A 72,089-nucleotide genomic window follows, 5' to 3' on the forward strand; every position below is an offset into this window, starting at 1 on the left:
AGATGTATGAGTGTAGATATGGCTGCTTTCTGTAACTTTTGTTATAGAGTCATATTCTTATCATTGTCTAAATCTCTACTGTATAATGTTGAATCATAGAAAATTGTTGATATTCAGGATCAACACAGGATCAACCCAAAGAGGAACACACCAAGGCACATGGTCATCATATTGACCAAAATAAAGAATAAGGAGAAAACATTAAAATTAGCAGTAGAAAAGCAACAAAAAACATACAAGGGAACTCCCATAAAATCATCAGCTGATTTTTCAGCACAAACTCTACAGGCCAGAGGGAAGTGGCATGATATATTTAAAGTGGTGAAAGGGGAAAACTTACATCCAAGAACACTCTTTCCATCAAAATCTTCACAGATAAATGAAAGTTAAAATATTTCAGCACCACCAAACCAGCTTTACAACAAATGTTAAAGTACCTTCTCTAGTCATCAAACCATAAGAAAAGAGAACAAAAAGAGAAAGTGGAGAGAAAAAAAAAAGACCTACAAAAGATTGCTTTGGCTGTTCGGGGTATTTTGTGGTTCCTTACAAATTTTGGAATTGTTTGTTCTAGTTCTGTGAGGAATGTTGTGAATATTTTGATGGGGTTGCATTGGATCTGTGGGTTGCTTTGGGCAGTGTGGCCATTTTGATAGTGTTCATTATTCAAATCCAAGAGCACAAGAAATCTTCCCATTTCTTTGTATCATTTCAGTTTTCAGGGTATAGGTAACCTCCTTGGTTAAGTTTATTTCTATGTATTTTGTTGCTTTCGATGTAGTAGAACTGTCTCTGCCAGTTAAAAATGTCTGGTTTTTGAAGTGGAAGAAAAAGTGAATGAAGGGCCACAAATGGCAAAATATCTTTCTTTTTTATTGGTGAGTTAATTCCATTATATACACATATACTGCATCTGCATTATCTATTCAACTATTGATGTGCACTTAGGATGCTTCCTTATCTTAGCAATTATAAATAATGTTGTGTTAAAAGCAAGGCGTGTGTATCTTTTTAAATTAATTCTTATTTTGTGGTTGGCTTTATTCCTTTGATAATTATGTAAGTTTAAAAAGCTAAAGCTCTAAACATTCTTAGAAACAATAAACAGTACATATAGGTAAATTTTAAAAATATAGGTGCAGTAAAAAGAAAAGAGAAAAGATAAAGCCATGAGAGACAGGGAAGTAACTTAAAAGACCTATTACTAAATGAAAAGAGCCAGTCTGAAAAGGCTAAAAACTTTGATTCTAACCAAATGACAATCTGGAAAAGGCACAGCTACAGAAACAATAAAAAGATCCTGGGGAGAGGGAGGGAGAGATGAATAGATGATGCACAAGGGCTTTTTAGGGCAATGAAATTATTCTGTATGATACTATAGTGGCTACATGTCATTATGCATTTGTCAAAGCCCACAGAATATACAACATCAAGAGTGAACCCTAATGTAAACTATAGACTTTGGTTGATATTAATATTCCCATGTTGGATCATCGATTGTACCAAATATGCCACACTGATGCGAGATGTTGAGGCTAGGGGAGTATGTGTGTGGTGGTGATGAGGGCTATGTGTGAACACTCTGTATTGTCTGCTTATTTCTGCTGTGAACCTGAAACTGGTCTAAAAGAATAAAGTGTATTAACAAAAAAACGAGGATGGATCAATTTGTGATATAATCTTACAAGGATGAATTATTCAGGCCTACAAACAGAATGAATAGCATATTCAATTAAAAACATCTATCTTTAAAAATGTTAGTTAGAGCCAAAGAGACAGACATAACAGTGTACAGTGTGATTTATTTCATTTTTATCAAGTTCAGCCACCATCAAACTGATGGATGCATGTTGTCAGAGGGTGTGGTTCAGTTGAAATGTGACCGAAGTGTATATTCTGTGTTAATGGATATGATTCAAACATATGGTTCATACATTGACTTTTTGGATACTGTGGAAGGTTAGGAATTTGAAAAATTTGTGAAATCAATAACTTAACATCGATACATTTCACTCTATTTTTTACTGTATGTAGATATAAACACAAAAAGAAAGAGGTAAGGAAAGTTATCATTGGACAGTAATGGAGAGAATGACACTTAGGTTACAACCCTCCCCTCTGGCACAGCCCCTCCCCCACACACTGGTAACTGACCCATCTGGGATGTCAGTTGCTGGCTGGGTTCCAGGTGGAATGTTGGGGTGTCCCCTGGGGCTTGTGGCTGGTGGCTCCATGGTAACCAGGCAGAGCCCTGGGTGGGTCAGTGTCATGGAAGGGCTACTGTCCTCCATGGAGCTTGGCTTTGGGCTGATCCTGAGGGAGGTGTGTGCGGTCCTGGTGGTGCTGCTGCCCTATGGCCTGTGTTCTCAGTTCATGTTCCAGAGCTTCCAGTAGGAAGCAGTGTTGAGTCTCCCTGTCTTCACCTCATTGGTGAGTGTCTCATTTACCTGCAGACTTATTCAGTGTGTTAGACGTCACCTTTATCAAAGCTATGAAAAGCAGCAGGCTGAAACACTGGCTTCCCAGATCGAAGAGAAGTGCCACCTCATCGACCAGCTGTAAGTGGCTAAACAGGAGTGTGCTAGCATGGAGACGACTTTAAAGAACACCAGGCTAGAGAAGGAGCCAGTAAATACACCAGCCTCGCTAACGCTTACAGACAGTTGATGACGGTCAACCTGAGTTCAAGGAAGGAAATCAGTTTTGTCATTGAAGAACTGAGGAAAGAGAGATCCCTGCAGTCTGTTCAAGGAGAGGTGGCGGAGATGCTGAAAGTGTGCACGTTCCTGGAGGAGGTCACGAGAATCAGCACATCACAAGGGGCTGTTACAAACAAGCCAGGGAACCGAGCACCAAGTCCTGCTGTTCCCTTTCCCAGGAGTGGGCGCTCGTATTAAACCTGTGCTCTGCCCTCACTCTACTCAGACCTCCCAAGCTGTCTCTGCCCTTGGACCTGGCACATGCGAAATTCTGTGTATGTGTCTCAAGAGAATGAAATCTGTTTGCCCCGGTCACATGGGGCTCCTGGAGGTAAGCCCCCTGGCCTTCAAAACCACATGTCCTGGGCTCTCCTCTTCCCAACGCTGGACCCCGGGCTAGGGAGCCTGACATGGGGCTCAGCGCTCTCAGTCCTGTGGGGGGGCCTCTGTGACTTAATTACACTTCAGCTTGTGGGTCCCCCACCCAGGCGCTATGGGGCCTGATTCTATTGAAGCATGCCCTCCTACTGTCCCCTGCAGGTCTCTCTCTATATTTCCCATTGAAGAAGATCTTTCTTGCTAGGTTACAGTCTTTTTTTGTCAATAGTTGTTTAGCAGTCATTGTGGGTTTTGTTTTTAGTCATGAGAAGAGGTGAACTCATGGTCCTATGACTCTGCCATCTTGACCCCCCCGATACTCTATTTTCTTTTAACCAGACATACAGAGCTATAATGTAGGTCAGGTGTCCAGTACTTTCCCACCCTATCCAGGCTTTGATTTTTTAATCATGGGACCCAGTGCCTGACTCGGGTGTCCAGTAGTCCCTGATATACTGCGCTTGGGGAAAAGTCTGTTTTTTCATAGTGTGAAATAACAAGACAATTCCTTACCCTGTATATGTGTTTGATTAGAATCTTGCTCCATTGCATCTCCAAGGACTCCCAGATCCCTTTCTCCTCTTCATCCTAACCCAGGGTCCTTAGCTTGCACCATAATATCTGACTAGCTAGTTCTCCAGCTTCAAGTCTCCCCTCTACACCATCATTCACAAGTGCTTCATGATGGTCTTTCAGAAAAGCCTATCTGAGTGCACTGCATCCTGGCCTAGAAGCATTCCCATGGCTAAGCAGTGACTGCCCAATGGAGTCCAAACTCTTCAGCAGGCCCTTAAGACCCTTTGCAAAGATGGCTTGCCATCTTCTGATTCCATCTCCCTCAGCACCTTATGTTCTAGCTGTATCAGATTTTACCATCCATTTCTTGTCACTTTATTGGTTACTTTTCAAAATCCAATTTAAATATTGTTGTACAAGTATATTTAATCATTCCTTTTCTGTGTTTCTATAGTATCTTATTTAAATAACTAAAAAAATGCCTTTATACTGGGTAGTGGTTACTCAGACATCTATCGGTTCTCTACTAGTCTATGAGCTATGAAGGAAGGGTCTATGTTTCTATTTTTTATTTTCTATTAATTTCATAGAAGCCTGATGAAGCCAAGTTAAGAGGCAAAAGACAATGCACAAAAAACATTTATCCTCACAATATTCATGAGGTATGCACATAAGATACTGCATTTTCCAACTGGAAAGAGCCTACCCATAGCCTGGATGCAATCTACAGGTTGCTATGATATGGTCACTACTCAGGTTTGTCCAAGAAACCTGGCATTTTCTTTGTCTTTGGAGGACCAGCCATGCTTCTCCATTTTTTCCAGTTCATCTGACTATTCTCTGTGGAAAAACAAAAGCCAAGTGGTTTTTAGATAATCATGATTTTAATACAGTAAAACTCCATGTATTTTGATATTTTTAGCATCTGTTTGAGGTAAAGCTTGACTTAATTCATGACACATTTTAAAATGTTTAAATATGTTTAATACAAACCAGCTCATCTCCAAATCTTCCAAATGCTATTGGCTATCAGTGATGTGCCAAAAAAAATTTTTTTTATTTATTCCAGCATGCTTTGAAACAGTACAGTTTTCCTCCCTTGTTTTTTTAGCTGTTTATAATGCTGTCTGGAATGGAAGACTTTCATTTTAAAGTGGTATTTCTCTCAGAAAGTAATCAAGTTTAATTTGAAAGTAAATTAATCCTTAAGGTGTTATAACATTTTTAAAGAAAAGAAATATGTATTTGATTATTTCAATCATTGTTTTTGCCTATTTGTTTTCAGAAAAGAAAAGTACAATTTAATTATTAAGTCATGGAACAAAAAGAAAAGATTTTGATTCTTTCAAATTTTTTTTGACACAAAACTGGCTCTAGGTTTCTTTTCTTTCTCATTGTCCTCTTTCACCCTTTAAAACCCAAGCTAAAAATTTATTGCTCTCAGTTTGGTTATAGCAGAGGATCCTCTGCATTTTAACATAAGGCAGAATATTTTATAGGTTTCAAAACACAAAATTTATTCTTAATAGAGAATTTAGATGATCATTATTTTCAGTCTTATCTCTGTAATTCACAAAGATATTTCAAGACAGTCAAAATCCTACATTTTCTAAGTGCATTAATAAGTCTGAGTCGACCACCGTATCTTGGGTTTGAGTCTAGTCCTCAGAAGTTAAAATTCCTTCAACATTTTTTGTTGTTTAAACATAAAGGCAGCTCAGCCATAAACTGCTGTAAATGATAGAACCTGAGAGATTTCTAACAAAGCTATTTTGTGTTTTGTATTCACTGATTGATTTGAAATGCAGGCTTTTCTGTTAATGGGATTACCTAGCAAAGACTAGCTCCTCAAAGGAAGCTTCTTTCAGCAGGGAAAGATTTGATGACAGATCAATAGATCTTCTGAGGGCTTGATCCATTTGGCTATTGGAAGGTAATACAACAAAAAGATACAGAGAAGTAAAGGAGATGGTTTGGCTTCAGTATAACCTTCACTAAAAAGCCTGCCTTGCCCACCTTCATCCTCATTATAACAAGTCTCTGTCCACAATAACACAGAACCTTAAATTTGTTCTGTTCTGAGCTTACTACAATGTCTTACTGGTGCTACACATGGATGTCTACTTCTTCTACTGACTGGAGCTTATTGGAGAGAAGGGCTATGTCCTGTGTATCTCTGTGGTCTTAGTGACCAGTATGATTCACGGTACAGTCAGCCCTCTGTATCTTCAGGGTCTGCATTTGTGGATTCAACCAAACACAGATCCAAAATTCTCAGGCATAAAATTTCATGAAGTTCCAAAAAGCAAACTTGAATTTGCTGTGCTCCAGCAACATCTTACATAGCATTTATGTTGTATTAGAAATTATAAGTAATCAAGAGGTGATTTCAAGTATACAGGAGGATGTGTGTGGGTTATATGCAAACTATGAACAATTTTATTTAAGGGATTGAGCATCTGGGGATTTAGGTAGCAATCCCCTGCAGATACCGAGGGATAACTGTATGTAGTTACAAGTCAGTAATTTTTTTAAAGACAGAAAAATTAAATCAGTAATTGAATAGGAAAAAAGAAGGCCTCCATGTCCTGGGAGAAGAGAGAGATAAAAGGAGGAAAGTTAATGACAAGACAATCAAAACAAGAAATATTGAAGTCATAATGATATACACATACTGCCAACTGTTTACCATCATCCTAGAGTAAAATGAAGGTCTTTTATCTTTTTATCTTCTATCACCATTAGGAAACATAGCACTATTGAGTGACTATTACAACCAACAAAGAACTCAATCATTGATCGCAGTGTTAAGAGCTCCTGGGTTTTGGTCCCATCAGCCCTCTTTGAAATGACCTATAAAATGAGGGTCCTTATGAGGTAATTTGATATTCAAATAGATAACTATGCATGCTTGAGACAGAATCGGTCATGTCAAACACCAGGATACAACTACATTAAGAAATAAGAAGGCTGCATCCAGCAAAGGTACATGTGAATTCACTCATCTATACATTCATTCAACACAACGCTCTCAAGTACATATCATTCATCTCTTATGCAGGAATACTTATGTGTAGAAAGTTACAAAAATAAAGCTAACTTAATGTTAATCAAATCTGCAATATTCTGCTATTCATTGCTACATCAAGGCCAACTGTTTCTTCTTGCCTGACATCTTGGTTTTCTCCTTGCAAGTCATGTGGGATCAAGCAAAAGTCAGTATTTTTCTACCTGTTAAAAACCCCAATTTCTCACTCTTATCAGCAACCATCAACTATGTAAAACTAGTGCTACAAATTCATACCAGAACTTAGAGGTCATCTGGATAATTTTGGCTTTGTTTGACCTCCAAAGTTAATATAGTCTCAAGTGTTCTCCTCTGGTTCTTCTTTAAAAAAATGAATTTGAGGGATTATTTATTCATCCACCCATTCAATCAAAAGCTGACTGTTTACCAGGCATTACACTAGGCACTGGAGATAACAAGATAAATGCCGGGCTTCTGACTGCAGCAAAATCCCACCTCACAAAATACCCAGTTACTCATAATATCACTCTTATTTGCTCAAACCTTCTATAGTGATCTCTTCCTCTGCTTTTTAAAACTGTATATAACCCTCTATGAAGAGAATGTTGGTGATCTCACTGCCATACCAGTGGTGATGAGAGTTACTTATTGAAATAGGTTCATTTTCCCTTATGGCCAAAGCTATGTGCAAAGTAGCTGCACACTAACACATCGATTACCAACATAAAAGAACCTCCAAGTTCTAAACATTTAAATAACAAACTTTCACTCTCCAAATCCCAGGCACATACCTTCTAAGATTAAATCATTTCAGTCTCCAGGACAGGGGTTATCATTTGGTTACTTCCTTTCTTTTACTGTTCACGTCTTCCCACCCTGACCTCGATTATCTGCAGAAGGTTTGTTCCAGAATATCATTTTCTCGGTTTCCTATTTGCCTATACATGAACTAGTCCCCTGCTGCTAATTTGGAGGCTTTCACTGGTTACCAAAGATTAATCCCACCCAACACCCAGACACACTATTCACCCAACCACTGGCCAGAATGGATCCAGATTCCTGGCTGTCATCCTTGATTTCACCAAATATTTTGACCTCCACTGCCCTAAACACACAACACCCTGACACTGAACCCTGCTATTTCAATGCCTCAGAAAAACTGTATCTTTACCAGAGAGGGGGTTGGGGAGCAGGGGTGGAGAGGGAGAGGAGGATGTTGAGAGGGACTGATGCACAGTTCTGTGGCCGAGTCTGTTAATGACACCCAGCAAGTGCCTCTCCAGTGCTGTTCCAGAGAACGCGGACTTGGATCCCTGAGAGTCGGTAAGTACTGCTGCATGGGCGGTCAACCTTGAGACTCACGGTGCTAGACAAACACTCTTAGAAGTTATGTTGTTGACAAACTGTTTCATCTTACGAGTGATCCCCATACTTACCCCATAATGAAACATGATTGTGCATGAGAGAGAGAAAAAGAGAAAGACAGAGACAGAGAGACAGAGAGAGAACATGACAGTAACTCTCCCAAGGACCCAGTGCTCTAAGGGATATGGATGAAAACACTGTGCCAGGCCAGCCTTTTACTAGTTCCTTAATTCAGTTTCTAGAGTGTTCATACTATTTCTATTCTAAATCTAATCTTTAAATCTTTGCCTCTCTCCTCAGACACCGCCATGCCTCTCACTCTTAGGGTTGCCTCCTAATACTGTCCCCTTTGATGACAGTACTATGCCCTCTGTCCTGGAATTCCTCCCACCCCTCTGCAGACCTCCTCAGTCTTCACTGCCCAGGTGGAAGCCACTGTTTCCATTATAAGCCTTTGTTTTCCCTTCATATCCACACAGAAAACTACTTTTTCAACATTTCCAAGAAGCATCTTGGATCAAATAAATGTCTAAAAATAAACTCATGTTTTCTTCTCCCAAATATTCAGTGATCCTGATTACTGGAAACTGGAAACTAGTCACCCAGCCACAAAACTGAAAGTCATCTAAACATCCCTCTCTACTTTGCCTCCATGTCTGATGCATCACTAATCTCCAGTTCACTTACTTCCCTCCATTTCCACGGCCATAACCCTTGTCCAAACTACCTCCTCTCTCAATTTGCCTCCTTTAATACTGGGCTTAGTCTCCTCATAGCCATCCGTGTCTCTCTCTAATATAAGTCCTACAGGGCACACAGTGTCACTTTTAAAGATGTGGAAAAGAGCATGTACTCTATTACACTCTACTTATGAGTCTGTAACAGCTAACTGCCATGCTTAGAATAACATCCTAGCCCTTGGGTGCCTACGATGTCTGCACTGCTCACGTTCCTCCACCTCCCATCTCAGGTCTTGCTCCCACTTGCTGAACACATTGTTCTTGGTGGCTTTCATTCAGTTCCACATTTCATATTTCTCTTTTATGAATGCTGTGCCCTGTGTCTAGAACATTCCCCATGCTTCTCAGCTTCCACAGTACCCACTACCTTATTTCAGCTCCAATCTCTCTACCTTGGGGAGGACTTCCTTACCCTCCACATCCATGCAGAATCCCCCTGGCAATATAACCCCACTGTACAAATTCCATTCCCCTCACAACACGTGTCACAGCTGTGCATGGATACATAAGACTTGACTCCCACATTCGAAGGAAAGCTCCATAAGCACAAGGATAATGTCTATTTTGTCATCATCATAACCAGAGCACATGCCTGGAATAAAGCAGATGCTTAGTAAATGTCTGATGGCATAATAATGAATGACTGAAGCTTATTATATAAAAATTCCTAATGTCCTAGCTCCTCATTCAGTCTCACCTTTCCTCTGTTTCTCTCCTTTCTACAACAGGAGATGCAGACTACCAGGAGCTGAAGTGGTGGGTTACAGTTCCAGTGGGTGCCTGATTTGGAAGTGGTAAAGGTCAACATACTTGGTGACATCAGTGATGAAAGCCAGGAACTGGGTTCTGTGCTGGATGGGGTTTACGGGAGAGTATGCCTGGTCTCAGGGAATAGTTTTCTTTCCTTTATACCGGGTGTTAAATCCAGTATCAGCAGCAACCTGGCTCTTTCTGTAATTTACCTCTTTATTTCTCCCTCTTCAGTCCTTTATTCTTTCCTATCTAAACTTCACACTCCTTTCTCCCCCAGTCACTTCCCTGAATTCCTTCACAACCCTCTCTCTACTTCTCCAGGAAAATATTTTGAAGGTACACTGACTTCTTTTCTCATCTTTTGCTTGGTTTTTGAATCCCTGTAATCTGGCTTTTGTTCTCATTAAGTCACTCTCACTAAGCCCAAAAATGATCTTCTTAGAGCCAAGAATCTCAACTACAGGTAAAGCAAGAGATCACTTTTACTGGGCCCTTAGTAACGGTCGGGTATCCTGCAACTTACTGTAAATGTATAATGTCACAGACAGAGGCATTATTAGCAGCAACAGCATCATCCCCATTTGAACTATGAGGAAGCTGAGTCTTAAGTCCCAACCAGTAAGCACAGGTGCCAAGGTTCTAACAAAGTTGGAGTGGCTCCCAAGCCCTCTTCCATCATCTCCTGCTGTCAATAGCCCTATGCTGAGTTGTCTTCACCAAGCTCTACTGAGTCTAGACTACTTCCTGAAGTGGCCCAGGTCCTTAAAAACTGACATGGGGCCAAGATGAAGTCACTCCATTGCTTGCCATTCATTCTTGTGACTAAATCTCCTGGTACTAAGACCACAAACAAACACAGGAAAGCTATGAAAAATGGAGGGAAGGCTGACTGGCCAGGAAGCTGACAACATGAGGAGTGGTGAAGCTACCTGGGTTTTCTTTCCCCTTCACCCCTGATGAGGTGCTGGAGAAGCCTGGACCGGGAACCACCAGAAGATAAGGGTTGTAAATAAAGCCTCTCCCTCCCTCTAGCCCAGGGACAGGGAAAGTGACGTCTGGCAGAAAAAACTTGTTCTTAAATACTGGCACTACTCCTGCCAAGACCAAAAGAAAACTGACCCCTTGTGGAATCAGTGTGGCCATGTGCAGAACTGGAGCTGCTGCCTGACCTGGCATCGCTGAGGTAAAGGTGGTGTGTGGGAGGAGTGCTACTCAGCAATCTGCCTCCCCCATCCTCCACCCCGCAGGGTCTAGGGGGCCAGCAGGTGCTTCCTCCCGACCCCTCCAGCAGCAATAAGGCATAATGAAGTGTCTCAGAGTACTGACATGGAGCCCTGTAATACAACTAGGACATGGGCAACGACATAGATATTTTTATCAAAGAGAATACACAGAAGACAAACACATGAAAAGATGGTCATTTGCCATTAGGAAACTTCAAATTAAAGTCACAATTAGATATTAGTCTATACCTACCTACTAGAACAGCTAAATTTTTTTAAAATGATGACAATACCAAGGATGTGGCAAAATTAGTTATCTCATATATTACTTCTGAGATTGTTGAAATGGTACAGTCATTATGGAAAATAGTTTGGCAGCTTCTTAAAAATATATTCTAAATATACATTTAATATACAACACAGCAGATGCAATGCTGGTCACTTATCACAAAGATATGAAAATGTAACCACACACAAAAGTTAATACATATGAATATTCATAACAGTTTGATTTGTAATAGGCAAAATTTCAACACAACCCAAATGTCCCTCAATGTATGGAACAAATTTTGGTGCATTCATACCATGGAATACTACTACTCAACAATGGAAAGAAATGAACTTTCGATACACTCAACAATTGGATGGATCTCAAGGGAATTAATTGTACTGAGTTAAAAAAGCCAATATCAAAATATTACATACTGTATGACTCCATTTTTTTAACACTCTCAAAAATGACAAGAATTACAGAGATGGAAAACACATTCGTGACTGCAAGGAGTCAGGAAAAGGAAAAGGGAAAGAGTGTGAGAGATTTTGCAGAGGAGGAACAATTCTATATCTTGATTGTAGTGATGGTTACACAAATCAACATGTAATAAAACTGCACAGATACATACAGGCATACATGCACACACACATACACGGGTGCACGGGAAACTGGCGAAATCACAAAAAGTTCTATGGATCATACCAATGTCTATTTCCAGATTTTAACACTTTTGTTAGTGTTATCATTCAGGAAAACTGGGTGAAGGCTACCTAGGATCTCAGTGTACTAGTTATGCTATAATCATTTCAAAATAAAAACTTAAAAGAAAAGAAATCAATGTGACCAATTGATCATCTGTTCCTTTATGTCCACAGTGTCCATCCTCTGAATATCCAACGTTGGTTTATGGCCATCCAGTCCAAACACTCAAGCAAGAAGTCTTCTTCCAGTCTCTCCCCTCCACATCCAGTTAGGCAACACTTCCTATCTAGGTCAGCCCTGATAAAAAATCTCAGAAGCAGATTTCTCCCTCTCCAATCTCACTGCCACTCGATTGCTATGGCCACATCCATCTGTGTCAGTCTCAACCCCTACCCAAATCCCATTACAATTCCCCTATATATTACCTTCCTCCTACTCAGAACTCCTCACCCCAAATACATTTTATAAGAACAACCCCAAATATTGCCTCACCATGAAGATTACCCCAGGTCCCACAAGATCAAGAAATTGTGGCCTCTACAGCAACTATCCTGTTCTTTCCATAGAACTCTAGCCTAGCACTTACCACATTAGGCTGTAATTATTTAGTTGTGTCCCAGGGAAATACAAACACTCCCAGAAAATTCCCAAGGACTGAATCTGATTGTCAATGTACACAAGGCCAGGCCAAGAAAGAGCAGAAGCTGGTACTGACAAGCCTTCCAGACCTGTGACCTTCCAGACTGGTCACACATGCATCCATGCACATGGAAACTTCCTCACACTCAGAGGGGAGACACAGTGGCAGATGATGACCCTTCCCAGGAACTACCCATCCTCAAGCTTCAATTAGCTCAATTTGCACCACCGGTAACCACATTTAAGTCTTTATTAAGTAGTTATTTATTTATTTTAGCTTTTCCTCTATTACTTTCTATTAAATCTTCCAAAGCCAAAGGTTACTTTCCAAGAAAAATGAAGAAATTAGTTTTATATCATCTGACTAAAGAATGACTGAACTATGGTGGCATATACATTCACATGCAGATTTGGAAAAAGCCATAGGTTTAATAAAATAAAGTGAAATATATTAGTTTCTCATGCAATTCATTCATTCTTTCATTTGCATTCATACTGGATTACCTAAAGTGAATTACATTTGGGATAAAGTAGTAACAAACTGATTAAAAAAATCCTTTATGAAATTTCCAATTCAGTTAAGAATTAGACAATTCACAAAAGACTACTTTACATGGACATGGTAATAAAAGCTTGAAGGGAAATGAGGCAGGGAGGTGGGACGGACGGTGATGTATGGGGCTGTCATCATTGTTCTTACTGGGTGATCACTACATGGGATCCTGGGAGATCTTACTGACAAGCAGGCATTTGAGCCAAGACCTGAAGGAAGGAGGGAGACCACCAAGTATGTGTCCAGGGAAGATTCAAGGCAGAGGGAAGCGCTAATGCCAGGCCCCGGGGCAGGACATTCTCGAGAAAGTAATGGACAATCCACAGAATGAGAGACTATTTTTTTCATATCATATTTCTGAAAAGGGCCTTTTATCTAGAATATATAATTGCTAATACATATTTCTCCAAAGAAGATATACAGATGGCCAAGAAGCATATGAAAGAAGCTCAGTATTAGGGAAGTGCAATCCAAAACCACAAGGAGATGCCACTTCAGAACCATGAGGATGACTATCATCAAAAAGACAGACGATGACAGGTGTTGGCTATAATGTAGAGATAAATTGGAACCCTCATAGTCTGCTAGTGGAAATATGTAAAACGGTGCAGCCACTTTGGAAGCAGTGTGGAGTTTCTAAAAACGCCAACCATAGATTCCTTATAACCCAGCCATGACAGTCTCAGGTATGCAGCTGTGAGAAATAAAACAGATCCCCAAAAAACTGGTTTACAAATGTTCACAGCAAAATATTCCTAATAGAAAAAACAATACAAATTGTTTGGACACCAGTTCATGTATCCTGTCTCCAACCTGAGGAGCAGCCCCGCCCCCAGACCACAGGAGCCAATCCGCGCGCTCACTGCCAGGACAGCCCCTGCCCCAGAGCCTTCCTCAGCTGAGCCCCTCCCTCCGCCTACCGGCCCGCCCCTTGGTCAGGCAGGGAAGCGGCAGTTGGCAGTTGGTCTTAACAGCCAGCGGTTCCGACGCGCGGCAGCTCTCCCGAGGCGGCTGCTGCGGCGGCGGCGGCGGCGGCGGCGGCGGCGGCGGCGGCGGCGGCGGCGGCGGCGGCGGCGGCGGCGGCGGCGCGGTCCCTCCGGGAGGCGCGGCGTGAGCCTAGTGGCGGCCGCAGAGCGTTGAGCCCAGCGCGGTGGCGACGGCGGCGTCAGGCGCTGGCCCCGAGCTGGTCCGCGGGCAGGTGTTCGACGTGGGGCCGCGCTCCAGCAACCTCATCCTCGAGGGCTCCTACCGCGTGGTGTGGTGAGTGTCCTCGCCCCGCGTGCCAGCCGCGCCCCCTCGGCCTCCCGTTGGGCCTCGTTGGCTGCAGCAGTGGCGTCGGGCCGAACTCGAGACCCCGACCCTGGCCGGACCGCAGCCGGGCTACCCCGTCGTCCGCGCGCCGGGGGTCTCGATCGGGGCCGGGCCGCTTGGGCCGGGGCGTTACTCGCGGTGCTTCCCGGGCGGCCCTCGATGGCGCGCGGAGTAGGGGAGGGGCGCGGGGGGCGGAGGCAGGGACCCGGGGACTCCGGGACAGGAACGGCCCCCACCCCAGGGTGCTCGCCTAGCGGCTTTCCCTTGACGTCCCCATAGTGAAGCCGCGAAGTACTTCAGATGCTTGAGGAGGCGGCTGCGGTCTGGAAAGCGGTTCTCAGCGGCGCGTGTGCACAACCCCGAAGTCATTGTCTTGTTTTCTCCCCTCCCTTGCTTTTTCCGCGGTCGGCTTTGGTTCAGCACCTTCCGTGGTGCCGGGGTGCTCCCCTGAGCAAGCTCTCTATAAGGCATTTAATGGCACCAGTGTGGGTGTGGAATGTCTCCATCTTCAACTGTTTAAGTGGGTTTGGGCATGGTACTATTCGCGTTTCAGGAAGAGTAAGTCAGCATCACTGTTGTGATTTATTTAAGGAGTCTTTTGGAGTTGGCCCTAATTTGAATTTTCCCCCATTTTACCCGGCATAAGCTCTCTCACTAAAGGCTTCCAGAGGTTTTAGCACAATGACTGTGGACTTTCCCTGTTAATGTTTATGTGGCCAGTGTGTATGCGGCCCTGATAGAGTTCTTGCAGAACCACATGCAGGCTGCCCTTGTCTGGCTCCAGATCCCTCAGAAGTGTTCGTGGGATGGGGTTCATGGTGTTTTTTTGTTTTTGTTTTTGTTTTTTTGTTAGAACCAACTGCCTGTGGTATTTTGTGCTGATGCAGACTTGTGGAGGTGTAGGCTTCCTTACGCCTAAACCTTCATGTGTGTCTTTTGTGTTGAATGAAGGAAGCAGACTATTATATGATCACTTCATGTCAGGTACTGTGCTATGTACCTTATCTCATGTAACCTGAACAGCCACCTGCAAAGGGGGAAGGGCAGTGTTACCTCTATTTCAGGTGAGAAAGTGTTTTGAGGTGAAGCCAGTTCTGAGGGTCCCACAACTAAAGAGTCAGACTTGAGATTATAGACTGAGACCCAGTTTCAGTTGCCAGAGCTCTTTTCATTACTCCCTATTTCCTTAGTGTTATTAATAATTTTGAAATTTTAGCATATTTTACTCTTACAAGCAAATTTACTTCAGAAACATTCAAATTTGAACAGTAATAATTTTAGGAATACATACAGGGACTATTTTACCATGTATGTTAGCTAGGTACAAAGACTAGTTAAAATTCTTTTTAAAAAAAACTTGAATATTTGCATTCTCTTCAGGAGCAGAGTGTTTCACAGTACACAGCTGTGAAGATTCACGTGAACTCAGTAGGCTAGGAGCCATAAGAGGAATTAAATTAGGTTAGGCCTAAAAGAAATAAGGTCTTAGAAGGTAACAGAAAGATGGTACTGCCCACAACATCACTTACCTGGAGTAGGTCTGATTGCTGTACACCTGCTGGTATGTGTGCTAGTTACCAGGTCTCATTGTGAGAGGCTTGGAATTGCCCGTCACATCATTGGGCCCTTAGAAAAAATTAACGCTTAAATGTGTACTGAAAAAGGCTAATTTTATGACATCTCAGTCAAAAAATTTTTTTTTAATCTGATGAGAATTTTTCCTAGCCTGAAGATGATTTAGATCAGGTAACTTTCTATCTTGGCTGTGGACTTAAGTGACTTAAGTCTCTATTAGGTGAAATGTCAAGTCCACTTACTAAATATATATTTTTCCTTTCTTAAGTAAGATCCAAGTACAAATAATATTGGAATTAGAATCCTGGGATCAGATTATACCTTTTTACCTTCAGGTTGATGATATTTCATATAAGAGTTTACTTTACATTGTTCATTATCAGTATTTAGTAAATGTTGGTTAACGATGCTGGATTTTTGAAGGATTTCTTGATCGAAATATTAATAATATTTGAAGAACTGATATTTTAAAAAGCTTAATATTTACAGAAGGACTTAAATTTTAAGGAAGAAAATTTTTTTTTTAATTTTCTGAATCTGTTCATTAGGAATTTTGCCTTTTCCATGAAAAGTCCTTTCCTAAACATTATGTAGGGGATATAAAGAGTGGAGTTTGAATTGAGCCTTTCTGAGTGGCGTGATTTTAATTGAAAGATGATAGGTCCAAGTGACAATCTAAGCTATGGAATCCAATCCTGCAAAAGGTCTTAGGTGGCAAATTGTGGAGGACTCTGTAGGCAGAATAGAGTTTGATTTTATGTTTGTGCAATGGAGAAGCATCAGAGTTTTTGAAAAGAGGCAGGCACATGATCAGTTTTGAAATTTTGGGAGATTCTAGACTGACACAGGTGGAAATGACAAGAGGAAACTGAGGTGGGGAGTCAGCTAGGCTAGTGACCTTCTAAAGGTGAAGTGAGGTAGCGGTGTGGAGGATGGAGATGTTAGAGTCAATAATGAGCTCTTGTCAGAGGAGTAGTGGACTTTTCATCATGGCAGGTATGGGATGCAAAGGATGATGAGGTCTTACATGGTAAGAGTTATGGTGGTGCCATTATTAGAGGAGGAATACTTTAGGAAGAGGAGGTTTGTTAAGGAGAAATAGTGAGTTCTGGTGTGGACTTGTTAAGTTTATGATGCAAGTAGGTCCTTTAGGTTGTATCCACAAGGCATCCTGAAAATAAGAGGGACGTAGAATCTGGAGAAGGAAATTTGTGTAAGTGGTAGGTAGTCTGGGGCACAGGAACACAGATCCTTATTTGAGATCATTGGTTAGGTGAAATTGCATACATATATTCTGTGTGTTTATCTTTCTAGTAAACAGTCCATAACATTTGTAGATTTTCAAAGGGTTCATTATCCCAGAGAAGTTAAGAACCAGTGAGACAGAACAGAAAGACCAAAGAAGACGCCTTGGCAAGCAAGTAGTTTTAAGAGATGGGAAAGGAAGAGGAAGCTTAGGACTGGTGAGATGTATATGACCGGATAAAAGGGGAAAAAATGGCATTAAAGAGAGAAGTTTTGAAATCCCAAAATTGTAGAATAGCTAAACAAGATTGCACTGTATAGCACAGGGAAATATACACAAAATGTTATGATAAATCAGAGAAAAAAATGTGACAATGAGTGTGTATATGTCCATGAATGACTGAAAAATTGTGCTGAACACTGGGATTTGACACAACATTGTAAAATGATTATAAATCAATAAACAATGTTTAAAAAAAAGAGAGAAGTTGAAGCTGTATGCTTCATCATCTAATTAAGGTAACCATCTATGTTGTATAAATCCAGCTTGAAATGTTTTCTGAATGTAACTGAGAGGTCGTGGGGTCATCTCCATAGAGATGATAATTGATGGCTTGAGAGGGGACAAGATGAGAAAAATGTGTGAGCTGAGCTCAAGGAATGCCTGACTTTAGGTGTCCTTAGTGGGCAAGCTACAGAAGAGGAGGAGGAGGTGTGGTCAGAGGCCAGAGACCTGGGAGTCCGCATTGTCGGAGGAGGCGGGGACATAGTGGTCACTAGGGATCGGTCCTGAGGACTGTAGAGAGCAGGGTGCAGCTGGAAGACAAGCTGTTGGATTTGTTGACTTTCAGCTCTCCTCAAAAAAACATAGTTTTAACAAAAATTTTGTCGTGCTCATATTCCTGATGGTGCAGTATCTGGTCCTGTTAATGTTTCTGTGATCACAGCAGGCTGGTAAGAACTACCATTTAGTCAATGTTTTCTGTTATTTTAAACATATATTCATTAGGCCTCTTAACCACACTGCAGGGGTGGTTCCTTTCAGTAAGCGGGAGTCTGAGACACAGTGAGGTTGCTTAATTTGCCCACAGATACCCAACTAGGAAGTGGTAGAGCATCTGTGTCTGCTTCCCAAGTGATACTCAGCCAAAGATTAGAGTTGAGAAAATGCATGCTTTCAGTAGCAGAAAATATCTATCGTCTGCTTTTTGCATGGTTTGCTTTTTAGCCTTTTAAAAACCTTTCATGCAAGGTCATTCACTTAGAATTCATTCAGCACCAGTTCTCTGCAAGGACTCATGTGGCACCTGCCCTTCAGTAGCTCTTGTTCCAGACAATGGGGTGCAGTTGGGCAGGAACACAGAAGCCCCTGTAGAGTGCTGTGGGTGACAAAGTCCTGAGTGGCGTGTGGCTGTCCGTGTCTGGCTTCGCAAACCTTCGTGCTGGGTGTTGGTGTCTGACTGGGAGTTGGCCGTGAGACGTGCACTCCGGGTAGAGGAGAGTGCGCACGCTGAGGCACAGCAGTCTGAACACGGCACAGCCGGTCAGGAAAAGCAGGAGTTGTCTGAGAAGTGAGGCTGTGGGTGGGTCCCTTGGGGAGAAAGCTGGAGTAGAGGCAGCTGGGATGGCTGGGGCTGAGTTCTGAGGGGCTTTGTTTCCTAAGCAGTTGGGACTTGAAATGGTAGGGGAAGGTCCCTGAAGGATGCCCTTTTTCTGCTGGTTCCTCATCCAATTTTGTGTTTCCCTCTTTGTCTCTCTGACTTTCTACCCGCTGTACTTGTCTCTTCTTTCTGCTTATTTAGGGCTACTACTCAGTGGGTGTGATTTTTATCCAGTCTCCAGAGGCATTGAAATGCATGTGGGTTTTGTTTTGCTTTTTGTTGTTGCATTGATTGTAGGTGTTATTGGCCTCTGGTGTGTATGCAATGGAGGCCGATGTGCCAAATGACCTGCATGCAGGAGGTGTTACTGGGTGCCAGTCCTGAAGGTGTTCATTGCAGCTTGAGGAGTCTGAACTTTTTATCAGTCAGAGGAGCCAGTAAAGGATTCATTTAATTTAATTAATTGTAATTAATTTTTTTATTGTGATAAAATACACATAACATAAAATTTGTCATTTTAACCATTTTAAAGTGAACGACTCAAAGGCCCTTAAGTATAGTCACACAGATATTCAACCATCCATCTCCAGAGCTGTAAAAGCAAGTTGCTATTTGACTCATTTGTGGTAAATGATGAAAGTTACTCAGCATGATTTTTGTATTGTTTATCAATCTTCCACTTTATTTAGTTACACATACTCTGCACCAGTTTCTGAGCGCATTTGGATATTTTGTATTACAAGTTATATGGTAGAATTTTGACTTTCAAGCTTCTTAGGAAATTACATAAAAGAAAAAGAACAGATCTTGAATCAACAGCTAATTTATCATTTTTGTCAATCTCTGAGGGGATTCCCGGGGGATATATAATGATGGACTAGACTAAGAACTTGCTATGTTTCTTATGAATACAGAGGGAGCTAACTACTCATGGAAAACATCTGGAAGGCCATCTATGCCCTGAAAGGTACAAAACTGGTAAAATTGATATTTATCTGGCATGTATAATTTTCATAGCTTGATTAATTAGTAATAAAATACACACTGGTTCAGTGAATAATGTTGCTGTCACTTTCAACCTTAGTTGTACAATTACTTAATCTAATAATACATAGTGTGTTCCCGTGTAGAGATAAAGCAAGGTGAGTGCAGTCCTTTTATCTGTATTCTAACTGGTATTACAGGAGGCCATCAGCATGAGTTTTAATTCAAAACATCTGTGTTACCTAAACATAAAAGATACTGAAATACCATTTAGATGATTCTGTTAGATATTTCATGTTTACACACATTAAACAGCATTTTATATAATTAAATATAAAAAGGTTAAGCAAAATTAATTTTTGAACAAATTTTGAATAGAACAGACATTACAGAATTATACATTGACCCAGAGCTTTTATAACCTCTCTTACCTGAAGCTCTGTACCCATTAAACCACTACACCCCATTTTCCCTCCCCTCCCAACCCTAGCTGTTTACAGCCTCCATTCTACCTTCCGTCCCTATGACTCTGACTACTCTAGGGACCGCATACGCATGGACTCATAGAGTGTTTATCATTTTGTGACCAATTTATCCTGGAAGCCTTTTGTCCTCAAGACTCATCCATGTTGTAGCAGATCAGAATTTCCTTCCATTATGAGGTCAGATTGTACATATATACCACATTCTGTTTGTCTGTTCATCTTATTAATGGATGTTTGGGTAGCTTCTGCCTTTTAGCTATTGTGAATGTTGTGAACATGGGTGTACTAATATTTGAGATACTGCTTTCAATTATATTAGGTCTATGCCCAGAAGTGGAATTGCTAGATCATATGTAATTTTTAGTCTGTATATTGCTAGTTTTTTTTATTGTGATAGAATTGAAAATAGCATTATATTCGTTTCAGGTGTAAATCATCATGATTCTGTATCTGTATACATTGTGAGATGATCACAATAATAAGTCTAGTTAATATTCACCACCATAGGTAGTTACACAATTTATTCTTTTGGTAATACTATTTTTAGTTTCTTGAGGAAATGATATGCTGTTTTCCATAGTGTCTTTACTGTTGTGTATTCCTACCAACAGTACACAAAATTTCCAATTTTTTCACGTATTTGCCAACACTTGTGTTAAAAAATTTTTTTTAGATCCTAATAGGTGTGAGGTATCATCTCACATGATGGTTTTAATTTGCATTTCCCTAATAACTAAAGATGCTGAGCTTCTATTTATATCTTTTTTGGCTATTTTTGTATCTTTTTTGGAGAAATATCTTTTAAAATCCTTCACCCATTTGTCTTAATTGAAGATTAGTTAATTTTCAATGTTGTGTTCTTGTGTACAGCATGGTGATTCAATTATACATACATATAAATATATATTCTTTTTCATTATTGGTAGGTGTTTCAAGATACTGAATGCAGTTCCCTATGCTCTACAGTAGAAACTTGTTTATTTTATATATAGTTGTCTTTATCTATGAATCCCAAACTCCTAAATTATCCCTCTTCCCCTTCCCATTTGGTAACTCTACATTGGCTTTCCATGTCTATGAGTCTTTTCTTCCTTGTTTTAATTTTAAAGATCCCACATATAAGTGAAATCATGTATTTATCTTTCTCTGCTTGACTTACTGCACTTAGTATGATTACCTCTAGATCCATCCATGTTGCTGCAAATGCCAACATTTCATTCTCGTTTTATGGCTGAGTAGTATTCCATTGTATATACGTACCACACCTTTATTCATTCATCTTTTGATGGAAATTTGAGTTGCTTTCATGTCCTGGTTATTGTAAATAGTGCTACAGTGAACATTGGGGTGCCTGTGTCTTTTGGAGTTAGAGTTTTCTCTGGATGTATGCCCAGGAGTGGGATTACTGGGTCGTATTCTTCATCCATTTTTAATTTACTTATTTTGTTGTTGTTGAGTTGTAGTAAAGACTTAAGCAGGATGTTCTCATTTCACCTATGGTTTGGAGAGGACTGAGCTTGAAACTTTTGCAGTAACCAGGGCAAGAGTAGAGGAGGACCAGAGCTGTCTGCAGCTGAGAGGATGCACCCTGCACATACAGGTGTTCTACACAAAGGCCCACCTGGCTGTCCTCTGGATCTTGGGTGGCCTTGGACAAGGAAGACCTAGGCCATTCCCTTAAAGTCAGGGCTCTGTCAAGATCCTTGCCTTGTTAACTTCCATGAAAGGCTCAAATAGTCCCAGGCCCATGTGAAATCCAGGGTTTTGGTCCTTCCAAGTGACCCAGGCAGAGAATGGTTCATATTCAGGGCTATAGGATGTCTGCTCTTCTGCAGCAGTGGCTGGGGGGTAAGGTGGGCTCTAGAAATCACAGAAACTGACACCACATGGGGACACATAAAAGCACTCTCCGAGTCCTGTTTTTGACAAGCAGATAGTTCAAAGGGTTGTAGAGCCTGGGGTCAAATTGTACTTGGTCACTTAGTAGATGGGCAACTTACATAAGCTTCTAGTGCCTCAGTTTCCTCCTCTGTCTAATGAGAATAATTAGCATGCTTCCCTTATTAAGAATTAAGAGTAAATGAGTTAATAATGTATGTAAAGCATTACAGCCATGCCTAGTTCATAGAAAATTATGGCCAGTATTGTCATTTTCACTGAGATCAGGGCCTACCCAGCTTCTGATCTAACTACTGCCCAGATTCCCGCAGCAATCCCGCCCCAGGTCAAGGTGACTGTATCCTCCAACCAGGTCTGTCTCCTGGGGTTCTCATGGCCATCATAACCAGGTCTGATCCCAGGCTGCCAGCATAGGGTAGCATTGCACCATCCTGTCCCTGCTCACAACAGTAGGTCCAGCCTGGGAAGTCTACATCTGTGTCCCTGACAGGATCCCCTCTGGCCTGGCATGCTGGGCATGAGTGACTGGAGACTGTTTTCTCTGCCAGCACAGCTCCTGGCATCCTCCTTCAGGAGGCTCCCAACACCATGGGGCTCCTGTAGCTCTTTCTCTGCCCTTTGTGCAGCCTGGAGGCACTAGAAAATGGTCTTGACTTGGTGCACAATCTCCTCATCTGTAAAATGGGGACAACTGTGCTGTGTTGCAGGGCTTGTCTTAGGGTGTAGGGTGGGGGCAGGAGATGTTTTAACAACTTCCACCATGGCCTTCTTTAGGGAGAGGGCTGGGCTGGGAGGTGATGTCATCTGGTGGGGTTTTGGGGGGTGTTAGGGGAGTGGGGAAATGGAGGGGGGGTTGTGTTTCTGGACATGTAACCTGCTGAAGTAGAGTGTGGCCATGAGGATGTGCACAGGGGTCTCTGCTCCAGGCTGTGGCTGGCTGTGTGGTCCTGAAGAAAGGGCTGATCTGCACATGAGCACACCTCATTCTTGAAGAGGCTCAGTGCCTTTTCCTCTGTTTCCTGGAATGGCCCTCCCTTTCTCCTTCATCATCTTCTAACCCTGCTTGGGCTTCTCAGAAGTTCTTAACAGACTTCTAGGTAGCTCAGGGCCTGACATCAACTTCGCCTCGCCCATGCCAACCCCCAACAGCAGTCTTAGCCCCATCTGGGGCTACCCAAATTCCTGCCATCAGGGCCTGAACCTCACACCAGAACAAGTGTCTGTCCCAACATGGCCCTTAGCAAGGGACCAGGGATGTGGTCCAGCTTCCAGTAAAGAAGAGTCCCAGCTCAATGGTTCTAGTCCTGGAATCTCAGGGACTTCAGGGATCTAGCCCTTGACTTCCTCCCCTACAATTCCTTGAGGGCCTTGAACACTGGCCTGCCCCACTTTAGCCATCTGTGGTCACACACCTAAAATAGACCATGGCAGATGCAGGTTCCCGCCCCCTTAGAAGCTTAGGACCTGAAAAGCCCTGCCAAAGAGCCACAGACTGGGAAAAGAACACTCTGTGACTCCAGCGATCTGGAAATGCACATTAAAACAACTTTGAGACATAATTGTTCACTTACCAAAATGAAAAACTTTATTAATTAATAACACCTAATGTTGGAGATGCAGAGAAACAGTCATGATTTTCTCTTGGAAATGTAAATTGTTTCTAAAAACTGCTTTCAAAGACCATTTTGGAAATATGTATTAAAATATTTTAATCATGCATTCCTTTCTAATCATTTATCATAAAAATAATTACATAAGACCCAAAATGCACATATGAGTGCTTTTATAGTGGCATAAAAAAGTCCATCAGCAAGTGACTGGTTAAATAACTAATGACATGTGCATGAGAGAAAACTGTCATCAGGGGAAAAAAATAAAGATAACAGAAAATAAATTCACATCCAGGGAAGGGCTCACATTGAAATGTTCATTTACTTGCTAATTAGTACATTGGTTTAACTTTAACTAACATTTATTGAACGTTGAGACATGTTAGACATTGTTCTGGATACAGGAAATAAAATCATAAATGAGATATACCCTATCTTTATTTTCATGAGTCTTACCCCTCTATGGGGAGACAGATAATAAAAAAATGAAAAATAAAATAATTTCATGTAGTATCATTTTGTCAACTTGTATGTAAAAATTATAAATGAACAGAGAAAATGACAGGAAGAGAAACATCATAAGATAAATAGTCGTTTCATGTTGGTGGTTAACAGTTAGCATTTGTGTTACTAATAACTGAAAAGTTTACTGCAGGAGCTGAACTAGTCAACGGTTGAACTGTATTGTGTGTCCTGTGTCCAGGGCTGAGAAAGCCGACCACTGTCATCTGGCAGCACTGTCATCTGGGGTGAGACTGTCAGTCTCTGCTTGGCTCCTCAAGGTCACATAGCAGCCTCTTCTGGATCTGCTGTCCACATTCCAGGTCTGAAGGAAGAACAGGGAAGGCGGAAGGGAAAAGTCTTTCTCCTGGGGTCGTTATCTTTTTATCATCCAGGATCAGAGCTTCAGCCAATGTAGTTGTGCAGAGAGGGCCATGTGGCAGCTTTAAGCTGCAGGAGGGCAGGGGAGAACATGGAGGTGGTGTCAGAAGTGATCGTCATTGTCTTCTCCATGTTTTGTGGCATTTTCTAAATCAACCAAGGCATTAAACAGAGGTTTTGTGTAAAGGAAACCAAGAGATTTCTACATTTTAAGAATTAGGGGAGGGGTGGTATATTGCATTCTCTTAAGGCCTGGCAGGTTGACAGAATCTGGCAGTCAGAAGAAAAGTCACAGAGCCCTGGGTGACACTGATGTGCCTCTTTTGTGGAGAGCAGTACATAGGCTTCAGTAGCAGAGGTGGAAAGTGTCAGCCGAGCAGTATCCCAGCCTCTCTTAGGTTATGACCCTGAATCCTCTTCAAGTGGAGCTAAACCTCCTGAGATTTGCCCCTTTCATCATGAGACTATATCCTCTGTACAGGGGAGAAAATTCCCTTTGGCCTGCCTGAGAATAAAATATTTTCTTTACTGTCTGTACAGCATCGTTTCTCAGGTGGGCAGTAGACCAGCCTCTCAAAGATGATTTCCAATAATCCTGATCAGGTGGAGCCAAATCTCACAAGGTTTGCCCCTTTTCTCCTGAGACTAAGTCCCCTGTACAGAGGAGAGTAATTCCTCTGGCACTCCTGAAGTTAAAACCTTTTCTTTACTGTCTGCATGGCGTCCCTCCTCAAGCAAAAAGCAGCCCAGCATCTCACAGGTGATCACCCCTAATCTTAATCAGATGGAGCAAAATTGCGTGAGTTTTTCCAATTTTCTCTCAAGACTGAGTCTTCTGTTCAGAAGAGAGAAACCTTTTTGAGCCACTGAGAATAAGAGCTTTACTTCACTGTCTGTATGACTTCCTTTCTCAGGCCAGAATTAGCCTCTCAGATGATCACCGAGAATAACCTTTAGGTGGAGCCAAACCTCGTGAGATTTGCCCCTTGTTCTCCTGAGACTGTGTCCCCTGATCAGGGTAGAGAATCCCTTCAGTCCTTTTGAGAATAGTAGCATTTCTTTACATTCTGTATGGCTGGCCCTCTCAGGCGAGCAGTAGCCCAGTCTGTGACAGGTGATCCCCAATAATCCTAATCACATGGAGCCAGATCTTGAGAGAGGCCCCAGTTTTCTCAAGAGAGTAAGTCTCCAGATCATGGGAGATAACTCCCTTCGGCACTCCTTAGAATGAAAGCTTTTCTTTACTGTCTGTATGTCTTACCTACTCAGGTGAGGAGTAGCCCAGCCTCTCTCAGGTTATCACCAAGAATCCTCTTCATGTGGGGCCAAGTCTCATGAGTTGCCACTTTTCACATGGATTCTTGCTGCTCCTATATGGGAAAGTCATGTCCCTTATTGGAAATGAGGCCTGTCCTTTATTTGGAGGGAAGAATGGACTCCATCTTCAGATGGTGCCCTTTATCACTCCTGAGACCAAGTCCTATCCTCTACGACTTCTGCACTCAGAGGAGCGTGAATCCAGCTTCCCTTGGCTCAGTAAACACATATCATCTCAAAGAAGCCTCAGCAATTTCATGAGGTTTTCCCCTTTTCTCACTAGACCCAATCCCCTGTTCAGGGGGGAGTAATCTCTCAGCCCTCCAAAGAATAAAAGCTTTTCTTTACTGTCTGTGTATCTTCCCTTCTCAGGTGAGCTGTAGCCCAGCCTCTCTCAGGTGATCATCCTGAAACCTCTTAAGGTCTCATGAGATTTGCTCCTCTTCTTGCTGAATTCAGGCCTCTCCTCTGGCGTAAAATCATTCCCCTTATTGGAAATCAGGTCGGTTCTTTTTCTGAAGGGATGAAAGGGCTCCAGCCCCAGATGGTGTTACTCATAGCTCCGGAGACAACACCTATCTTGTAAGGACACATTTTCTTCTCATATGACCGTGAATCCAGTCTGACTCATCTCAGTGAGCACACATCCTCTCACAGAAGCCCCAGCTGTTTCAGGAGAGCTGCCCCTTTTCTCAAGAGCCTGAGCCCCCTGTTCAAGCAAGAGGAATCCCTTTGGCTCTCCTGAGTGTTAAAGCTTTCCTTTCCTGTCTGTGTGCCTTCATTTCTCAGGCCAGCTGTAGCCCAGTTTCTCTCAGGGCTCACCCTGAATCCTCTTTAGTTGGAGTCAAATCTTGCAAGATTTTCACCTTTTCTCACAAGACTTAAGTCCCTAGTTCAGGGGAGAAAAATTCCTATGGCATCCCTGAGAATAAAAGCTGTTCTTTACTGTCTGTGTGGCTTCCCTTCTCAGGCCAGCAGTAGTGCAGGCTCCCATAGGTGATCACCCCTTATCCTAATCAGGTGGTGTGAAATCACATGATTTGTCCCTCTTCTCACAAGTCTAATTCCTGTTCAGTGGAGAAGAGTCCCTTTGGCCCTCCTGAGAAACAAACATATGGATGAATGGAACAGAACACAGAGCCCAGAAATGAACCCACAGACTTTTGGTCAATTAATCTTTGACAAAGGAGGCAATGGAATAAAGAAAGTCTCTTCAGCAAATGGTGTTGGGAAAACTGGGCAGCAGAATGTAAATCAATGAAGTTAGAATACTCCCTCACACTATACACAAAAATAAACTCAAAATGGGTTAAAGACTTAAAAATAAACAAGACACAATAAACCTCCTAGAAGAAAACATAGGCAAAACATTATCTCACATATATCTCAGCAATGTTCTCCTAGGGCAGTCTACCCAAGCAATAGAAATCAAAGCAAAAATAAGCACATGGGACCTAATTAAACTTACAAGCTTTTGCACAGCAAAGGAAAACATAAGCAAAACAAAATGATAACCTTCGGAATGGGAGAAAATATTTGCAAAGTATTAAACTGACAAGGACTTGATCTCCAGAATATATAAAAAGTTCATATGACTTAAGAAAAAAAAAAACCCAATCCAAAAATGGGCAGAAGACCTAGACAAGCAATTCTCCAATGAAGACATATGAATGATCAAGAAGCACATGAAAAAATGATCAATATCACTAATTATCAGAGAAATGCAAATCAAAACTACAATGAGATATCACCTCACACCAGTCAGGATGGCCGTCATTCGAAAGTCCGCAAATGATAAATGCTGGAGAATGTTTGAAGAAAAGAGTACCCTCCTACACTGCTGATGGGAATGCAGTTTGGTGCAGCCACTGTGGAAAACAGTATGGAGATTCCTCAAAAGACTAGGAATAGACTTACCATATGACCCAGCAAACCCACTTCTGGCAATATATCCAGATGGAACCCTAATTCAAAAAGACACCTGCACCCCCATGCTCACAGCAGCACTATTTACAATAGCCAAGACATGGAATCAGCCTAAATGTCCACTTACAGATGACTGGGTAAAGAAGATGTAGTATATTTATACAATGGAATACTATTCAGCCATAAAAATGACAACATAATACCATTTGCTGTAATATGGGTTTCCTGGAGAATGTCATTCTAAATGAAGTAAGCCAGATAGAAAAAGAAAAATATCAATATCACTCATATGTGGAATCTAAAATAAAAAAAAGAAGATGACAACAAGTAAACTTAAATACATAAACAGAAGCAGACTCACAGACAGAACACAAACTTGTGGTTGCCATGGGGGAGGGGTGTGGGAGGGATAGACTGGGAGTCTGAGATGTGTAGATACTGAGAGGTATATATAAAATAGATAAACAAGCTTATACTGTATAGTACAGGGAAATATATTCAAGATCTTCTAGTAGCTCTTGGTGAAAAAGAACAGGAAAATGGATATATGTATATTAATTTATGACTGAAAAATTGTGCTATACACCAGAAATTGACACAGCATTGTAAACTGACTATAACTCAATAAAAAAAATCAAAAAGCCTCTTTTTTTTCCCCTTTCAGGTTCTGCTAATTAAGCCAAGTGTGTAGTCTTCGGTGATGGGGGCTGTGTATAAATTTCTAGGACATGATAAGAGCTATAACTTCAATTTTTCTCCTAGGAATAGTTTTCTTCTCTCAGGGTCAGCATTTTGAAAAGATGTCTGATCAAGTCAGCTTTCTCTACAGTTTTGGGATGTCGAAAGAGGTCCATCCTGGCATTTCAGTGTGGAGTTCTTGCCAGCATTGGCAAGAGAAGAAGCCAGAGATTCATCAAGTGGCTGCCTCTCTAGGAGCTGTTCAGATTTTGAGCTAAAGTTTCCCATCATTAACTTGCTGTCCTAAATCACCTATGATCTGAAAAACTTTCTGAGGGCCTAGTGATGGATCCAAAGTATGCAGCTTCTGAGTCTCGCTCCCTAAGGAGTTCTTCCTGGGTCTGCTGGATTCTGTCATCTGTCCCTCTCCAGCAGGAATGGCTGGGGGCATTTGGAGCACTAGGTGATCGGCCTTATGGTGCCCACTGTCCGGCAGAATTGACATAATTGCTATAGTGAGATCCCCTGCAGAAACACTAACCATCAAGAGGACAGATCCACAGACATTCCACTGGGCTCTCAGTGGCCAGAGAATGCCTTGTGGCCAGAAAAAGCAGATTCCTTTTCTTCAGAGATGAGCATACTCAGTCCTTCATGTCACCAGCAAAGAGTTTGTTCAGACCATATGTACATAATCTTCCCAGTTTAAGCCTAATATTGAAAAAGGACAGCCAACCCACTTCCTTCCAAATTTCCCCCTAGGTCCCTGCATAGGAAATGTACCAATACCCTCTCAGGACTCCAAGTCCCAACAAACACAGCTCCAGTACAATTCAGGACATTATTTAAAGCAATGACATCCTGATATCAGGAGACTCACCAAAGCACCTAGAAAGACAAAGAAGCAGGTGGGATTAGAAAGACCTGTGCTGGTACCATGCTGCAGTCTGGGGTAGGCTCCAGCTGGCCCCTGGTGGTGTTTCTAGACTATCTGAAGAATAATACTTTTCTCTCTGAATAAGAACACAGAATTCTAGAAAACACACCATCTGCAATCAAAGAGAGGAATCATTTCTCCTGCAGTCATCTCCCCTGTACCCAGGACTGGGGAGACAGTGCTGGCCTTCCCAAGGCCAGGATGAGCTGGCTAACGCACCCTGTCTCTCTCCAGCTTCCTCTCACTGTCAGCCCTGGCAGTTTCCTTGCTGGTCTTTTTGTCTTGATCTCTGAGTCTCTCTTTGTCTCTTTTGCTCCCTGTCAGTCTCTGTCTTTGTCACAGTGTCTCTCTGTTTCTCTCACTCCCCTTTCTCTCACTTGCTCTTCTTGCCTCATCTTTGCTGTGGTCGATGCCTGATGAACATGCCTCTGCCTCTCCCAGGTCCCCACAGGCAGGGCTGTTTCATAAAACACAATCACTGGCAAATGCCTCTGTCAAAAATTCACTAAACCCAGATGACATTAATTAAAATCCCATGCTGCCTGGGAAGGACTCATTGACTGGGAGTGACCTCTTGGTGGATACAGGCCACGGCCACTTCTAGGTCAGGAGACTCTTCTGTACTCCATCCCCATCTTTCAGTCACAGGTCGTTGTCTTCAACAGTGAGATGATGTGCTGGCTGCCTCACTACCAGAGACAAAGGGTAGTAGGTTGTTTGTTTGTTTATTTAAGTCATTTCTGAGTGTTTTGTGTAGAAAATTTGGTGCATCAAGAAAAAATTTTAATAGAGAAACACAATATCTTACAAAGCATTGTAAATTACAGTGATCCCTTGTTTTAACAATCTTCTATTATGATTTGAAGCCTGCTAACGAGGCATGTTTGTACCATTAAAAAAAAAAGCACATAAAAATCCAGAGGACAAACAACAAAGTATTCTAAAAGAGCATATGCATTTGCTGGAGCCAATCTGAGGTTCACCTGCAATTAGATATTCAAAATTGAAACAGTGCATAGCAGAATGTCATGAAATAAGCATTTCTCCTTCTTCCGTCGGCTTCCCTTCCTCGTGCAAAATTTATCACAGGACCCCCCAAAACAAAAAGCCACCAAGCCTTTTAATGATTAGAATTTTCAAATATTTGAGTGTCTATGGTAACTGCTCAAAATGAATTTTTAAATGCTCATTGAACTGAGAGTAAGCTTGTCTTTCCAAAAGACGGCCGGTTGCTGGAAAAGAGTACCACCAACAGGAAACAAAAACACACTGTTCAAAAGGCCCTGGAGATACAAAAATGTCAAAAGGTGGCCATGTCTTTCTAATTTTGAATAGATGTTAGTATGTCACAACTTGTCCTCCAGGGGGCGCTCTGAGAGTCAGTAATTGTCATTTCTATCAGTAAAGTGGGAAAACTCTCAAAGGTAACCTGGAGCCTTTTGGATCTGATCCTACCCATTGTCTTTTAAGAAGTGGTATCTGAATACGCTCTACAGGTGGCTGGTGGTCCAGGGACATCATGCGGTTTCCGCACACACCATCTATGCACAACCAGAGCCCAAAGGCAACATCACAGCTCTGGACACATCAATGGGAGACTTGAGCCCTGGGGCCCCGACTTTGTGGCTCCTCTCAGGCGGCCGCCTGGTCCAGAGCCCGCGAGCCTCAGGGCAAGTGGCCAAGTCCGGGGCCCGCAGCCCCAGGCCCGGGCCCGCCCCGCCCCCACCGCCACCGCAGGCGCCCGAGGGGACGGCCCCCGCTGCCCTGTGGGCCCGGGGCGCGAGCAGGAGGGACGCCCTCCATGCAACGCCCGCCTTCGTGGCCCGAGCCCAACGGCCTTACGCTGCCGACAGCGGAACGGCTGCTACTGGTAGCGGCAGCCCCGGAGCCGAGGACCCGGGTAGGATCGCGGCCTGGCAGCTGGAGAGTCGGGCCCCTTGCTGGTGCGCTGGCCCGCGGGGAGGAGCGACAGAGAGGGCTGCACTTACCAGCCTCTGTGCTTCTCCCCGGCCACTGGGAGGGTCACATGGTCAGTGACCCACTCAGTCTTCAACTTCCTTGTCACGACCCAGGGCCTCCCAGGAACCCACCCAGTTCAGGGCTGAATCCCCTTCCCCGCAACCCTCACGCCTGCGCACTGGCTCCTGGGGGAGGGGGACTGGGGGCGGCTCCCAGCCTCAGGACTGCTGCAGGGATAGCCATGTTTATTTTTCATTTACTGAAAGTATTTCACTTGGGATCAAATGTAGAAGAAATACGTGGTAAGATTTCTTGTCCAAAACATAATTTAATGACTACAGAGTCTGCCTTTGTAAGATTTCCTTAGTGACCATTATTTGGATCCCATCAACTGACCTGAGTCAAACAGCAGGTACCAAAATTGTTCAGTAGTGTATTTTCCTTGCGTCATCAGTCAGTAATGCATTTGACCGTGTGGAGTTTTATTGGATGTGAACTATTTTTACTAATAATCACCCTGATGTCTTATGTACCTCTAGGCTGAAAGTGTGGGTGTCCAATAGGCCTAATTTTTGATGACACATTTTTTTTTTTTTTGGCAGATCTCAATTTTTGATCCAGCGATTTGGACATACTGCTTCCCCAAGTTCCCACCCTCCACCTCTGCCCACATCATTAGAGAACAGAGGAGGATCTTCTCTGAGCTGCTTCCAAGGAACAGGCAGATGAAGGCCCCATTGTGGTTCCAGCTGCCTGCCTGGGAAATGAAAGCATCTTTGCCTCTAGAAAATCCTGGTTAGAAACTGCATCTCTAATTCCCCTGGGAATGAAGAGACACCAAGCAGAGGGCCTCTATGGTGGGTAAACGAAACCCAACTCATCTGAAAAATCACTCCATCTCCTCCCCTTCTTCTTGGTGTTTAGTGTAGGCAAACAGCCCAGGTCATCACCACATGGCTTTCATTTTTTGTTTTTTTTGTTTTTTTTTTACTTAAGAAGAGAAAAATGGTCTAAATGAGGACAGAAATTCTCCATATCAATGGTTGAGTTCCTAAGGTCTCTTGTCGCTGAAAGTGGCCAGATGAACTTCAGGCAGATTATAAGTGAGCAAAAGGATCGTGTAGACTGTGTGGGTTTGAGGGAGGCTGTTTAGATAGAGTAGATGCAGCTGAGTTGGCCCTTTGACTCTTCCTCTTTCCTCCTTCCTGCCTCAGAGGTGAACTCATGGAGGCAGATCAAGTCCCGTGCTCCAGCAGCCATTTTGGACCAAGAGACTGAATTGAGGATGGACACCAGCTGAAAATACTGAAGGGGCAGAAAGATGGATAATGGCTGACTACCGTGGTGTGCTGTTGACAGTATGAAATCTCTACACTCGTAATTATTTTCCATGAGAGAGGAAAAACCTTACCACTCTACGCCTGTGGTATTCTGGGTTTCTGCTCTATTAGGGAAATATCGGCATCCAAGGAGAGTGGTCCCCTCCTGCCAAGTCAGACAACCTGAACTGCCCTGACTTTGTGGACACCCGATCCCCTATCATTCTCTCTACTTATGAGCTACACATCTCAACCTTCTACAGGATCTAATGTAGAAAAGGGATGTTTGAGGATCTGTACTGAATGTGTCTTCTGGGGGCAACTTTGGTTTTACATAGAGACCCTGCAATGATTATTCTTAGTAACATCCTACAAACCAACACTCAGCCTGTGCTCCTAAGCCTCAGGGTAGAGCCTCAGCCCAAGCAGGCCTTCCCCTGGGCCCTTGGATCTCTGCTTCATCTGATCCCAATTTAAACAGGGGCTTCTGTTTTTCCCTCTCCTGGGAGAGCTTCGAATTTCCTTTTTGTGAGGACCTATGTTCTCTGCATCGGGGGCTCCAACTCTGGGTGGAGAGGAGGGAGGTCACTGACCATCATCTCACTCACTAACTCAGACCTTGGGACCCCCTTGACCTTACTTTGATGGACATATTGGCCCTCCTTCCTCCCCATTTGTGGTTTTGGGCAAAAGGTAGAGTCCCTTCCCCTGCAGAAGCTGAATGACAGGATGTCAGCCATGGGGGGTCTTGACCAGGGACAAGGCAGGGAGACACTGCTGGGGGAGCCTGAGGGATGGAAGGGCCTGTGCTCATCTCTGAAGCTCCTGACCTGAAGCTCTGACCTTCCTGCAGTTTCCTTGAGCACCTGATATGTTTTGTTACAACTCTTTCTTCTCATATGATCTCAAGTGGGAGCCGCTGCTGCAGCCAGGAAATTCCGCTGGAGGGAACACATCCAAGGCCTTGCCTTTAATTTGGTGACATGGCATATTTTTAATATTTAAAATTTATATTTAAAGCAAAAAAACCCATGATAATAATTCTCCTCATACATTACTCAGCCAGACACAACAAGCTACTGTAGTATGATGTCACCAATAAGAATACCCAGGGGTTGTAAATTCACAGACACATCAGGCACAGTGGGTGTCCCAGCACTGAAGGGGAGGGGAGGCAGCAGAGCCTGACTGGTGCGTACAGCCGGGTACTTTGATGAGAATGTTCTGGAATAGATGTTAAAAGGGGTTATTGTAACACTGTGAATGTACTTAATGCCAAGTACACGTACAATTTAAAATAATAAAAAAATTAAACTTTAAAGTAATTGTATATCATAGAATAAATAATTTAGTGCATGTAAGAGAACAAATTTATTTTTTTTTTAAATAAGGAATTACAGGGAAGGGGAAGGATGTCTCCAGTGCTGCTGCTGGCACCAGGGGCAGCTCAGCCCCCGGTTCTGAAGGCACTGCACGTGCTGGAGCTCCTTGCTTGTCGGGTAGCAGCTCTAGGCGTATCCGGGGAGGACCTGGCTCTAGCACCTGAGTAACTAGGAGAACTGGGCGTGTTGTGGTCTCTGATCTAGAACTGGATAACCCTGTGGGGTCACAGCTGGGCCAAAGCACTGTGGTGCCCCAGGGCCAGTGGGGGAGCTCTGGCTGAGGTTGGCTGAGACTCTGGATGTGAGGCCGGGCAGGCAGCTGGCTGAGGTGGTAGAGGAAGTGCTAGAGCAGCTGTTCCTGATGTTTCAGGCTCTGAGATGGAGGACAGCTGTTGCCTGAACCTCCTCTAGAATTGGAATGTGTGCGGGTTCTTTTCCTGGCTTTGAACTTACATGAGAGCTGGGGCGGGAGCAGGCTCTGGCTCTGGTTTTGGAGTTGGTATATCCCTTCATCTGGCCCTTGAACTTGAGCAAGGGCTGTGGCTTGAGCTTGCTCTGGCTCTGGAGCTGTCCTGGGCAGGAGAGGTGCAGCAGGCTTTAGGTCTCCAGGAGCTTCCAGAGCTTGCTCTGAGCTGCTGCTGTAGCTCCAAGAAGGGAAACTCTCATCAATATGACTGCTTTTCCACATGTCTCCCCAAAATAGGAAAGTTCTCATAGCCAGTCAGTGAAGCCTCAGTCCAAGATCCCATGCCCAAGAAGCATTTTCAGATGCAGTCCAGGGCAAATGATCTGAGGCTCCCCATTGCTCCTGGTCCAGTTCCAGCCTCAGGAGGCTCTCCTCTGTGTGGTCCATTGCTTTCCCCTCCTGACTCAGCCCATCACCCACCCTGCATCCTCCTCATCATCACCCTCTGCCTCTGGGAGCTCCAGCTCTGCCAAAAGATGGGCCTGGTGCTCCAGGTCTGAGCCAGGCATGCTCAGCTCTGCATAAGCCAGTACCATCTTCAGGCAGGGAAATTCTGGGGGCTGGTGGAAATCCTCTGGGTACGGGTGCAGCCAGGTGCCCAGGACGGAGGACATGGCCCTGGGGGTAGTAGTGGGGAAGCAGAGTGACAGACCTGGCCTTGCCTTCCATGCTGTGCTTTCATGGCAGCCCTGCAGGGACATGGGCCACTATGCCTTTGGCTTCTGCCCATCCAGAGGCCAGTTTTGCTCCATGTCCTATCTCACGTGGCAGTCTGTGCAGAGGAGGGCCTGGACTCAGAGGAGGGGCTGCTACAAGGCTTCTGAAGGGACTTCCCTTTGTCTGCGGTTTGACCACTTCTCCCCTTTTCAGGGATGTCTGACACACTGCTGTCTCCCCAGCTCTTCCCCACTGGATGGCACCTCTGTGAGGACAGGCAGGCTGTCTGCTCTGGGCACTGCCCTTTTGGGGAAACAGGAGCTGCTCTATGAGTGTCTGACCCAGGAGGGAATAGAAGCTTTTGTCTGCCTCCCAGGCTTCCCACGGGCCTCCTCACACCTCAGACTTTAGCTCCTTTCCCTGCCTATTGCCTAATCCTCCAGGGAGCCTGCCTGGGTCTCCTCCTGTCCCTGACACTCACCTCCCACAGGGTGGACTCAGCTGTCCCCTGAGGCTCACTGGGTCCCCTGAGCACCAGCTGAGTCCCCACCATTAAGGCTTCACCAGAGGGTGGGCAGGATGCCCTCCACCCATTGTGTTCTGGGCCCCAGGAAGGGGGTGGGGACAGGGCTGAGATGGAGAGGGGATAGCTGTGGGTTCACTTAGGGGCTGATTCTGCCCTCTGACCTCCCAGATGCTTCTCACAGCACCACAGCCCCAACAACAGCTCTCTGGGTCTCCAGAGACCTTTCCCCTTTGCCAGAAGAAGCCCTAAGACTTCTACTCTCAAGCCAAAATCATAGGATGTGTGGGATTCAGGGTTTCCCCCCAAACTTATCAACACAGTCCACAGCTCCACACTTATTTAGGCAAGGGAGCCCCTCTCTTCAATCAAAGAAACTCCCCATTTCAGCTCATACATGGGTCCATCCTCATCAGTGTAAGGGAGGATGTAAGGGAGGATGAAAGCCAGGACTGTGTCACATGGACTGTCCTGAGAACACGACCTGGATGTGATGTCTAGTGTGACAGTGTGATTCCTGGGAGTATGGAAGCCCTGGAGGGCAGGGCTGTTGTCTGCTCAGTGCATTAAATGGTTGTTATTCCTATATGTGCCTGTTCCTGGTGGACCTTCCTATATACTTGAGGAATGAATGAGCCCAAACAACCCCACCACACAGAACTGAGTGAGACTAGGACCCCACTTCTCCCACCCAGGGATCCCTGCTCTAGCTGACCTAGGACAGGGGCAGTTAATGGAATCAAAAATTACACTTGAAATAGGAAAACATTTTAACCCAAGGCCACATTCAGTGATGCAGGAGGCAGAGGCCGCCTCAAGGGCAGGAGGAGATGACCAGTTAGCACAACCACAGCCCCTTCTGCTGACCTTTCCAGGGGCCAGGGCCCCAGAAAGCACTTTCCATGAAGGGCCCTCTCTGTTCTTAATATCATCCTAGGGCCCGATGCTCTCTCACCCGAGGGTGCAGAGCAGCAAACGAGGTTCACATTGGTGGAGTGACATTCCCACATCTCACCACTAGTATGTGGCTGCATAACTGATGTCCCATGAGGGCAGAGTGCTCACCTTTGGAATAGAAGGTTAAGCACCTTCTAGGCAGTGGCCAAAGCTCTATAGGTGCCCAGGAGTGTGTGCAGGTAGGAGGGGTTCCTTCCCAGGATGGCAGGCACCAAATTTGCCACAAGAATCTCCAGTCTGTCTCTCTGGATGCTCCATGCCATGCAGTCCTCATTCCTGCTCCCTGTTGACACATCCTCCCCCTGGGGTGGAACAGAGGAGAGACATGAATTAGATGCAACACCGTAGACCACCAGGGGATTTAGGGCTGAAGCTCAGATTGAATCCACAAGCCTCAGGGACTTGTGCCAAGAGATGGGACAAGAGAGCTCTCGGCAGAATAAAGGTTCTCAGTATCACCAGGAAAAGTGTCAGTGGGTGATGACTAAGTGCATCAGTTTCTCAGATCATTGTGTCAGCCCAGTATTGACAGAACCTCCCTCTATTAATTACATCATCCCCTTGACTGCTATCAAAGCATCTCATTTTAGAGATGAGAACCCAGAGGCTGATCCCGGAGTGTGTGGGATCAGGATTGTCAGGCCAACGTGGACACATGGGGATGGAAGGAAAACATGAAAATCTGTACAAAAATACAGAAACACCCTGGATGTAATATGAACTGAAATTCTATCAAAGGCTCTTTCAGAGATTCTGTCTCATATGTGGGCACTGACTTTGCATCTGGCTAAGGCAGGGCCTGGGCTGCAATGGCGGGTGGGAGAGATGGGGAATCAGATTCTTTGCCAGCAGGTCTCAAGAGGGAGACCAGGAGAAGTGGAGGGCAGCTCTGGGACCCAAGGCTTCCAGGGTGTGGATTCTCCTTGCTTGCACTCACCCTGAGCCCGTCCTGGGTTCTGTTGGTGTCTTGGGACCGCTGCCACTCTTACAAGGAGATGGAGCAGGGGACTCCATGAACAAGGTCCTGTGTGATCTCCTGTGTGGAGTCCTGCAAACACAGTCCCCAGCAGCCAGGCAGAAACCTCAGAGCCCTTTCTGAATGTCTCGGCTGGTTCTCAGATCCACAGGACATCTCCACCCCAGACTCACACATACCACTCTGCGCAGATCTACATTAGTGACAAAAAAGCTGACAACCTGAAGCCCTTGGATTCCCACTGGCACATGTAAGATGTCCCTCAGGAGTCCTCTTTCTCCCCGGCCAGACCTGTCCTTGGGTGTGGCCATGACAGGACCACCAGGTTACCACGTGTTCAATGACTGGTTCCTGCCCAGAGGGGACACCTCCCCTGAAGTCCCTCTTCCCCCACATGGAGACGAGGTGAAGTGGGCCTGCCCAGGGAGTGCTCCCAGAGGAGGCTGGGCCCAGATTGGCCTGCTCCAGGCCACATTTTTTACCTTAGGTGACCTCCTGGTTAAAGTCCAGAGTTGGCCTGGTTGCTGGCAGAACCCAAACCTAAACCTTGAGACACCTCTCATGCCAGGTTTTCCTGAAGGTGAAGCCCAGGAGTTCAGGATGCATAAGGAGAACATGTTTCTCTGTGAACTGTCTCCAGCCAAGTGAGCTGGCACAGGGGCCATCACTAGAATGTGGGTGCCTGGTTACTGGGTTCCAATTCTGTTGGGGTCTGTTATCAAGGAAGTGATGTCACTTCCTGTGGTCCACTTCCTGGAATCCCCTCCTCAGACAACACCTCCACACACAGCCCTGTGGGCTGCTGCCTGCTCACCCCCTTCTCCACGTAGACCCATCTCTTCCAATTACAGCAGCCATGCCCTCTCCACGGCTCCTGGGGAGGCTCTGCATGCAGCTGTGAGGGGACGCCCTGTCTTCCAGACACAGTTCCTCCTTCTTACCTGTTCTTCATCCTGGATAAGTCCTGGTGTCTGTCCAGGCCTGTGTGTCTCCCCACCCACACAGTGGGGGTGATTCTACACGGTACTTCTAGGGACGTCCTCAAGCACTTGTCAAATAAGACCTGAGAAGTGTAGGAGTGGTCTCACATTTAGATGATGACTCCAGTACCATTTCTTCCTCTTATTTCCTCCTCTGTGTCTGTTTTTCTCTTGATCCCACCCCATGGACCATATTTAATGTCAATCTTCGTGTCTGTGTGTCTGTGTGTCTGTGTGTCTTTGTGTCTGTGTGTCTGCGTGTTGTGTTTTCAGGCTTATAAGCCAGTGCTCACTCTCTGTGTGGCCAGCAGAAAACTGCCCACACATGGGAGGGTTGGGCAAGAGCATCCTGAGGCCTGAGGTTTTCTAATTTCCAAAGAAAAGGTGATGAAAGGGGTTGAGGTTTTGGATAGCAGGTCAGAGCACCATGACTCAGGCCATACAGGTAGCAGGGGCTGGAGATGGGATCACAGACTCATAGACAGTCTGGCTCAACTGCCCACACTCAGTACCACAGTGCTGGGGGCAGGAGACTGTCCCTTCATGAGGCACCCAGAATGGCAGGCTGGGCTTCGCTGGCTGGATGCACAGTGGCTCAGGGACAGACAGACAGATGATGGGTGCCATCATCAGACAGGCTTGTCAATCTCATTTGCTGCTTCCTTTATGTTCCTGTCCTTAAGTCACTCTCCCCAAGCGTCAGGATGGCTGTCAGCTTTTATCCAAACCCAGTATTAACAGAGTCCAGGTCAACAGGCACAGAGTCTTTCTTTGTCACCAGCAGTACTGCATCTTGCTTGAAACCCCCGGGAAGCAGTTTCTCCCAGTGACTTCATTATAAAATGGAATCACTTTTACCTTTGTTTAGATTCCTCATCTTAATTATATCATATAATATTTCTCTTTGTCTGACTTACTTCATGTAGTATAATAATCTCTAGACTTCCCAGACATACAGCTCAATATTCACATCAACTCTGTTTACAACAGCCAAGAGGTGGAAGCACAGTCAGGGTCTATCTGCAGTGAGTGGGTAACGAAGACGTGGTATAAGCACACCTCAGAATACTAGGTAGTCACTACAGGGGATGAAAGAATGTTGTTTCCAACTAAATGGAATGGACACAGAGATTAGCATACTAAGTGAAGTAAGTCAGACAGAGAAACATAAATCTATAACTTATACGTGGAATCTAAAAAAAAAAATACAAGTAACCTTATTGACAAAACAGAATCAGACTCACAGACATAGATAACAATCTGTGGTTACCAGGGGGAAAGTGGTGGTGGGGAGGGAGCAATCAGGAGTGTGGCATTACAGATACATAGTAGTATAGACCAAATTGATAAAAAAAAAAAAAGGACCTGCTGCAGAGCACAGGAAACTATATCCAGTAACTTGTAATAACCTATAATGGAGAAGAATGTGAGAAAGAACATATGTACATGTATAACTGAATCATTGTTTTGTACACCACGAACTTACACAACACTGTAAATCAAATATGCGTTAATGTAAAAATAAAGTGTATCAGAATTGATCTAATCTCATAAGTGTCCAAGATTATGTGCCTTTTGGAACTCTCTTCCCACCCTTCCCCCATGCATGCAGTAGCTTCATCTCCCCACCTGCTCAAACCAGAGCCTGGGGCCCTGTCTGCTCCCTCTTTATTCCTCATCCCCACATGCAGCCAGCTCCTCCCCTGTCCATGGGTCCCAACGCCAAGTGCATTCATCACCCCTCTGTATCTCCCTCCCCTCCCTGTCCAGGCCACCACTGACACTGTCCTGGATTCATGCTCTTTACTTCCCTTTCTCAGTCCCTCTGACCCAAGGGAGGGATGGTTAAAAGAAAAATCTGTTACTGTCACACAGGAAATCTCAAAGAGGCACTTTGGGGAAAAGCCACGATCCTCAGCCAGACGTGAAGGCCCTCCTCCTGCCAGCAGCCCACCTGGCCTTGCTGCCTTCAGTCCAGCCACTCTGGCCTCTGTCTGTTCTTCCAAGGACCACCTCCTTCCCTGCCTTCAAAAGCCCTAGGCTGGGAACCCATTGAGCTCTTTACCTGAGTGACTCCTTCAGGTTTACCTCAAATGCTGGAGGTTGCTCTGTCCTGGGCCCTCAGTTCCTCCCCCAGGGATCTTTCCATAGTCCTGGGAGATGTCAGTCTGGTTTTATGGGTCCCAGGACTTGCCTGGGAAGTGGCAGGAAGCTGGGGCTCTAGAAAACCTCAGGTCCCCAGTCCCATGACTCATCCTGCATCTGCCTAGCAGGTAGCCCAGTGGGCTCTACAGACCTGGGCGACCCCAGAATAAAAGGCCCTGCACTGCTTAGGAGCCCTGGCCCCTGCTGGTTTTCCACATGTAATTTAGAGAAGGAGAAAGCAAGCCACAAGTGTAGTGACATGAACAGTATGGTACCGGCATAAAAACAGGCACTTTGACCAATGGAATAGAGTACAGAGCCCAGAAGTAAATTCACACATGTATGGTCAAGAAATTTACAGCAAAGTAGCCTAAAATGCAGAGACGGGGAAAGGAGAGTCTCTGCAATAAACAGCGTGGGGACCAATGGGCAGTCACAGGCAGGAGACGCCCACTGTTCTGCTCTCTCACATCATCCACAGAACAGGAGTTAGAATGTGTTAAAGCCTTGAATAGAAGACCTGAAACCATGTAACAGCAAGAAAGACTAGGTAGTGAGCTCCTTAACATCAGATTTGGTTTTTAATTGTTGGCTCTGACTACAAAAAGTAGAAGAAATAAAAGTAAAAATTAACAACTGAGGCTACATCTAATTGAAAAGCTTCTGCACAGCCAAGGAAACCATGCACACACTGAAAAGCTGAGGTATGAAATGGGAGAAAATATCTGCAGTTCAGATCTGATTAGGGGTAATATCCAAAATATATACAAACTGACACAACTCAATAGCACACAAAGTCTCATTTAAAAATGGGTACAAATACTAAGTAGCCATTTTTCCAAAGATGACATACAGATAGTCCACAGGCACATGAAAGATGCTCAACATCATTAATCATCTGAGAAATGCACATCAAAACCTCAATAAGATATCATCTCACACTTGCCAGAATGGCCGTCATCAAAAAGTTCACAAGTAACAGATGTTCATGAGGAAGTGGAGAAAAGGGAGACCTTGTACAGCATTGGTGGGAATGTAAATTTTGCAGCCATTTTGGAAAAAACATGGAGCTTCCTCAAAGCCTAAATATAAAACTCATATGATCCAGAAATTCCACACCTGGATATATATTTGAAGAAAAGAAAAACTCCAATTCAAAACCTCAATATACATAACGGAATTATTTACAATAGCCAAAAAAATGGAAGTAATCTAAGTGTCCAACAATAGATGGAATGAATGAATAAATAAATAAATAATATAATTTATTTTCTTTGCATTTACACATATAGGATGGACTACTACTCAGTTATAAAAAAGAATGACATTTTTCCCATTTGAAATGACATGGAATTATCTGGAGGATATTGTGCTTAGAGGAATAGGTCAGACAGAGAAGACAAATACTGGATGTTATCACTTATATGTGGAATCTGAAATATGAAACAAGTGAACATATATAATAAAACCCAAACAGTCTCACAGGTATACAGAAAAAACTAGTTATTACAGGTGGTGAGAGGGAAGGAAGAAGGGACAAGAAGTGGTAAAGGATTAAGAGAAACAAAGTACTACATATAAAACAAATAATCTCTGTGTCTATAGGAATGTTTACTTGTGTGTTTTAAACTTAAACAAGCCCCAGTTTCATCCTGGGGAAGCTGGTGGATACTGGGGTGGGGAGAAGCTACCTTTGTAAAATAGTTGCTAAGTTTTCCAACAGCTCAAAGGCATCAGCTCCTCAGGCCACCCGAGGTGGATGTGACCAGCTTCTCCATTTCTTTTAAGAAAGTGGTCTGTCCGAAGTTTCTGTCCTTTTGAGATTCAATTTTGGATCCATGAATTTTTTTATGCGGGGGAGATAATTAGGTTTATTCACTTCATTTTATTTTTAGAAGAGGTACTGGGGATTGGACCCAGGACCTCGTGCATCCTAAACATGCATTCTATCACTTGAGCTATCCCCTCCCCTCGAGACTCAATTTTGTATCTTTTGTTTCCAGAAAATTATTCATGTAGCCTAACATGGCCAGTATATAGGTATGTAGTTTTTCCTTATCTTTTTATAATACATTTTTGTAAAGTATTTCTTTGTCTTATTCATAATTGACTTATTTTTTATTGGCTTGACAGCATTCACCTATTTCCAAATAGAAAACAATACTTTCCTTTTGCAAAAACCAACATTTATTTGTATCCATCAAGCAGAGTGGTTGGTTTCTAACTGGTTATTTTAGATTTTTGATATTAATTTCTCCTCCTTTTTCACTGAAAAATACTGTATGATATCTCTAATAAATGAAATCTAAAAAAAAAAGAAGACAAATGAACTTATATATAAAACAGAAACAGACACACAGACCTAGAATACAGACTTGTGGTTGCCGGGGGGAGTGGTGTGGGAAGGGATAAACTGGGAGGTGGAGATTTGCAGATATTCATAGGTATATATAAAATAGATAAACAAGTTTATACTGTACAGCACAGGGAAACATAGTCAATATCTCATAGTAGCTCACAGTTAAAAAGAATATGAAAATGAATATATGTATATTCATGTATGACAAAAATTGTGCTTTATGCCAGAAATTGGCACAACATTAAAACTGACTATAACTCAATAAACAAGAATGAAGGCAAAAAATAAAATAAAAATGGGAAAAAATATTTTTTTAGGGACAGGTCTTACCAATTGGAGTCCCATGAATTATGTCATGAGAGCCATTTCTCAGATAATTGATAAATGATTATAAAATTGACAAATTCTCATAAGGGAAAGAAAGGTGGAATGATGAGTGAGATGGCCCAAGGGTATGGTTTGGGGACGGCCAGCCCAAAGGTGCAGTGCTGCTCGGAACTGAGCGATTTTGAATTTTGAATTTCAGATTCTTGGCTGCAAATGCTTCACTTTAGAGCTCCTCAGATTCAAACCTGACCTAAGACACAGGCTCTATTTCTATGATTACTGAACTCTTCAAAGTTGGTGCTCAAATATCATTTGCTGAATGAATCCTCACAGATACTTCAACATCACACATTTTTCTGAAGCTGAACCTGAATAAAGAGATCTCCATGTCAGGATAGGGTCCCTGCTCTGTTTTCAAAGGGGACAAATGATGAATTTCTCTCTTTGTCAAAGTAGTTGTCTAGTTTTTGAATGCTAGCTTCTTTCCCCGTGTTTTTGATAAAGCTGAATTGATTGCAAAGGTAGAATAATAACTTCTTCCCCCAGGACTATATTCATTCTTCCAAACTGAGCTGGAAAACACTGTTGTTAGTTTTAGTAACATTTTAAAGTACTTCTTCCCCATATATTGCTTCTAGAGGACATTCTTAAGCCTGGATAACCAGTATGAAAGATGTGGAAAGAGTCAGGTACAATGAGAAAGTCTGAAAGCATTTCTCTTGAGCAAACTAGCCTATTTCCAATAATGCCATTATTGTTATTAACATTATTTTTGATTTATAAAATAAATTTGTACAATAGCAATCTCCTCTCCCTGGGGTCTTAGAAATAATATCCACCATCTGTGTAGAATTTATTACATTCTGGTCATTCAGCACATACTAATTTGATCCTCACAATAATCCTATGAGGAAGGCCATACGATCAGAGAAATTCAATACTTTCATCACACCTACCAGGGTCTGGAGCAGGGTTTGAACTCAGGGCAGAAGGAGGCTAAAGCTGATTTTCCCACCTTACTGTGCTGCTTCCCTAGGACACCAGGAAGCTGCTTTGTATACAACATGAAGCTGAACTCCGTTAAAAACAAGCACATGGGCCAAAGACCTACCTCCCACAGGGAAGATGGCTTGGTGCCGCTCAGAAAATGTCAGCTTAACACCCTGAGATTAGTTAGCCTTGCATCTCTCATCCACGAAGGTCTGTTTAATTCAAGTCACATGTGGGCATTTTCACTCCAAGTACAACATCAGTTCTAAACCTGGTGGTATGTCACAGAGGCACACGTCAAAACCCAGGAAGGAAACTGAGCTGTTACTGTTCCCAAGCAGAAACTTCCTTGGAAGTTTACCTGAACAAAAGGCCTATCTGAAACCCTGGAGGTTTGCCCAGCCTTGGTTTCCTGTCTAACTGAAAGCAGAGAGACCCAGAAATGGAGCCAAGGGGTTTGTGCCTGTGGGATCAGCAGCCTCAGTTTGAGGATTTGGACCAGCAAGGCCGCATGCAGCCTGCAGCCAGGGCCCTGCCAGCACCACCAGTCTGGGGGCCCAGCAGCACAGTGAGAGACCTGAGGAAGAAGGTGAGCGTTACCAGTGTAATGGTGCAACGGGGCAAACTGACTTCCCACCTGGCGGAGAAGGGGAGACAGATCCCCCGGGGATATTTTTATAGATTATCAGGGAGGGATCTTTTTCTGTCTGCAATACTGCTGGTAGCTAATGTGTGCTGAGCACTTGCCCTGCTCCTGATACTATACTTAGCACCTTACGCATAGTATGTCAGTGGTAAGTAATTATAATGAGTAGCTGAAAAGACAAGTGTACGGCTTTAAGGGTTTCTACAAAGGCTGTCATTTTGGCATAGTCTTTGCTAGAAAGAGCTGCCTCCGTTTCTAGAGCTGCACCACCTCCCCTGCCTGCACTGTTTCCTACACCACAGCGCAAGGTCACCTTGAGTCAAGTTGCTGTGTTGTTGCTGTTCGGTGGCCAGGACTGTAACAACCCCACCGCCTGCTTTGGGAAGAAGGGCCTCAGATGCACCCACAGCCCTCCAGCAGTTATTTCCCACCATCTCCCCATCTCCCCGTGATGCTTCCTGCTCTGGTTAAACTTATCCCCAGGCAAACCATATCTCTTCCCTCCTGAAAACCCTCCCTTTGCTTAGAGAATACAGGGCAACATATGTGGGGGAAAGGGGAAACTCTCTTCAAGGGTTGTTTTCTTAGGAAGGAGAAAGATTTCTATTATTCCACAGCAAACCAGCTGTCTCACTGGCCGGAATATTTTGGTCAAGTACCCATTTCTAAATCTAACTTTTGCAGAAATGAGGCTGCTGTGATTATCTTACACTCACCGGGATTGTCCCCTAGAGCTGGGGGTGGGGTTGACATCCCCAGAATTATGTGAGCAGAGGTAGACACCCGCATAGATGGAGGTTAGGAAGGGAGAGCCGGGGGAGTGGACACTGGGTAGCAGCCCTCAGTGTCCTCTGCAGGCTGGGAAAGTCCTTCCTGCCTCTGACCCAGACAAAGTCTTACTTTCCCACAAACATCACCGCTCCAGGGCTGGGTCCTGCTATTAAGGAAAAGAAATTCTTTCCTCTTTATGTCCCCATGCCACTCTATACCAGCCTCTGTTATAGCTCCTACATCTTCTTTTTTCAAACAGACATCTTCTTTTTATGCATATCTCTTCCAGGTGGGTTAGGAGCTCTCTGATCAAAAAGGCCTGCATTATTCAATGTTGTATTTTCAGCACCCAGCTGAAACATAGGTGCTCTGTAAATGTTGAAATGATTTCTGAATTTCTTTTATGAAGGTCTATTTCATCATTACCTAGAATGGAGGGTGGGGTGCATGTTTGGTTTAAAATGTGGGAGAGACCATAGGATGGTTCTGTTGTTTGTTGGTTCGTTGGTTGGTTGGTTGGAATTAATTTTTATCCTGCCTAATTTAAAAAGAAAGGATGTAAGTGAGCAGGGGCACCAGGTGTGATGTACTATGCTGAGTGTCGCTCTTCCTGTAATCCCCACCGCACACAAGACAGAGGGATGCAGCGATTCAGACCTCATCCACCTATGCTTCAGCTCAAAGACTGACATATTTCCCAACTTGCCCAAGGCTCTGGCAAGGAAAACTCAGGTCCCCAAACCCAGGTCATTCTGGTGCAGCAGTAACCAGCTGGGTTTTCAGCAACTTGGATGGAGCCATCTGTTTTCCCAGCCCACATAAAAATATGCACAACAAAGGTGCAAGTCAGCAAATCTACAGCTCCCAGGGAACCCAGCTGGGCTGTGCCCTCACTTAGGGGACCACTGATAGGTAAATCCAGCCCTGGAAGACAGAGGGCCAGCAGCAAGGCTAAGGGACTAAGCAAACCCAGACTCTCTCATCCCTTTCCTGCCTTTGCCAAGAACAGAGTCCACCTGGCTCCCTGGCCACATGGCCATTGTGCCTGTGCCAGGGGCACCACAGGGCATGCTGAGTGCCCAGAAAATTACCAGCAGCCTCATGTAGTTTGCACCGGGCCACCAGGAATGGCCACATAGGAACTCCCTTCTATGACACTCCTGGGTCCTCAGACTGTCTGGTCAACACCCACATTCTCACAGAATAAGCATGGTGAGCCCAGGTAGTCAGGAACAGAGGGGGTTTTTGTGTCCTGGTCTTAGAGAAGAGAACCCCTTAGCTTTTCCCACATACCCACATTCTGCGGCCGCAGCTTCTCCTTCCCTACCACACCACATCACAGAAGGGAATTTAGCCATCTTGGCCCTCCAGCAAAGACAGAGGACAATGGATTCCACATGAAAAATGGAATAAAATGGGGGTGCTGTTAGCCAGCCACCTAGGTGCAGGTGGCATTTGGCAACCCAGGATGGGGTGGTGATTTAGAGGGGCATTTCTCAAAGTCATTACAGTTAATTATCACAGAGTTACAGACTCATCAGCAGGCAAAGAGCCAGCTCCAGATCCCCAGGGAATTTCAGATGGCTTAATAAGCAAAGTGGCATGCATGTAAGGAAGCTGATTCTCTATAAAGAAATGATTTCATTATTTCTTTATTCCTCACTCCTGGATCCCATGCCTATTATATACTCACCACATCTTGGAAGGCATCTGTTCAACAGGGCTCTGGGTCGGGGAAATTACTGTGTTCCTTGTTTTTAATTTAGCAGCACACTTTCACCATGGGACCAGTGCATTTTTTCACAACTCCTGATTCATTCCAAAAAGGTGCATTTCAACCTGGTCATCTTCTAGACTCCATGGTAGTCACAATTGAACCAAAATTCTGCAGACACTGATGCAGTCTTAACAATTATAGCATGAATGGCATCACCACCATTTACGTATAGAAGGCCCTTGCACGTTTGGGAGCCAGAGCAGCAGCTTAATGGACATCATGCACAGAAACAGGGGATCTGTTCATTAGAGCTGGTGCTGAACACAAAAGGAATGTTCTGGGTTTTGAACATTTCTTCCTCTTCCAGTTTCTTTCTCTTTGATTGTTGTGCTAAGGTCTCTATCATTACTCCTGAGAAGCAGGAATCATCTCAGATAGTATCCTGCTCTTTGGCAGAAACCCCTGCTGACTCTTCCTGCCCCACAAACCCTGCTAGTCCAGCGTAGAGGAAGAGGGCTGTGTGTCTGCTCAAAGCCACTCTCCCACAAATATGGGTACCTGGATTCCCCTTTATTTGCTGCTTGTGAATTTCCATTTCCTCGAAGCCTTCTCTCCTCATGTAGCCCCAAGAAGCAGAGGTTAATGAAAAAATGAAGATCATGACCTTATAAAGAGAGTGGAAAATATATTCTCTAAAAAAGAAAAAACTAAGTGAACTAAATGCAGTGCAGGATAAAGAAAAGATTTTTTTAAGCTAAATAAGAGTGAAGATTTAATTAACATGTTGCTACTTGAAGACATTCTTATTGTGTGCATTACTGCTGTTTCCTATTTAAATTTTTCAATGTGACTGAAGGGTCTATCACATCAAGCCTAAGCTTCTAGTATTTAAAATTACATGAAAATATTTCAGGAAACAATTGACTTGCTCCCAGCTCATCCACTTGTCAGGCAAAAGCTGGGTGGAATAATACTTCACATCAGGGGACTGCAAACTTCTTCTGTAAGGAGCCAGAGAGTGAATATCATATGTTGTGTGGTCCATGTTGGTTCTGCTGAAACTGTTCAATTCTGTCCTTATTAACACAGAAGAAGCCATACCCAATACGTAAATGAATGTGTGTCTTTGTTGCAATAAAATTTTATTTATAAAAACAAGCCACAGACCAGCTTTGGCTCTTAGGTAATGGTTTGCTCACCTCTGCTTCCTGGCAAAGACCTAATAAATTTTGTTCTTTGGCTAAATAGTGAATGGGAGCTTGTAAAACCAAAGCCATCCTGAGGGGATGACACAGCCCCATATGAGGTGGTAGCTAGCACACAATAACTGGGTTTCTTTCTTCTACTTTCTAACAATAATAATAACTGATAATTTAACAGCTATTTTCAGCTTAGAAAGTACATATTATCTACTTGTACTGCAAATTCTGTGAGCTAACATCATCACAGTGCAGATTATTTATTATCTCGGGCTTCTGGTTTCTGGGGATAGTGGGTGGTTATCCATACCAAGCATCCTACTGAAAACAACTGAAAAAGCTGAATATAATACAAAAAGCATCTACCTAAAAGCACCTGAGAGCTAGCAAGGTAGGAAGAAGCTACCAGACCTGAAAGGAGAGAAAATATTAAGACGCTCAGAAGCAACTTCTGCCCTGACACTATTTGCTGATCCTGGCAAAACTGAACTTTGCTTTTGGTAATTAATGGGGTGATCAGGGCTGAAATCAAAGCCTAGGGCCTGTACAAACTAGAAAATCTTTAAGAAATCACCAGTACTATATACTTGAAACTCAAAGGGAATAAGCCCGGGGGTAAAAGAGAGCCAGCAATGAAGCTGACTTCCTGCAAATAAGCGGGTAGATTTCACACCCCCACGTGGATCAAAGACCCTCTAGCCTTGAACTTGGCTGAAGGTGATAGTTCCTCCAGACATCTTTCAGAAGCAAAGATATGTCACATCTAGATGAAGGCACATATACTTTATTCTGGGCCTCAGATTACTCCTATAAATGATTTCCCAAGCAGGAGGACCTAGCACGTCAGCAAGAAAATAAGCTACACAATTAACCAGAGCACCTGATGTCAACAAGAACAGATCTGCCAACACTTTAGCTGTTAGAAGTATCAGAGACAGCTTAGAGAGCAAGTGTCTACTATTCTTAAAGGAAAAGAGCAAGCAGGATTGATAGCAGGAAACCATAAAAATGACGGTGTAAATTTTTCTTTAAAGAAATAATAGAACATCTAAAAAAGGAAAATCAAACAACCAAAAATTAAAAACTTAATAGAAAATTTTAATAGCAGATTAGACACACAATAAGAGAGAATTAGATATTGGTAGCCCCATATTTGGAGAAGAGGTGCCCAATAGCCCACAAGTAGCAAGGGCCCCAAAATGATAAGTTTATTTCTTTGGATTTGAACATCCCACTAACTTTTCAATATGTGGCCAACTTTGTGATTATATGTGTTTATATTGCTAAGGGAGAGAGGAAAACTTACCATCTTCTCCTGCCCACCTTAAACTGATGATTTTCGATACAGTTTTGGAGCTTCATTCTGCCTCCTGATGACAAACTCCCCATCAGGCCACCAGGACGTTGATCCTTCTGTCCTATCTAGGAGTTTCGGTCTTGTGATCAAATTCACTTGATCTGCCAGAATGGCATTCAAGTTCTTAAACTTCAGTTTCAGTTTTTTTTCTAGATAACAAAATGAAAATAGAAGAGCCTGCTATTCATCAAATGACTCTTGTGTATAATAACCAAACATAAATCGAGTTGGGATTTGAGGGGGAAAACAATGAAAGAGTATTAATAAAAATATTTCTTCACGTAAGGGTATTTAAAAGTCTACACATGAGAGTGTTGGTTGCACGGGTAGTCCTGCTGCTCAGAGAGGGCCGTGTAATCCTGTTATCCCTCAGCACTGGACACTGCCCTTAGCCTGATGCTCCCAAGGTCCCCTGGCCCCTTTTGTACCTAACTTCACTGGGACTGAACTCTGCCCAGATACCTTCAGAGGGATCACAAAGCCTTGACCAATTCAATGTGATTGAGATTTTTTGTCTTCCAATAATAAATGATAGTCTAAATGACACCCCGCCCTAATTTTGTGTTACGTTTTACATAAACGGTAATTCTCTGTATATTTTAAGCCCTGCAAAACTATCGATAGCATTGAATTTACCACCTACTCCTTCTCTTGTTCTTTATTCCTTTTTGGATTTCTGGGGTAACTTTCCTCCTGTCCAAAGGATTCCCTTTAGCATGTATCTTAGTGTGGGTCTCCTGGTGATGAATTTCTCTGTTTTTGTTTGTCTAGAAAACTGTTTATTTCACCTTCACATTTGAAAAATATTGTCACTAGATAATCAATTTCAGGTTGATATTTTTGTTTTTTTCTCTTGCATTTTGGAGACATCATCACATTGTATTCTGGTTCTTAGTTCTCTTTTGAGAAAACAGCTATCAGTCTGATTGATGCTCCTTTAAATGTGTAAGTTTTCTCTGGATGCTCTTAAGATTTTGGCTTGCAGAAATGTACGACCATGAGCCTAATTGTGGCTTCTTTTGTACTTATCCAGCTTGGAGTTTGTAGTACTTCTTTGATATCTTTCATCAGTTTGGTGGTGGGCGGAGCTCAGCTATTGTTTTTTCAAATACTGTTTCTGCACTATTATCTCCCTCCATTTGTTCTCTAATTCCAACTGTGTATATGTTGGATCTTTTCTCCATGTGCATGTATCCCTTATGTGACTTTCCTGCATTCTTCAACTTTCTGCTCTCTGTCCTTCAATTTGAATATTTTAACTGACTTAATCAGTTAACAAATCCTCCTTTTTGTTATGTCCAATACGTGATTAAACCTTCTATTTAGACCCTAATTTCAGTTGTTACATTCTTCAGTTGTAGAAATTCCACTTGATGCTTTTATAGACTTTACTTCTCTGGTGAAATTCCCTTCTTGACATCGATTTTTCTTGAATGTATTAATCAGGATTGTTAAAAATCCATGTCTCTTAATCCGAGCATCTAGCTTAACTGTGGATCTGTTTCTATTGTCAGTTTTTGTTTAGAATGCTGTTTCCTGGCATGTCTTGTACTATTTTACTGAATGTGTAATGATATTTATGAAAATGTAGATGTTCAGGATTATGTTATCTTTCTTCCAAGGAAATTTATCCCATCCTCTGACAAACAGGCACAGTAAACAAGAGACTGGGCTGATTCCAGCAACTTGTAATCTCTGAAAGGCTTTAATACCTCTGGCAGATCAACTGAGCGCCTAGGGTACTTACTAGTGAACCTGAGGACAGTCATCGGTTAGGTCCATTAAACTATAACCTGCTTAAGAAACAGTAAACTGTAACCTGCCTTCAATAATCAAGCTCACTTTGTCTTTACAGAGACTCACATATCCTTCAAGCATCATGCAGCCTAAACAATGTTTGCCCAAGTTGTTTTTCGGGAAATTGGAGTCAGCTGTTTTCAAGTTTGAGCCCCAGCTAGTTAAGATTAATTGGGACCACTGACCCACCAACTGGGTTATGCAGCAAGTGTCCAATCCATGATCTATTGGCATCCGAGGGCCAAAAATTCCACCCTCAGAACATGCTAACACCACCATTTCCTGAACACGCATCCCATGAAGAAGCATGTACCTTAGGTGCCCCTGCACAGAACAAGGATGACATCACCTTTTTCTTACCTCCAGCCACCTTTCCCCACCATGCCTCAGACCATCCTTCCTCTTTATCCCATAAATATCCCAAGGCCCTCACCTTTGGGGAGGCAGATTTGAGACTGGTTCTTCCATCTCATCTTCTCACTTGGCTGCCTCATGAATAAACCTTTTTTAAATTATATATTTTGTTGCAGTTTAGTCAGTTTATAATGTGTCAGTTTCTGGTGTACAACATAATGCTTCCGTCATACAAGAATATACACATATTCATGTTCATATTGTTTTTCACCATAAGTTACTGCAAGATACTGAATATAGTTCCCTGTGCTATGCAGTATAAACTTGTTGTTTATCATATATATATATAAAATTAATATCTGCAAATCTCAAACTCCCAATTTATCCCTTCCTCCCTTCCCACACACTTCCCCCAGTCATAACCATAAGTTTGTTTTCTGTCTGTGGGTCTGTTTTTGTTTTGTAAATAAAGTCATTTGCCTTTTTTTTTTTTTTAGATTCTACATTTAAGTGATATCATATGGTATCTTCTCTTTCTGGCTTACTTCACTTAGAATGACAATCTTCAGGTCCATCAATGTTGCTTCTCTGCAGCAAACATCAACATCTCAGCATTTCGCTTGCTGCACATCAGGGAAATGAGCTAGATTCCGAACTCCTTCTGAGCAGACCCTGAGCTCCATTTTTTACCACATCACCCTTCTGAGACTGCCCTAAACTCTTTTTTTTTCTTTTTTTTGCTTTCACCCTACTTTCTGCTTGACTTTTTAGCTTCTTGCCTGTACACCTTAAGAATTTAGAAAGTGCCTTTAGGTGAAACCCAGAGTATCCTCCACATGTCTCATCTCAGAGGTCTTAGCCGCAGGTTCTGTCTTCCCAGGCAGTCCTGAACTCCAATTTCTGTCTCCCTAAATGTGTGAGATACTGAAAGCTCTGATGGATTCTTGCCTCTTAGAATCCACTTTCTGCCCAATGCCCAGCCTTTCCTCCTATGCCAAAATTTGGCAGGTACCCTGAATGTGGCACAGAGAATATTCAACTTACATGAGTTTCTATTCTCCTGTGATCTTAACCATTCAAGTCCTGGGTATCTTGGCTGCTCTTTAATAGCTTAGCAAAATGTGTGTTTCGTGTTTTATGTGGATTCTCTAGGGGTTTCAGCAGGAGGCTTGATCTGCTGTGAGAGACTCCGTTATTGCCGGAAGTAGGATAAGCTTCCTACAGCAGAAACACGCACTTGTCTCTCTGCTTTCATCACTTGTCAGGCACAAGGAAATTAGACTCTAGATATCTTCTTGGATACATTAGAATCTTCTTCCAATACCAGTTAGATGTCTTATAGTTTAATTACTTTAGGGCTAAGTCTACCTAGTTTCTATGTATGGATATGTCCAAGCCTTCAAGTAAAAGAATGTGTCTGTCACATGCTGCCTGAAGTGTGGTCTTCTGGTCCAATGTCTGGGAAGACATACTTCCCTAATTTGAGTTTTTAGGCTTCTGGTTAATCTCTACTAATTTCTGAATGTCTCTAATTCAGTGAAATTCTCCTGTTGTTTAGAGATGGAGTTTCCTTATTTCTCTTGCAAATATTTATTTAGCCCCAATAATTTCCTGGTCTTTTGCTTTCTGAGCCTACACTTTTGTTACAAAATGCTTCATGATAAGGAAAATAGGAGACATTCCTATGTAGATCTGTTCATGTGAACATTGCTATTCTTCTCTTTTGTGATTCTTTAAAAAATTTTTTTAACTGCATTTAGACTCCATCCATTGAGGCCCAATTATTACAAACCAATTAGACATTATTAAATCAATTAAAATATATCATTTAGTTGACAGTGTATTGAGCCTAATTTGAAATGCATATGTTGGAATGATAATGGATGACTGTGTTGTCAGATATGGTGGTTCTTCATCTGTTGCTGATAAAGATGAAACTGTGTTTTGAAAAGTAAAAGCCGTCTGCAGCTGCTTGGAAAGTCAATTGACATTTTGTTAATTAGCATTTATTTACAGTACTTGAATAGCAATATGAAACTACAATAAGGAATGAGCAGTTAACATTTAAAAAAGCTGGTAACATTAAGTTTAATCATTTGGCATCAAGTGAAAAGCATAAATTCTTTCACAGTCTAAAATGGGATTCACTGAAGTCTGCTTAAATCAGAAATAAACTAGAAAAGGGAATGAGAGTTCACAGAGAGGTGGGGTTAAGGGGTGGCCTTGGGTCTTAGAATGTCACAGATGAGAAAACCACTAGTTGAGTAGCAAACTAAGCAAAATGGGAGGGTAAGAAGTAGGTGAAATTATTTCCTTTTCTAATGGCTTTTTAACATATGTCAAATTATCACTGGAATTTTAGCAGTTAGGTAATACCAAATGACTTGATGATCAAATTAAGATGTCACATTCAACTCAGGTCCTGAACTGTTACCATCAATCTCTGTGCATGAAGCAGTCAGGGAGCAAGGGGGAAAGAGAGGAGCTTATTTTATCACGAACATTTTGACATATTAAAATTTGATGTCAGTAAAAACATATTGAGTGTTTTGACCTCTTGCTTGCTTTCTTCCCTCCCCATGACTCCTAAGAAATAAGAAGCCAAAACTGAAAGGTACTAAGATATTTTTATAAAAAATAGGTGGTCCTGTCACCAAATTTCCAGTTGATCTTAAGTGATGGTATCAATAAACAAATGAGCCACAATTTCACCATCATACATGGTGAAGCACATTTGCACCTCTGTATTCATCCTCTATAACTGGCATATAAGATCGCTCATATATGGAATCTAAAAAAAAAGCCAACAAAATAAAACATAGCTACATGTTCTTTGATGGAGAAAAAATAAATTATTCTGCTCTTGTGTCTTTTAAGAATGTTAATGCACTATCTAACACAGGAGGTCAGCTGTGTCATAAACTTTCATAAGAAACTTTTCCTTTCTTAAAAATGCTGGCAAGCTGGCTTTGCCTTGCAATTACAATACTCTGTAGCAACAAAGGCAAAACATATTTCCAGTAAACAGCTAATGATTTCCATGATTGTAAGTATGTGAACAGCTATGCATCTATGAAACTAGAAATCCATTCTCTCATGTCTCTGCAGGCTTGGTATGATTCTCCTACCCAGGCATAATTCCCACTTCAAGAAGTAGGATGGATAATTAGTGATCTGGGAGATGGCCTGTCAGTATTGGATGAAATCTGCAATTCCACCGATCTTAATGGCTATGGACAAATTAGGAATATGGATACAGAACATTTTAACAGGAAAAAAAATACATCAAATTTTTCATTCTGCAGTTCACTCCAGCCAAGTGACACCAATGGACCATCTCTGACCAGGGGTTCAAAAGTAGTTTTTTAAAACATTCTCATTTACTAAAAAGCAATGAATAAGAGACTGTAAAGGCCAGTTACTCAAAGAATGTTCACTCCACTGAAGCCAATAATTGTAGCTTAAAAATGGTGGCTTTACATTTTAATGATTAATCTCACTTTCAGCAGATGTGTTCCGAATCTGCCCAGCTACCCTTTGGCTTCAGTTAAATGAAATATTTCTTTTGTTATACATGCAAGATGCTAGTAAAAGAAAAATTGCCTCTATAAAGTATTTCTTATATAAATATGATTAGCTAAGACCCATCAGTTTTCCTGAAGATTAAAGATAGGGTTTTTTTTTGTTTGCTTGCTTTGTTGTGTTTTTTAACACTCAGCCTAAAGTGTGATATGACAGCAGGGCACCATGTTATTTTGTTCATTGGATCTCCACTTGGTCTTCTTTTTTTAAAAATTGAAGTACAGTCAGGTACAATGTGTCAATCTCTGGTCTACAGCACAATGTCCCAGTCATGCACATATATACATATATTCATTTCCATATTTTTTTTACTAAAGGTTATTATAAGATATTGAACAAATTTCCCTGTGCTATACAGAAGAAAAAAAAATTTTAATCTATTTATATAAAGTGGCTAACATTTGTGAATCTCAAACTCCCAAATTTATCCTTTCCCACCCTTTCCATGGTAACCATAAGATTGTTTACTATGTCTGCAAGCCTGTTTCTGTTTTGTAAATGTCCTTTTTTTCTTTTTCTTTTTTTAAGATTTCACATATGAATGATATCATATGGTATTTTTTCTTTCTTTTTCTGATTTACTTAACTTAGAATGATGATCTCTAGGTCCATCCATGTTGCTGCAAATGGAATTATTTTATTCTTTTTATGGCTGAGTAGTATTCCATTGTATAAATATACCACAACTTCTTTATCCAGTCATCTGTCAATAGACATTTAGATTGCTTCCATGTCTTGGCTATTGTATGTAGTGCTACTATGAACACTGGGGTTCATGTATCTTTTTGAATTAGAGTTCCCTCTGGTTATACATCCAGGAGATGGATTGCTGGATCATATGGTTCCATTTGGTCTTAATATGTATGATTCCAATTACCTTCTCTATCAAAGCATAGAAAGGTTTAATTTTTTTTTATTAAGCATTCCCTTTCCTTACCAGTAACTGTATTTGAGATCTAGATACGTCTGAACTTACCTTGTTCTCACACAGGAGATCAGTTCTTAAAAAAATAAAACAAAAAATCTTTTTTTCATGGTGAAATAGGAACCATTTCATATTAAATCAAACTGGGTTCCAGCCACTCTAATGTCTATCCAGCTGTGTTAGGAATAATGTGATTCACCTGTTCAGTAACCATGTAAGTTAAGCATTATTATCCCTATATATATGTTAGGAAAATGAGGCTCATGGAGGTTAAGAGAGGAGTTCAAAGTGACACAGTGGAAATCAGCTAATGACGGATCGAGCCTCCTTCTATGATCCCCGTGCCGGTGCTCTTTCTACAACAAAACATTTTGCTCACTGCGTGAAGACAATCAGAAAGGGAGCTGGTAGTGTTCAGATGATGCCCTTACCCCTAAGGTTTTAATTCAGTTCTGAGCTGTGCTGCCTTTGATTTGGATTGGTCCTCTTTTCTCTTAAAAATTAAAACGAATGCCAAACTCTCCATTCCAATTAAAACAACCAGAAAAGGCTGGCTTAGTCTCTTGTTGTAGCTTTTCTAGTTTAGAAATAAAGTAGGCATATCTATTATTGAGCTTTCAAGTTCAGAAGTCAAAGGAGGCAAGAAAGCCAAAATGATCTCTGGAAGTTAATGGGAACTTTCTTATTCTGCCACAGAGTCTCCATTTCTCTTGTTTAGTTAGAGACCATTTCTTCCTGCTTTCTCTTCTCACAACCGAGCAATGTTTGCATTTTCTTATATGTTCCTAAGTATGGAGTTATCTTCAGTATTTCAAACTCATTCAAAACTAGCCCTTTAAAGAAAGTTCAACATAGGAGAGAATGTGCGCTTTGTCACAGACAGACGTGGCATCAAATTCCTTACCTGAGCCACTCCCACACTGTAAGAAGAGGCAAGCTCGTAACCTCTTAGCCTTGGTTTCCTGATGATAGTCACACTACAGTGTTTTTGCTGAATAAGATAACATTAACATCATGTCTGAGACAGCAGGAAACTTCTGTGGTAAAAATTACCCCCTTTCTCTCCATTCCCCTGTGTTAGTTCATCAAGAGGCAGCTCATTTTCTATAAAGCAGCTTTCTCCATCGCTGCTCTTTCTGTCCTGCACAGTAATTTATTAATTATTATTATTATTGTTGTTGTTGTTGTTGTTGTCATCGTGGTGGTGATGGTGATGGTAAAACACACATAACATAAAATTTACTACTTTTACAACTTTTAAGGGTACAGTTCACATTGTTCTGCAACCATTACCACCATCCACCTCCAGAACTGCTTCATCTTCCCAGACTGAACCTCTGTACCCAGCAAACATTAACTCCCCATTGCTTCCTCCCACCAGCCACTGGCAAACACCATTCTACTTTCCCTCTAACAATTTGACTACTCTAGGCACCTCATGTAGGTGGAATCCCACAATATTTGTCCTTATGTCCCACAATGTAATGTCCTCAAGGTTCATCGCTGTTCTAGCACGGGTCAGAGTTTCCTTCCTTCCTGAGGATGGATAGTAATCCGTTGCATGTCTATGCCATGCTCTGCTTGTACTTCCTTCTGGATGGTGATTTTGACCATAGGGATGCTTGGGCAAGAACCTGAGACTGATTTCCTTCAGAAAGGACCTCTGTAGCTCATTCTGGGAGCTGAGTAGGTTAAGTAACCAAGGAGCCCCCAGAGAAACTAGCGCTGGTGGGTTGTCCTCGGCAGCCCTCTCCCCGCTTTCTCCTCTCTGTGATCCAGTGCTGTTTGCTTGTTGTCCTTTCCTTCCTCTGTATGGGGTGTATGATTTAAATGGCAACAGCCTAACCCTCACCCTAACCCCAAGTTTTCATTCCGACAGTAAACTAGGCAGCTACCCAGTGTGAGGACAGGTACAGAACAGTTACTGTGAGCTTTCAAATCTTCCTGAAATGGAGCTTGGATTGATGACTCAGGATTTTTATGCCTGTGAGATTAGGAGAGAGTCTGTTTTCACTCACCTGTTTCTCTCCTCCCTCTCTGCCTGTGTCTCCCTGCCCCTCTTTCATTTCTTACACTTGTGATGATTCTTTTGCTGTCTTGATACATTTGAGCCTGCATTCTTTCCCTGAAGTGGGGGCAAAGAAACATAGTATTAACTCAGATCAATAACTTCCTAATTCAAAAATATTCCTAGGAAATTCTCCCCTTTTGGCTCATTTCATTTTGTATCTCTAGGTCTCCATATCTTAGGAGGAAGAGAAGAGTGAAAAGCTAAATGCCACAGCACATTATTGTGTAGTTTACTGGGAATTTGAAATAATGGAAAATCTGTTACAAATACACCAAACTTCCAGGTTAGTCCTCAAGACATGTATCTTTTTACTGTAAGTAAAATAGAATATGAGACATTCATATTTCTCTTTAGAAGATGAATATATGTTAATCTTAGTTTCTTGCCTTCAGAACACTGTGAAAATTCATCAGAGGAAAACTTGTGTTCTTCTCAACCTAGGCAGCTCTCTAATTGTCTCTTTAAAAAAGGGAATGAATGATTTTTATCAGAAGCTTTATAAAGTCCAAGTCCCAAAGCAAACATGTTTATAATCAAACTGTCCCTAGAAGCACGTCTACCACAACGCTGGATGGTTTGGTGCCATGAGAAGAACTGTGGGGTTTTAGAGTTGGAAGGATCTTGGTCCAAAACTCTAAATGGATTCCTCTCTTCTAGTTCACAAAATGGAAGAGGTAGGCCCCAAAGAGTAGGGGCTGCGGTGTGTGTGCTCCATGGTGGTTGTAGGGTGCTGGGGCGTAGGATCAATGTATTTTGGGCAGCATTAACGTGGAGGAAAGAAAGGCTGAGAGAGGGAGGAAGGAGGGGGAATAATGGAGAAAATAAAGGGAGGGAGGAAGGAGGCAGGGAAGAAGGACAGGAAGGTAAATAGTATTTATTACACACACACACACACACACACACACACACACACACATATGTAATTTTTGTTTTAGAGCTTTTACTATTTAAATTATCCCAGCAAAGCACGAATAAAGATATTAATATCCCATATTTAGAGTTGAAGAAGTTTAAGTTCAAAGAGTGTGGACTCAGATATTTGTAGCTTATTGGAGAAAAGAGGCACTGATAGGGGAAGCAGAATCTCTCTCGAAGGGGACATAAGGCAGAGAAGGGCAGAAAGGATGCGTGCGATGGACCCACATCTATTAACTGCCTCCTACGTTTGACCGCGGCACTACGATGATGAGACCGCGGCCAAGCCCAGGAGTTACACAGACCCTGAATTAATATTGACTGAAATAAATCCCCTCCGTTGTCAGATATGGGAAAAGAAAAGGTGACAGTAGGATTCACCTCGTTCTTCTTTCTGCAAGTCCCAGTACACCGCCAGTGTCTCTGTTGGCCCCTCACCAGCTGCGGTGCGTGGTACCTTACAGACACACGGTAGGAATTGGCCTAACGCACAGATGCAGTGCTTCAAGGGAGGAAAGCTTCCCTTTGATCCAGGCAGTATTCGTGCCCCAAGACGTGAGTTTTCGTTATTCTGATTTCAGCTCCTAGAACAGTGAGTGTTAGGACTGATTGGGCTAATAACTGATTTCAGGAGAAGAGAAGAGACTCCTGGAGCACACTGTGTCTGACTCCTAAGCAGGCCTTTGCTGACGTATTATTTAAATAACTTAGGAAGAGTGAAGGGCTCGCCAATTCACCAGTGCCTCTGGCCTCCAGGCATGTAAATGTATTTTTCAGCATCTCACATGTAATGTTCTGAGGCTTCAGGCCAACTTCTCTGGCAAATCATTTAACATCCATGTGTCCCAGGTTCTTCCACAATAAAACGTGAAAGTGAGGCTGGTCTCTCGGGCATCTGCCAGCTCCAGCTTTCTGGGTTCCTGCGATTCCCTGTGTATGAACTGTTGTCTGTGGATGGAGTATTGGATTCACACTTTTTCTGCACTGGTGCAAAGATTTAGACACAGACTTTCATCACCATCATCATCACCCCAGTGATTTTTACAGAGTGTGCTAAGAATTATTCCTACTTCTATTCCTAATTCTCACTATAATTCTTAGAACCGGCATTATTATCTCCAAAATGCTGATGAAGAATTGGCACTAGTTCAAGAGTGATCCAATACTGGTGACTAATTTGGGGTTGCTGTAGGAGCACTGCAGTATGTAGAATATTTTCAGAGTTGATTCACTCAGAAAGGTTTTTGTTTGTTTGTTTCCTTTGCTTTGTTTTTTGCTTCATTCTTTTTCTTTATTTAAGACCGCTTCCTCAGGCTAGATTCCCAAGAGAATGATTGTGTTTTCAAAGACAGGGAGGTTCAACTCCTGTTCAAGGCAACACAAATCTCACTCCATCTTGCAAGTAGCTCCTGAACTTACCTTCCTACCCACAGAATGGACCATTGACCCCTTGGTGTCATTTCTGGACCCTGGACACAATCCTGTCACAGCACCTCTAGCATTTTATCAAATTGAATCACTACATGCCTATGTCTCCTTACCAGAGTCTACCTGTGAATCCCTAAGCCAATTACTTTTATATTTATTGGGAGAAAATTTTTAAATCTTTGTTCCATCAGTTCAAAAGTACTTGATATATAATAAGCACATAAAAACTCTTGACTGAATGAATGAAGTGTTGATAAATTAGCTTTCACAGTATTGTGTAAATTTAAACTACAAGCAAAGAATGTGTGTGCTTTATCTTTTCTACATTTGCATCAGAGTGGAGGGCTGCCTGGCAAAATAACCTAAAGCACTCTTTCTTTTCCTGGGCACCACACTCTATGAAATGTTCCTGTCAGTACTCTCCCTTTTAGCTCAGGAATTTCTCTCTGGTCTACTTACTCTCAACCATCTAGCCCTGATGCGATTTCCATGGTTTCTGCTTCATCTTGATCCTGTGTTTTTCTTCTTCACCTGTCTCCTCAGTATTGACAACTAGTTGGATGTTTAAGTGTTGCTCTAGTTTCCACTGACAAGAGATGGAAATGGTTACCATGTTCTCTGGGTTTATACCATTATATCTTGATTGATCAACATCAGCATTAGTTTAGTTACTGATTCTAAAAATGCTCCTCTTGTCCCTCCTTTTTCCTACCTACTTGTGATGGTTAATTTTACATGTTAACTTGACCGGGCCATGGGATATCCAGGTATCTGATGAAGTGTTATTTCTGATTGTGTCTATGAGGGTGTTTCTGGAAGACATTAGCATTTGAGTTGGTGGACTGAGTAAAGCAGATGGCCCTCCCCAGTGTGAGTGGCCATCATGCAATCTGTTAAGGGCCTGAATAGAACAAAAGGCAGAGGAAGGCTGGATGTGAACTCCCTCTGCCTGAGTGCTTGAGTTGAGACATTGATTTTCTCCTGCTCTCAGTGCTCCAGGTTCTCAGGGCTTCAGACTATGCCACCAGCTTTCCTGGGTCTCCCACTTGCAGACAGCAGATTGTGGGACCTCTCAGCCTCCATAATTGAGCCAGTTCCTCACGATAAATCTCCTTCTAGAAGATATATATATATATATATATATATATATATATATATATAATCTCAGAAACAGAACCAATAGGATTGCATATATAATCTGTTTCTCTGGAGAACCTCCTTTAGAAGTAGAATATCTATTTTTATTTCCTCTTTTGGATTCATCTAAACTTATCTTCCCATCAGTACTTTTTTCTTAGTTTATACCCTCCATTTGTTGAGGAGAACATCTTCAAGTAGCTTTGTAAGAAGGGTGCATGGGAGGCAGATTTTCAATATACTGGTATATTTGAGTATGTTTATTATTGGGTTGACCATTTGACTGAGCATTCTGTTCTAGATTGAAAATAATTTCCCTCATACTTCAAAAACATTGATCCACTTCCTTTTAGCATCACCATTATTGTTGAAAATTTTGATGTCAACCTGGATCTCATCTATTTGTGACCTCCCTCCTACTGCTCCAGTCCTGCTCCCACTGCTGGAAACTTCATGATCTCACATCCAGAATTGCACATAAGAATATCATTCTGTGTACAACCTAAGGGTTATAATCACTTACTAACCCTGTTTGGCATAGAATAGGCTCTTTTTTAATGGGAAATTTGTGAGTCTGTGGTGTCTCAAATGTCACTGAGTGACACGTTCCCTGACCACTCAACTGAAGTTGCAGACCTGCACCAGTATTCGGTCTGTCTTCCTTCCCTGCCTTGATTTTGTCCAGAGCATATACCAGTCTCAAAAACACTGAATAATTACTTTACTTTTTTCCCCCTCTTCCATCACTAGAAAGTAAACTCCAAGAATGCACAGATTTTGCCTTTTTTGTTCACTGCTATATGCCAAGAACTCTGCCCAGCATTGAGTTGGTATTTAATAAGCACTTGTTAAATAAATTGTTTCATATTTAAGAAAGAAGCAATAAAAGCTGCATCTGCATATGAAAGGCTTGTCAACTGGCTTCTTCAGTTTAGATTGAGTGTATGGGCTGCTGCCCATGAGGAGAGCCACCCATCACACTGGGAACTCTCAAGGGGGAGGTTAGAGAAGTTACACTGGGGAGCAAATATCCAAGTTCTTCCCAGAGGGTTTGTTCTGAAAACCAATTGAGATACAAATTTTTATATCAAGTTATGAATAAATATCTTTAAAAATAATGTATCTGGGAGGAGGCTGCACAGAGAGAAAAAGAGACTAGAAATCAGAAGTAACTCCACTTAAATAGATGGTAGGATTACTGGTGATAATTTTTTATCTGTATTTTTCAATGCCTTTCAGATTTTTCTATGTGCTATAGAACTTCAAGAAATTAATAAAATATGTTGTCAAGATGCCCTAGTGAGGTTTATCCCTGTGATTGCTGTGTCATGTGAACTGTTTGTGTATCTATTCAGTACTTCCTCTTCATTCCAAGCTAATTCTTCTCTTCAGCTCTCTCCATGCCCCTTTACCTGTTTAACCATTGGAAATACCATTTTAATTTAGACACAGGTTTATTTAGAACTCTTATATTTGACAGAGTTTTTAGCATTTCTGCTACTTAAGCAACAAAGCCTGATTCTATCACTACCTTTTTTTCTTTTTTAGCAAAGTGAAATTTTAAATTTTTAATAAACTTGTAAAAATAAAACCCAAACTTAAATATGTTCCTTTCTCTTAAAGAAAAAAAAATGGGGAGTGGGGATAAGTATAAAGGACTGCATGTATGACTGTGTTTCTTGGAGAAAGGAGAACAAATTTGGAAACAGAGAGAAGGGTACATGTTTCAAAATGAAAGGAAAAAACATCCTGAATTATCAATAAAATCCACTTCTTATTTCCAAAGTTTGATCAGTTTCTTTTTTTTAAAACTTTTATCTCTCTATCTTATTATCCAACTCACCCATTAGTATATAAGTACTACGAGGGCAGAGGTTTTTGACTGTTTTTTTAACTAGTGTATCCCCAGTGCCCAGAACCACATGGTAGATGTTCAATAAATACTTCTCAAATGTATAAATGATGGTTTTTTAAAAAAATTATTTTGATTTCTGGGTATGGAATAAACTGGAAGGTAACCAGAGTGGAGTGTAGAGGAGCCTAATGCAACAATCTGGGCAAGAGGTAACAGGGTTTAGACTAGAGTGATGGCAGGAGGAGGACAGTTTGGGGGATGTGTTTTGGAGGGAGAGCTGACAGGTCAGACAAATGAAGTTATTTTCAAAGATTGGGAGAAGGGAGATCATCACTGTTTCTGGCTGAGGAATGGGTGTTGCCATTTACTGAGACAGAGAAGACTGGAGCAAACAGGTCGTGCACTGAAGAAGAAAGGGGACGTTACGGAAACTGGTAGTTCTCTGTTTTCCTTGCTTTCTCTGTAGTGCTTAACATTCAGATAATACCTGTTCAGCTATGGAAATCTTAACATAGTGACAAGTCAATTCACCTATGACCAGAGCACCCAGAGCACTTGGATACTGTTGGAGAGTCACTCAAGAAAACTTCATCACAGGGTTTAAAAAATAAAAAAGATTAGTGAACTGATAATGAAAACAAATTCCAAAACACCAAATTCGGCCAGAGGCTCTACTAGCATGGTGGTTACAGTGAGACGTCAGCGTTACGTATACACTTTGTGTCTTCAGCAGGGAAACGTGAGTTAAAATCAGGGTGTTGGGAACCAGGCAGGTACGAACTGAATCACACGCCCCCACCTCTTAGCTGTGTGGTCTTTGGTTAAGTTACTTAAACCTCTGTGGGTTCCTCAGCTGTTCAAAAGGAAGCAGTCTATCTTAACTGAGGCAATTCTTTTAACTCAGAGTTGTGAATGTCAAAGAGAACGTGTAAAGTGAAGGGCTAAGCATCCTCCCTGCCACACAACCCAGTAAGTGGTGGCACAACCCACGACGCCTGTGGGTAAGCGCACTCGGACATCAGAGGCAGCTCCCACTGGGAGAGCCACGCGCTCACGCTCCAGGTGTCCACCCTGGGAAGGCTGGAGGAACCCGAACTCACCGCAAAGCCATTCCCGCCTTTCTCAGATCCAGGGCAAGGCTCTGGCCTACGGGGATACAAAACCACGGAACCCTGAGGACACCAACTACTGAAGAAGTACCAGGCCCACGGCTTGGAGGACAGTCCCCTCGCCCTGGCCAACTTCCCCACACCTCACCCTGACTGACAGAACCAGTCTGTTCCCGGGAAGCGCAGCCCTGCCTCCCGAGCCGGCGCCCAGCTGCATCCTGAGTCCGTCGTTGTGCAAATGAAGCTCCCGGGCAGACCGGGACCCTCCAGGCGATGGCGTCGCCGAGGGGACCCGCGGGAGTGCACGGCCTTCGATGTGGGGACCCTGGCCTGCAGGCCTCGGGGCGCTGGGCGCTTCTGGAAGCGGGGACCCCGGGCGAGGGGGCTGGAGGATGGACGCAGTCCTGGTCGAGGGGTGGGATTACCCGGCTGCCACTGTCGCCTGGATGGTCCCTGCGGCGTCCCGGGCGGAGTCGGTGCAGGACTCCCCCAGCCGCTGCCTCGGAAACCGGCGGAGCCCGGCGGGAAGGGTCGTCGGCCCCGCGTGGGGACGGGGAGGACCGGAAGCCGCGGTGCCCTGAGGGCGAGCGGGGCCGGCGGGCCCGTGTCCGCGACGAGGAGGAGCCGGAGGACTGCGGAGAGCTGCGGCGACCGGGCTGAGGGCGAGCCGGGGCTGCGGCCGGTGCGCGGGCCGCCCCGCCGCTCTCCTCAGGCCGGTGCGCGGAGCCGGAGGGGCGGGCGCCGCGGCAGCACAGGGCTCCGGGGGCCGCGGCCCCGGGGGCAGCTCGGACACCCGGGGGCACCCTGGGCGCGGCCCCCGGCGCGCCGTCGCCCCCGCAGCGGCAGCCCAGGCCGCCACCCCTGCTGTTGAGTCCACCTCGGCCATGGCCATCCCCCCACGGCCCACCATGCCAGGCTTGGTCACAAAGCGACTCCTTTTTATCAGCAAAACCCTGAGGTCCCAATCACAGAATTGGGAAACACATGGTGTCTGTGGACTGACCGTCACTCCTCCGGCCTTCTGGGTGGTAAAGCGCTTCATCCCCCGTGTGAAGTTTCCTCCCAAAGTAACTGGTTTCTGTTTTCCTAACTGAACTTTCACAGACACACCGCATGAAGGCCCCTGTAATAATTAATGTGATGTGCAATAATTGTTATTATAGAAATAGCCATTATTTAATTGGCACCAACTGTGTACCATTGTACCCGTACAAGGACCCACCTTATTAGGCCCCAGTTCCAAAGAAGAGCCTGAGCTACAGCGTGGGGAGGCAAGTGGCAGGTCCAAAACCAGCCCCCAGCCATGCCTGGCCTTCCCAGAGGGGACTCTCAGGTTTCCAGCGACCCTGTGCCAGGTGGACTTTCCAGCCTGTCTGAGGCCCCTCCATACCCATACTCACCCTTCTAGCCCCAAGCACACCCTGCATTTCCCTCCTCTAGGCCTTCGCCAAAAGAGCCCTTGAACGTCTCCTTCTACCTACCCGTCGCCTCTCTGAGAAGCCCTCCCTGATGGCCTCTGCCCCAGTGGGGTAACCCCTCCTCCCGCTGTGTGGCCGCTGCCTGCATGGACGCCCGTCACCCCCATTGGCCTGCGGTGTGCTCGAGGCCAGCCCGGTTCACGTCCATGTCCCACCCTGGGTCCAGCACAGTGGACCCCCAGGCTCGGATATCACCAAGCCCCTCAGATGGCAAGTGACAAAGTTGAGTCCAGAGAGAGGAAGCAACGTGCCCACAGCCGCACAGCGGCTAGAAGGCGGAACCAGGACCCTTTACACCGCCACGCTCCGGGAGGCGGCATCGGGAGTGAGCCGGGGCAGGCCAGCCGGGGGAGGCGCTCCAGCTCCACCAGCGGCCGCCAGGGCCACTCCCGAGAGAGAGATAACGAGGTGGAATCAATCCACTCTGGAAAGGCAAAGTCACAGATAAGAACAACTTCCTTGCCACTCGTCTCAGATGCCACAGCAAAGATGGTCCCGGCGCAGCCCCACCTCCCAAGGGGGAGCTAGTTCTGCGCTGAGATGTGAGCCTCGGAATCGAATTAAGATTCCAGCTGCTGGGACTCAAAGATAAGGATGCTCGCACTCCTCAGCCCACTTTGGCTCAGAGCCGGGACCCCGGGCTGGGGATTAACGGGCCACGTCGCAGCCAAGAGGCCCTGGGTCGTGCCCTGAGCCCCGCACTGGGAGGGCGCACAGAGCCAGAACATGGAAGTCCCAGCCCCAACTTTAAAATGAAATCTAAACTGTATTTATTGCCACAATAAGGCTGCATGACAAACACCCCAAAACTCAGGGGCTTCAAATATGAGTTTATTTGGCTCACAGCACGTCAGGGGTTTGAGCTGAGATATAAACTGTAAGAGTTCACAGGCGCAGGAGGAGGGAGCGGCAAGCTCGGAAGGAGCAGCACGTCTGCAGGCCGCGGGGAGGCGGGGAGGCGGGAGCCCACCCGGGCGTGGGAGCAGAATGCAGGCAGCGCGGCTGGACCGCGGCGAGCGAGGAGAAGGGAAAGGAGAGAAACCCCCGGGGAGGCGGGTGGGCCCGAGGAGGTGGGGGCCCGAGGACCGAGGGCTCCAGCCCCGGGCCTGACTCTGTCTCTCTGCAGTGCTCTGCTTCCCCGTCTCTCTGGAGCCTTGACGGCGGCCACGACAACCCAGCCCACTGCGGGGACATCTCCTTCCAAGAGCAAAGGGCCAACTTCGTGAGTCGGGGCTGCTGGCCGTGCCTGGGTTGTGCAAACCAAGCAGGAGGAGCTCCTGGGCTCCAAGCAGCTGGCTCTGACTGGGCCATCGTCTCCCTCGTGCACGGGGCGGGGCTGCTTCTCCTGCGCGGTCCTCGCAGCTCGCAAAGTCCTGGAGCGGGCAGATGCTCGTGGGTTCCCCATGTGTTCTTTACCCCCTAAGGGAGGCAGGGCCGGCTGAGAACTGAGGCTCAGAGACAGTGATCGGCCTTCAGCCACACAGCTATAAATAAACTGTGGGACTTGAACCCAGACTCTTCCTGCTGCCCAGGAGAGAGTGTGTGAACAGGGGGCTCTGAATCAGGCCAGGGTCAGAGCCGCAGCCACCTGCCTGAGGTCCAATCAGGGGGCTGCTCCAGAGGGGTTGGGCTGAGAATGATGGGAGCCCTGCTCCGAGGCTGATAAGGTCTTGGTGACTTGTGGCAGCCACCTGCATCTTTCTTCACTTGTTCCTCTAAACAGCCCCCTGTCTCCCCTTGGGGGTCTTTGAGGTGGTGGAGTCACTCCATAGTGACAGCCCTCAGTCCCTCATGTCTCTGCACTTGCAGTCTTGGTGGTGCCTGGAGCACAGTTTGACAGAATTTGGGATGCTACAGTGCGATGTGACCCAGGTGTCCCCATGCGGGAACCTGGGAAGGCCATTCGGTTGCTGAGATCCTGGGAGCAGCTTTGTGCGTCACCAGCTCTTCCAGGGCTGGGGTGCAGGGAGGGCGGCAGGGAGCAGAATGGCAGGGAACATGATGCCACCCCAGGGTGGGCCCCCCCTCAGGACAATGACTCCAAGTGGAGGGCAAGGGTCATGTCTGTTAACTGTCCCATCTCCCCCAGTGGTGCTTGTCATTGGATGGGTTGTCATGGTGATGAGATAGATGGGTGCTAAGCAGAAGGGGTCTTGTGGTGGGAATTGCAGGTGGGAGAGGGCCGAGGTCCCACTTGGAGCTGGGATTGAGACCCTCCTCTGCCCTTCCTGGTCCACGGTGCCCTCCCCCAGCCCAGGAGACTGTGCCAGGCCCTGCAGCAGCGGCTGAGCCCTCTGTACCCGAGCGCCCCCGGGCCCAGTGCAGGCCCCAGGGATCTCGGAATGCCACCTCGGCAAATTGCCGGAGCATGTATCCAACTAATAAGTGGGTGACTGGATCCATTGTTCAAAAGTTATCTTTAGACAAGAGCATTTATCAAGTTTAATAAACGTGTCAAGGTCTCCAGTGCAAGAGACTGCTCCAAACGCAGCCGTGATAACACCAGTTTTTCTGCATTAATGCCAGCTCGGCACCCAGCCCTGAGCAGGAAATAAACCATCAGCACCACCACCACCCAAAAAATAGAGACAACGTCCCTCCCTAAATCAAATTAAATGTGTTGTGGACGCCCGAGTGTGGGGCGGGAGGCTAAGAGCCCGGCAGAGAGTGAGCTTGTGGTGCTGAGAAGTCAGGATGCCATCTGAGCCATCCTCCTGCTCTGTGCCGGGCGGGGCACTGCCCACCCTGAATGAAGTCCTCGCATCAGCTTGGTTGGCTTCCCAGATTTTGCAGAAGTAGCAGCTGAGGTTCAGGGAGGCACCGTGACTTGGCCAGGCCACACGGTTTAGTCGAGTCTGCTGCCAAGACCCTCCAACTCACTGACCCCCAGGCATCTTTCACCAGAGAGCCAGCAAACAGTCCCTGGGCACCTGCTCTGCACCAGCTCCCTGCTGGGTGCTGAGCCTCCAGCAGCAAACGAAGCAGACAAGGCCATCTTCTCAAGGAGCTGACATTCTGCTGGGGGATTCAGACATTGAGAGCAGGGGGAGGAAAAAGAGGAAGAGAGGGAGAAAGGGAAGGAGGGAGGAAGAGGAAGAAGAAGAGGGGAAGCAGGAGAAGAAAAGGAGAAGAAGGCTTCCTACGCTGACACATGCTTAGGAGAAAGTAGAACAGAGTAATGGTCAACAGAGGTGGGAGGGAGGAGAGGCCACTTGAGATAAGAAGACCAGGGTTCGTACGAGTATATGACATTAGGGAGGATGCTCAAATGAGGAGCAGCCAGAACAAGGCATATGTGGCAGCGGCACTCAAGGCAGAGAAGGGAGCAAGTGCAAAGGCCCTGAGGCGGGCTTAAGCTTGATGTGATGGAGGAGGCGCGGGGGAGCCAGGTGACTAGAGAAGGGTGGAGGAAGATAACCAGTTCCCAGACAGGGAAGAGGGAGGCTGTGGATAGGATTGGCCTGGGAGGCAGGTCCTATGTGGCCAGGCCTGCCAGAGGAAACAGCTCCTCGCTGATTTTGCAAGCCCCAGAAGCCTTCGAGGCTTGACCACTTTGGATGGGGCAGGGCTGTTGCCAAGCCCCAAGCAGAAGTGTGGTAAATGGAGAGCAGGGATGGAGCCCGAGGTAGCTGTGAGGTAGCCAGGTGCCTGTGTGGCCCAGCTGAGTTCTGTTAGAAAGAAGTACAATATGGGGGGGATCCCCTCTCATCCCCATAAGAGGGACCATTCTCCTTGGGGTGCAGTCTAGACACTCAGAGACCCAAGATGGAAGATAAGGCAGAGCTGCACTGGTGAGGTTGCCCAGAGCAGAGGTCACATCATCTGGAAACGTGCAGGGACCAGAGGTTGTTGACCAGGGCACCTTGGAGGGGAGAGTTGGGAGGCTGGTCCTTGAAGAAGGATGGAGAGAGGGGATGTCCACCTGGGCACCAGACCATCATCACAGAGAGTTAACAGCAGACGGTGGAGCCTCTCAGCCTGGGCTGAGATCTGCTCCCTGTGGACCAGCTGTGTGACCTTGGGCAAGTCACTTCACCTCTCTGTGCATCCGTGTTCACAACTATGAAATGGAGAGGAAATCTCTGACTCTCAGACTTGTTGGAAGAGTTCACAACTGGAGACACTAGAGGGCCCAGCCCTATGCCTGGTGAAGAGGCCACAGCAAAAGGAGACCACTGGCCTCGGCACGCGGAACCATCGCGGCAACCAGCAGACGGCTGTGGGCATTTCTCTGGATCCTGCAAATAATCCTGGAGGGATGATGCATGAAGGCAGACTACAGCGTCACAGGGACAGAGGGACCCCGCGAGGGGAAGCACTGCCTTGTGGGGGTGAGTGCCTCACCACGGGAGGAGGCAAGCCAAGCTCCCTGCCTTGGCGGAGTCGGGACACCATGGCCTCTGGGCTCCCTGACTCAGGCCCTGGGACTGCCCTTGGGGAGGTGGCCCTCCCCAGATCCCACAGGCCATCTGGGCCTCCAGGGAGTCAGGGAAGAAATGAAGTGAAGGTGATTCCAAGATGATCGCAACACAGCTAAGAAGCCATCACTGTGCCTCAAGGTCCTGAGGCCCAGGGAGCACAGAATCATCAAAGGGTCGTTCGTTGCATCTGGAGGCATCCAGGCACCACCAGCCCAACTGTGCCGGGTGTGGACCCAACGGCCTGCGCCCAGGGTCCCACAGTCCTCCAGGTGACCCCAGACCCGGAGCACTAATGCCAGCAGGCACCCCTCACCCAGCGACTTGCCCAGGGCCCCTGCTCGGCCTCCCCTGGCCACCACCTCCCCGGGCCCCTCTGTCTTCCAGGGGTCCTCATCCCGCCACCTCTCTGTTCCCATCCTGCGGTCTGAGCATGAATTCAACTGGGCCACTTTGCAAGTCTAAGGCCACCTGCTCCCAGCACCTCCCCAGCAGCTCAAACCCCGGCAGAAGCTGCAGGCTACACCTTGCCTTTGACACTGTCCAGTTCTCGGGTGTAACCTCTCACCTGCCAGGTTTGGGAGGTGGTCCCAAGGGCCCACAGGTCTTCATCTTCCAGCCAGAGGTGGAGGATTCCAGGGGTGACATAAAACCTTGTGGGCACACTGGCGCAGTTCACACCTCTTACTCCCAGACCATGACTCCCAGCAGTGGCCTCTCTGTGGGCCCCAGGGGTCGCCCACGCCTGCATTTACAGACAGGCTCCCAGAGGGCCAGGTCACAGCTGATGGAAACATCCAGAACTCAGCCTGCAGCACATGGGAGGCCTGGGTGGGGGCCAAGAGCAGGGTGCCACCCTGGAACCACCGCAGCCTTGAGGGGCACTCAGGCAAGTTTCTGCCCATCTCTGGGCCTCAGTTTCCTCATCTTCAGGATGAGGGGTGGAGGGAATAACCTGAGACCCTCCCAT

At 44.3% G+C, this 72,089-nt stretch overlaps 2 long non-coding RNA genes and 1 other non-coding gene across 4 annotated transcripts; 1 reads left to right on the plus strand and 2 right to left on the minus strand.

The window, feature by feature from the left end:
- Window positions 1–4,147: 4,147 nt before the first annotated feature.
- On the minus strand, window positions 4,148–5,510 carry LOC140699691 (uncharacterized). Its single transcript, XR_012077936.1, has 2 exons — window positions 5,424–5,510; window positions 4,148–4,433 (listed from the first exon to the last, which is right to left on the minus strand). It is a non-coding gene; the product is annotated as an uncharacterized lncRNA (long non-coding RNA).
- Window positions 5,511–6,321: 811 nt separating this feature from the next.
- Window positions 6,322–6,448, minus strand: LOC140699940 (small nucleolar RNA SNORA25). Its single transcript, XR_012078167.1, has one exon. It is a non-coding gene; the product is annotated as a small nucleolar RNA SNORA25 (small nucleolar RNA).
- Window positions 6,449–13,964: 7,516 nt separating this feature from the next.
- On the plus strand, window positions 13,965–32,697 carry LOC140699692 (uncharacterized). 2 transcript variants are annotated; one of them, XR_012077939.1, is made up of 3 exons: window positions 13,965–14,130; window positions 31,882–32,136; window positions 32,494–32,697. It is a non-coding gene; the product is annotated as an uncharacterized lncRNA (long non-coding RNA). The 2 variants fall into 2 exon arrangements; XR_012077938.1 differs by lacking the exon at window positions 13,965–14,130 and adding an exon at window positions 31,167–31,220.
- The last annotated feature ends 39,392 nt before the right edge of the window (window positions 32,698–72,089 follow it).

The sequence above is a fragment of the Vicugna pacos genome, chromosome 11 (assembly GCF_048564905.1).
Source record: "Vicugna pacos chromosome 11, VicPac4, whole genome shotgun sequence".
NCBI lineage: Eukaryota > Metazoa > Chordata > Mammalia > Artiodactyla > Camelidae > Vicugna > Vicugna pacos.